Here is a 71,795-nt window from a genome sequence, read left to right as displayed (position 1 = left end):
TCTGAGGTCTGGTTGTCCTGCCTAGGATTTATATAGCTCTTAGGAGGGCTATGAATGATCAGCGACAGACTCACTTGGTATCTTAAGCTGTGCTAGGAAGCAATGGATTCTTCCCTCTGCATGTTTTGCATTTTAAAGCTACTTCAGAGTTATCAGTGGCATCAAGTTAGGCTGGCACCCAATGCATGACTGATGCTAAGAATGTCAACCAAACCCTGATCCAGCCATGATGCCACCCTTTGTTATGTCAGTCCCAGAATGACAGTGGCCTGGTGCTGTACTGGCTTGTCACTGGAACATCTTGGAGATAACACTGGAGTAGGATATAGTCACCAGCACAAGCCATTCAGAGGCAGGGTCTAAGAAGGTTCTATAAGATGCTTCTCTGAGCTTCTTGGAAGAAGTGACAAGGATTGAAGTGCCATAAAAAATTACTGATTTGGAATCTCCCTGTTACTTTTCGCCTTGCACTGAAGAAGTCATGTACAAAAACACACTTTCACTTCATATTACCCAGAGAGGTGCTCATCTGGCAGAATGAGAGGAATATCTCCCTATGTGATATGTGTGGGGCTTCTTATTCCGCTTCCATGTGTTAATCACCCTTTGGGTGAAGGAAGTACTTCTTCACCCCAAAGGGTGATTAACACATGGAATTCATTGCCACAGGAAGTGGCAGCGGCTACAAGCATAGCCAGCTTCAAGAGGGGATTGGATTAACATATGAAGCAGAGGTCCATAAGTGGCTATTAGCCACAGCATATTGTTGGAACTCTCTGTCTGGGGCAAGTGATGCTCTTCTTTTCTTGGTGCTTGTGAGGGGCAACAGTGTGAGGGTTTCTAATGTCCTGGCCCCACTGATGGACCTCCTGATGGCACCTGGGTTTTTGGCCACTGTGTGACACAGAGTGTTGGACTGGATGGGCCATTGGCCAGATCCAGCGTGGCTTCTCTTATGTTCTCCCATCTTGAACACTTTAGATAATGTTTAGTTATTTCCAATAAAATCTAGCAATTTACTGTGGCTTTGAGGCATGCTCAGGATTTCCAAGTGAGCAAATATTTCTTCGTCTATTTCAAAGAGAGAGGAACTGCTTATATAAGACCTCCTTTGGCATATTCACTGAGTTGCTGTGTTCTCTGAATTGCACTGGGGTAGCCTCTGCATGCAGCACTTTTGTCTAGATTGCAGTGCACAAAGTGGAGGGAATGTATTCAGAACTAGGATTTTAGGCATGTTGCTGCAGTTTCGCCTCTACCCACTGTCATCTGCATGATGTTCTCTATGCAAAGTCCCCATGCTCAGGTTTATGGTTCAGATTGGATGGGAATCATTACTCGACACCAAATTCAGTAAATGTCATACTGGTTGTCCACATTTTCATTAATCCTTACTGAAACCACAAGACTTTGTACTAGAGCCACAGTGGTCTATGCCAAATAGATTGTTTTCATCCCTCTATGTCTTTAACTTGAAGGTAGTTTGTTGCCTAAACCTATATATAAATATTTTTCCATTAAAAGGAAAGGGTTGAAGCTTTCAGAAGAATGAACAGGGATCTTTGTAGGGATGTGCACTCAGATAGCTCCAGATTTTGAGTCCAGGGGCATCTTTAAAACCAACAAAAGTTTATTCAAGATATGAGCTTTCATGTGCAGGCACACTTCTTCAGACACGTAGAAATGGAAGCTCACAATTCATATATAGATATAGAGGCAGATGCCTCTACATAGGTGAACAGCAAATTAGCATACAATTGAATGAAGATGTTTTGACATATGCAAAGACTAAATAGCAGTTACAAGGTAAGGCTATAAAGGTGCCACTGGACAAAATCTGTTCTATTGCTTCAGACCAACACGATCGCTCATCTGGATCCATCAGATATATCCAGTCTGACTATATACCTCAGACATATGGGTATATTCAAGTATCTGGACAGCATTTGGGATTTTTTTTTCCAGAATAAATAGCTGGGTCCTGAAAAAATCTGGAGATATTTGAAAATATCTATTAATAGTCAGCTCCACCATTTTAAAGCTCCCAGAATCAGTTGTCTCCCATTTCTCAGAGTTCACTGGCAAAGGGAGGGAGGGGAGAAGGAGGCAGCTCTCCCAGGCTTTTTAAAAAAGATTTTTTTTTTCTGTTTCTGCTTTTGCAGTTGTTTTTAAAGATCTCTGTGTTGTGAGTGATTTTGTGGAGATTTTTTGGTGGCCCTGTTGATTTTTTAAAAAATTGTTGCAGGAGATGTTGAAGAAAATTTCTGGTTAAGTTTTGATTCTGGCCCTCCCCCTAAATCCCAAAGCAGTACTGGGGAGGGGCGTGTCTGAATAATCTTTGAATACTGGTATTTATGCCCTTCATAAATCCAAATTTGAACAATACTGACTTTTTAAAGGTGCACATCCCTAGATATTCCATCTGTGAATAAGTGTCTTGATTGACACAGAGAGATGGAAACCTCCTTCTCCGTTTCTGAATTTATCTGTGCCATCTCTTCTGTGCAAATGCATGAGGATTTAATCAGCCTTGATGCTACTCAGGAGGCATCCATTTTGAGACCCTGTAAATCTAAGAGAACTTGAAGCATTCAGGGTCTTGAACTTTATCAGGTTTGAATGTGTGATTGTGAAACTAAAGAGCAGTAAAGTGACAGCACTCAGTAAATCAAGCCAAAGAAGATCAGCACTGTGAAAGCCAGGACTTTGTCAAAAGCAATGACAGAAGGAAAAACTCAGCACCCACGGAAAAGCAGAGGGATACATTTTTCCAATTTGCATGAATCCTAGAAAGCGATCACTCTGCTTGTAAGAGATGGGTTGCTGAAGAAGAAATACAAGCTATTTATTTCATATGCTAATTTATTAAAAATATACTAATAGAGTGTGTGAATCTTGCTTGAATGGAGGGAATAAAATAGTAGTGTCTCTGTGTGAGATAGAAGCATTGAGCTGATTCTTTTATCTACTGACGGAGCTTCTCTGTGACCATCTATTGGTGTAAACATGGAGTTCTATTGATCGATGGCTGTTTTGTGATTTTCTTACTTTCCTGTTCACTGTTCACTCTCCTCATGTGGTCCATTGGAATTGAAATCAATACATATGTATGTGGGGGAAATCATTCACATTTAAAATCTGCCCTAAACCATAGCAAGGCAGGCAAACAATTTCACAATGGCTTGAGACAAAAAATGTTCTCCAGTAAGCTTTGAGCATGAATCATTATTTTAGTAAACAGGAGAGCTTGATTGCAAAAGTTTCTTAGATCTTCTGTATCTATTCCTGCAAAGGAAATAATAGTAAAGTGATAAGGAAAGAATCTGTCATTGTTTCACCTTAAATGTATTTACACATTTTGCAAAAGACAGTGGCTCACATGAGTGGAAAGTGCTCCATTGGCTTCTGCTATCCTACCATAGACTCCTTTGCCACTTACCATACCATTCTGATGGTGGTGGGGGTCCTTTGGCCCTCCAGAGTGCTTTTTCACAAGCATGGAAGGCTGTAGGGGCATTGCGGGGGGGGGGGGGGGAGTCACATTCCACAAGCAAAACTCTGCTGTCACTTTGTTGAATCTCAAGAATAATATTTTGTATGCACCTTGGAATCGTTCATCACTAGAAACATTACCTCTCAAGTTCTCATTAAGAACAGTAACAACATAATGGCAGTTTAGGAGCAAGGGTGTATTGTATTAATTTAAGCAAGTTTTTTATACTTTACTGTATCTCAATCTTAAATTGGTATTCTGCATTTTGTTTCCCTGCAGTATAATAGTAAAAAATCATTATGCAAAATGCAGAGCCAATTTTCCTGTTCTCCAAAGCAAAACTGACTGGCATTTCAAGGAACAAAAGAGAAATGTAATGTCTATGTTTGCTGTGGGAATGCATCTAGAAATAATGTAGTAAAATTTGTCCTATCTTAAAAAACCTAAAATGCATACCAGTAAGGAAACTATGGGAGGAAATCAGGGAGCAAAAGCATTTAACTGAATGATTGACTCTCAAACTGTATTAACTTCCTTCACCATGTGCCTTCTGTATTCCTTGCTTTTCCTTGCCATTTTTTACTGAATCAATACAGATAACAAAATTTCCCAGTGGCACATTTCCCAGAAGGCCAAACGTCTAGACTCAAATGATGTAGCCCTTTTATGATGGTATCTAATGAACTTTTATGCAATCATATTACTACCCTTCCAAAATCCTCATCTTTTATACAAAAATTGAACATCTAACTGACCACAGTGGGTTCCCCCCCACCAAGGACAAATCTCCAGTCCTTGAAAGAAGGTTATTTACATTAAGACAATGTCTACAAGATAATAAAATGTTATATTGGCTTTCACTAACCCCTTATCTGATCATTTATAGATCATTCTTAACCTCTAAGTAGTATGGAAATCACCCAAAAGTACAAACCCAAGAGGGTCTCAGCTTTTGCTCATTAGGAATTTATATCTACTTCCACACACTCATTCACCAGAACAAGCAAACAGACACAACATTAACCTTTGGAAGGAAACAATTTCACTTGATTTCTAGGATCAATCCACACATCAAATAAAACTGAAAGAACTGAAACAAAGGATTTCCATGCTTCTGTTTTGCTGTTTTGAGGGATTCTAATTCTATCTGCTGTGTCTTCTTCAGGCAATCAGTCACTTAATTTATATGCATTTTCATGTTTGCATATATTATAAGTTCGAAGGCTGCTGCAATTCTTGGATGTGCAGATTCCCTTTAAGAGAACTCCCCAGTGAAATGAAGGGCATTTCTTTGAATAAGTTTACTCAGTGTTCTCCAAATGACAGAACATACAGATCTATTATATTTCATGGCTGGCATACAATCCTGTTCAACAAAAAACTGCATTTGATTACCTGTAAAAATATTTCAGATCTCATAGAATGTTGATTAATAGATGATAGTTAAGAAGTTTCGTATCTAATGCCCACCCAAATGAAAGCAATCAAGAGATGTGACAAAGCTAAAGCATTCAAGTTTCAAGGTCAGATCCCACATTTCAAGCATGAGTTCAAACTCTGCTCTGAAATTTCTCATTCAAAATCTGAAATTGTGATATTGGAAAATTCACAACATTTCCAGTACTGGTATATTTTAGCTCTTAATCAGATTAAATTTCAGCCCAGTCTAACATATTTTCCAGCAATTATTAATTAGATGTCACAGGAGCTCCAAACATTAATGTGATGTTGTTTCCAATACCTGAACATATACTGCTTCTGAACATGCGGGTTCCACTTAGCTGTTAATGCAAGCTGCATTTTTAAGAATGAGCAGGCATGAATATGGAGGTCCCTATCAACGGATAAGAGACCATTACCAAGCAAAATATTACTAAATTCCATAAGTTAACTTTGTATTGCAAGAAACAGTAATATATAATCCACAAAGTGTGCTGCCTTCACATATATACAAATATGCACAAATATACACATACCATGCCATTGTAGTGAAGACAGAGCACTACAAAAGAGAGGCTTCATTGCTCAGCTGCTGTGAAACATTTATTCGCACTTCATTTTCCTTCGATGGCTCTTCTTAGCTCTTAGCCAGTCAAATTTGTGGCCCCAGACTGAGAATCTCACTAGCCATAGCAATGTCAGAGGATGATGCATATTAGCTGATCCATGCCTCCAGTACATGGATTAGGTTCCCATCTATTCCTCAGTTTGGGACTGGAACACATGTTGATAATGGTATAGAGAGCTAGAGACTGGAAAAGGGAAAAGATTGCATGTCTGGATCTGCTGTTTTAAGTGACTACACATTGTTATCTTCTGGGCAAGCTGGTGATTTTGTTGTGGAAAACTCTACATATCTCATTGGTGGGACAGAGCTAGTTTTAACTTTTCTCCCATCATGAGCATTGTTGTTCTATTTCTTCCAGGGAACCAAACTATTTCTCTAAAACTGGGCAAAGAGTCCCCAGTTAGTAGAAATATACAGCCTAAGGCTGCCAGCTACCTGGAGAAGAAATGTCCTGTCCCTTTAATAGAGGCTTAATAGGATATAATTTACTTCTACTCCATAAAAAAGCTTCAGCTGACAATTTCTACATATTAAGCCTCTATTAAAGGGACTGGGGGAATGGAAGGCAGCATGGTATAGCCAGATCTCACTAGATCTCAGAAACTAAGAGGAATGGGTACTTGGAAGGGAGACCTTCAAGGAAGGCAACGGCAAACCACCTCTGCTTCTCCCTTGCCTTGGAAGCCCCTTGCTGGGATCACCATAAGTCAGCTGCAGCTGATGGCATTTTACACACACACACACACACACAAACTAGACATTTTTTTCCAGGACTGTTGGCAGGCCTACTTATCCACTGGCTGGAAGAGACTGTTGCATGATCAGATCCCCAGATGAGCATTTGAGCAGCAAAAAGCAGCCAGGAAGGAGGGGTGTGTGTGATATGGCTAAAGCCCATAATGCTGGAGAAGGGGAGAGGTCATCCTGTGCCATTTCCTTGCTGAGAAATCTCCACACACACACATACCACAAACACACTGAGACACATACAGACACTGCTTTAAGGCCTGGGAGGGAAAGAGACAAGCACAATATTTGTTTTTTCCTCTCCCATAGTGTAAAATATTTTTGATTGGGGAAAGAATTAAAATTCAGGTGCCCCCATCATTATGTCCTAAATCCATACCAGTTCCTCTCCTGCAGCTGCTTTTGAAGCTCAAATGGCCGTTGCCGATTTAAGATGGCCTTTGCTGATTGAATGATCGAAGGATTTGCTTAAAGTGACTTGCCATCATATTCGCTGATAGAATAGCACCAGAAATGTTGTGAGCCGCCCTGAGCCACTTGTTGGGAAGGGCGGGATATAAATTATAAAATAAATAAATAAATAAATAAAATGTTGATTTTAACATAATTAGAATGTTTTTAAGATTAATGTTGTTTTAATATCCATTGTATAACTTATTGTATGAAATGCTGTTAGCTGCCCTGAGCCTGCTTCGGCGCGGAGGGCGGGATATAAATAAAATATTATTATTATTATTATTCAAATACCCATTGAGGGATTTGCTCATGTATTCAGATAGCCGCGCTCAATTATGTGGTTCGATTGGCCCTCAGTTCAGTGGACAACAGTGAAACTTAGCAAGCTCGGCTACTTCTAACATGAACTACATTTTCACACAAGGTCAGACTCCAGAATTCTCTGCAGAGTGCTGGGATTTCACACAGAACCTTCTTAGCAATGGTGGGAGAATCAAGGTACAAATAGATTTCTGAAAGCTGGGATTATTATAGGTTGTTCTTTTTTTAATCCTTCATGAGAGGCAATAAGTGCTTTGAAGATGCAAAAGTTAAGATGCCAACAGGGTCATTTATTCTCAGTGCTACTGTCTTACACAATCATGTCCTGCCAAAGTATAGTCCACACACTGCAGCCACTGCTCTTATTGTTTACAAGGGCTGTGATGAATGGCCATGCAAACACTCACAATAAGCAGTGAGATAGTGAAACAATACTAACAATTTTATAGCCATTGTCAAAATACATTCTGGTTTGGAATACCTAAGTGAGAGTCAAAAGTGTTTTAAAACCCTTAGCACACACAAAGGCTCACTGCAGCTGATAGCAAAACTTCCATTCATTTCATAGTGTTGAAGAACACCCACAGGGACAGTCATAACCACAAGACGGCTGAATTCTGCAATAAAGATAAAGATGACATCACCCCCATTATTATCCAAATGTGACTAAATGCATGGGCTCTGAACAACACCACCACGACTCTGCTGAATGTTTGCAAAGCCTGTGAGCAGAGAAAACCCCTCCTCTGCCTTTGGCAGATAAACCCCTTGCAAAAGGAACCATTGGGAGAAACTGGTAGGTAGGAAAGAAACCTCCATTCATCCTTGACCTCAAAGGCCTGAGCCCTTTTTAGGGAGGAGATGCAGCTTGCCCAATCCTATGCAGGCTGGCTCCAGCTTGCCATATGACCTGGTGGCGGGCGGGGGGGGGGGTGTCAGAAAACCAGAAAGTGGGAGGCAGCTGAATTAAAGACGTGGAGGATAATCTAGACACGTTCTGACCGCCGCCAGAATACTGTGGGCAGCCAAATGGATAGCTGACAAATGCCCAAACAGCGAAAACTGGAGAGATAAAATGGCAGAATATGCCATCATGGCCAAATTAACGAATTATATAAGTAAAGAGTGGTCAAAGAATTTAAAAAAATGGGGAAATGACTATACTTATTATAAGTATGTGTGAAAAATTAGTGATTTGTATTAAAGCTATTGTAATTTTTTTTACTCATCGCTATAATAGTTTAGGTATTAATATAACTGCACTAAGATAAAAAGTTATAGATAAATAAGGTTGATATTATAATGGCACAAATATAAGTATTATTTGAAATAATGCTATATTCTCTGAAATAATGCTATATTCAAGACCATAAAATTAATTTTGATGTACATATGAACCAATTTTATAGTTATCCTTTTTTATTTTTAGAAATGCTCTTAAAATGTACTCTTTGATTAGTCTGATTACAATTGTAGTAGTATTAAGATGTAATAGAACATATAATGCAATAATCAATGTCTAACAGTTTATATTAATAATAACTGATGGCAATAAATACTAGGCTTAATAAGCATATACAGTATATAAAATCCTCAAATATTATGTATCTTAAATGTCTATGTTAAATGTTCTATATTACTCTGATGTTGATTGTCTTTGTTATGAAAAAGGTAGATTAGTTTAATGTCTATATCTCCCTTTCTCCCTTGCTTTCTTGTATCCCTATTTTAATTCAAAAATTTTAAAAATAAATAAAAATAGTTTTAAAAAACCAAAAAACCGAGGCTCGTCAAAACACCAGCAGCATCTCAGCAGTCAGGCCAGTGCACAGTGAGTGTGCTGCTAGCTCCGCAGTGCAATGTATGAATGATGTCTGGATCAACCCTGTTGAGCCTTACATAGATGTGTATGAAAGTCTGAGGAAATGCAACGAACACTACCATGGGAGCTGCTGGGGCTCATGGCAAAAAGTCTGGAGGTTCTAAGGCATGTGTTGCACTCTCTCTCTCTAGCTGGTTCCAGAGGGATGATCTCTGCAGATGCAAAAATGATGCCTCCGTGGGCTTTCCCAAAGCACCTCCTACTGTAGTGAAGTCAAAGGAGGCCAGGCTTGGCTCTTTGCTTTGGTAGAGAGAAGGACGGGAGGGGGCAGATATTGCCCTGTGTGGTTGTTCCATTCAGTACAAATCATGGGTGTTGTGAGGTTGGAAAGGAGTGGTCAGCTGATTGGTTGCCGCATATCCCCACATCCATTTTCAGACTCCAATGAAGCATGTGGAGGAAAATGTACAAATCCCCAGCTGAAATGTGAACTTTAAAAAAAAATGAAAACAAGCTTGGAATAGCTCTCTAGTATGGATAAGATAAGCAAAGCTAACATTGTGATGATTTCAAGCCTATAAAGCTGAGTGATTAAAATCACCAGCTGATCTAAGCTTGGGGAGCACTGTGGGATGGACCTTATGAGGCCTTCCTTATCTGGAGCACTTGGGCCCTATCACACACCATTGGCCGGAAGCTAGATTAGGTTGCTTGGAAATGCAGGCCATTAACATCGGTGTGATAGATGTCTTATGAAAGAGCTATCCTGAGCATGCCACGTTTGCATTGCAGATCCTGTTCATGTTGCAGAACCTCATAAGAGAAATTCTCAGCAATCCCCACAGGACAGGATGGGCAGGGGTACTTTTCCTTCTTTTGCTGTGGCAGTTCATTGACCCAGGAGCCTATGGGATGACCTTAAGATGGTCATTTTCACTCAGATCCTGGCTTGCAGGATGCCAGCAGGCCTTGGGGGAAACATCCCATCCCTTTATAGAGGCTTCATGTGTGGAAATGGGCAGCTTTTTATAACTTGTAAACTTGTGAATGTATTTAGTTGAATGGGGACAAAGTGCCTTGCATCATTCTCCTCTCCTCCATTTTATCCTCACAACAATCCTGTGAGGTAGGTTAGGCTAAAAGAGTATGTCTGGCTTCAGATTACCCAGTGAGCTTCCATCCTATTAAGCCTCTAACAAAGGGGAGGAGCCTCTCTCTCAGAGCAGTTGTCAGCCCTACAGAGCCAGGCCCGGCGCGTGCGAGTAGGCCAAGTAGGTGGCAGTTTTCAGCACCACTTGGCATGGCGCCCCTCTCCCCGTGCCCACCGCTGTCCCCTCCCTGCAGCCGCCCGCCTACTGCCATTTGCCTCCTCGCGCCCATCACCATCCCCTGCTGGCTGCCATGCCATTCCTGCCCCACCCCCCATGCCTACTGCTGTCACTGGCCTGCTGCCGCCATCCCCTCCCTGTGGCCGTCGTTTGTTTCCTCGCCTCCACCCCCACCTCCATCCCCTGCCCGCTGCCACCATCTCCTCCCTGCAGCCACCATTCGCCTCCCTGCCCCTGTCCCCTCCCTGTGGCCGCCGTCCCCTGCCTGCTGTAGTGTGGTCCCCTCCCCACCCACCCCCCTTTGCCAGCAGCCGGCTCAGTTTGGCAGTCGGGGGGGCAACACGTGGCAGTGATGTCATCTAGAAGGGGGCGTGGGTAAGAAGATCGGCCTGGGGCATAGGCATCCCTAGCCCCAGGCCTGTACAGAGCTGTTGCGGTATAGGATAGATTCAGTTGGGCAGCTATGTTGATCTGAAGTAGCAGAACAAAGTTTGAGTCCAGTGGCACCTTTAAAACCAATGAAGTTTTATTCTGGGTAATATAGTAAAGACTCCAGTAGCACCCTTAAGACTAACAAATTTTATTGTAGCAAAAGCTTATGGTACAATAAAATTTGTTAGTCTTAAGGGTGCTACTGGAGTCTTTAGAGGGGTGTCGAACTCATTTGTTATGAGGGCTGAATCTGACATAAATGAGACCTTGTTGGGCCGGGCCAGGCCATGTGTTAATATTTATTAGGTAGCAGAAATATAAACTTTATAAAGGACACAGACAAAAACCATTGAAGATTTTTTAAAAAAACACTTAAATCATGTTTAGCACTCATTGGTCTTAAAGGTGCTTTCTTTGTATTTCTCCCATGAGATCCAGGGAACTCTCTGGCTCTTTCCTTCCACCCTCAGGGAACCAGGAGGGGGAGGAGCCTCAGCCAATAGAAGAAATAGAGGCTTGGCTCAGTAGCTCTACTGTGCAACTGAGAGAGCCTGGCAAAGCAGGCTCTGCCTCCCCCACTTCCTATCCAAGGGAGGAGCCTCAGCCAATATAGAAAACAATGTAGCTCCTGTGGGATTAAACAAGCCTGGCAAAGCTTCATGCAGAAGGAAGCAAGAGAGAGGGAAAAGGAAGCAGATGACAGCCAGTTGCTCGGGGGGGGGGGTGCTGATAGGAGCCCTCCGGGCCTCATTTGGCCCCCAGGCCACATGTTTGACACCTCTGCTTTACTGTTTTGCAGCAACAGACTAGCATGGATAGCTTTTCTGGACCTTATTCTGTGTATGCACACTCCTTTGGATACATAAATAGGATAAACAAATGACCGTTGAACATTGTACACCACCCTTGAGGAAGAGTGGGATAAAGATATAATAAAAAAAGAACAGCTCCCCTTTTACATGACCTGGTAAGCAATAAAACCAAGCAATTTTTCAATGGCCAAAGAGGGCACAATTGGGAAGACTTCCTCTGAAAAGGAGAATCCTATCCTATCAATGGCATTTTTCAACTGCACATGAGATATTTGTCAGTGACTCTTAGCCCTATGACTTGCAGCCTGTGGTTTTGAGTGAGCCAGTCCAGCCATACTGGACCAACCCAGGAATTGAAATTACACAGTATATTTTGTTTGTCTGAATTTTATTTGTGTGATTAACCTTATATTATTTATACATTTTATTTAATTGTTTAAATAAAACATTTCCACACCACTTTTCCACCCAGTTCAGGGTCTTCAAGACATCCAGCATTAAAACATCAAAAAGCACATATTTGATACCCTGAAGAATCTGAACTGGGCGGAAAGTTGACCTGGTAATGTTCTAAAATAAACTATTATATTGGTGTAAATGTGAGGAAGGAAGGAAGGAAGGAAGGAAGGAAGGAAGGAAGGAAGGAAGGAAGGAAGGAAGGAAGGAAGGAAGGAAGGAAGGAAGGAAGGAAGGAAGGGAGGGAGGGAGGGAGAGAGGGAGGAAGGGAGGGAAGGAGGGAGGGAAGGAAGGAAGGAAGGAAGGAAGGAAGGAAGGAAGGAAGGAAGGAAGGAAGGAAGGAAGGAAGGAAGGAAGGAAAGGAAGGGAGGGAGGGAGGGAGAGAGGGAGGAAGGGAGGGAGGGAAGGAGGGAGGGAAGGAAGGAAGGAAGGAAGGAAGGAAGGAAGGAAGGAAGGAAGGAAGGAAGGAAGGAAGGAAGGAAGGAAGGAAGGAAGGAAGGAAGGAAGGAAGTTTGATGATCAACACAATTATGTCAATTTCTGAGGAGAAGTGTAAGATCTGGAAAGGTCCCAAGAGATAAGCACTTAGCCCTCAGATTCAGAAGATGTAGTTGCTATCAGACCTGACTCTTGATTTCAAGATAGTTTGATCGAGTCTTGTGTAATAAACAGAATACTGAACAATAAATAGGGAAAGGTAGGGGGGGGAATCTTGTAAATTTGTTGCGTTCATTTGTTTGGATTCTACTTTCATATATTTCAAGGGATAACTCTTTAAAGGGGAGGCAAGGAGGGGAGGGGAATCTGCTGGGTTTGCCACTTGGAAGCTTTGCCAGTGGGAATACTTGCTTCATTGAGGGGCCCCTGGAGTGAGATAGCAGAGCGTAAAGCTTGCGACTTTCAGTGATGTTTTCCCCCCTTATGGGGCTGCTCTGGGGTGAGCAGCAGTTTCCTAAGCGCAGCGTGTTGCATGAACACACAGCTCGGCAAAGAATACTCCCCTCGCCTTCGACGGCTACCAGCGCGCACTTTCGTTCCCTACCCCGCGGCACAGGCAGCTCAAGGGGGCGGTAGTCCCCCAGGTCGGCTCGCAGTTTTCCGGCGCCCCGGGAGAGCGCTGGGCTGGCCAGGCGGGGCAAGAAAAGAGCGGCCCCAGGATCCCTGCACGTGCCGGGCCCGCTTCGATCCCGCCAAAGGAGCTGCTGAGCCGCCAGTGGGTGAAGAAGAAGAAGGCACGACTGCAGGCGGCCGCGCAACTCCCCCACTCCACCCTGTGGCTCGACAGTCCCTTCTCGGCTTCTCCCTCCTCCCCTCCCGCGGCAAGACAAGAGGCCGACAGGGCCTTTCTGGCGGCCACCACTAATAAGGCCGCGCCGGATTTCTCCACCTCCAGCTTCGTCCGGCGGGCTGGAAAAGGAATGGAATTCGATCCCCTTTTTGCTAGGGAGGGGGGAGGGGAGCGGGAGGGACACACAGTGGTTTGAAAAGAGAAGCCTTTGAAGAAGGTGGGCTTCCAAAGAGCCCCCTCCAGCAGAAGAAAGCGGCCCAGCCTAAGCTGCTTCTCGGGAGCCTCGGAACCGGTTGCCCGAATTGAGCGCTGGATCCGCCCGCCCGCAAAGGCAGACTTTAGGCGAGGACCGCGACTTCCTGCTCAGGTCTCAAGAGGAGCACGTGTCTGCGGTGCTTTCCCGAGGCTCGACGGTGGGGCCGGCCGGGTAAGAGTTGCTTCGGAGGAAAGAGAAGCGCGAAGGCTGAGGAAGCAGCGAGTCAACGGATCGGTTGGTTCCAGCTAGTCCCGCCAGGTTGTGAAGCCCCCTCGGCCGGAAGGTGCATTTCCATAGTGAGTGAGATTCGTTGGGGTATCCATTATGCATTTCGAAGCGGGCTTCCGTTCGTTGCTGCCTCTCTTCTCCAATGGCTCCTTCCTCACCACCACTAGTCTGGGAGGCAGGAGGTCAGGCTGCGAGTGTGGGGTGGCCCAAGGTCCCCCAGCAAGCTTCCAGGCAGCAGAGGCGGGGATTCGAACCTGGGTCTCCCAGGCGACCTCTTCCGAAACGCTGCTCCCGGCTCCAGGCTGCCTCTTCTGTCTGCCGCGCAGTTTGGTCCTGCCTTCCTCCAAGCTGCTGTGGGTGGTCGAGGTGGATTTCCCGCCTCCGTTTTAACTTCCAGGTACCCCTGTGATCCGAGGGAATGGCGGGGCCCGTCTCCACTCCACCCTTCACTACCAGCGGAGACTCGAACCCGGGTCTCCTGGGTCCCAGCTCAGCGCTTCAACAGCACCACCCCTTGAGCTGGGAACCCTGCCAAGAAGACCCACTGAACCGGGCCCGAGGCCCCGGGAGAAATCGTCTGTAGGAAATCCCATTCAGACCAATGGGACTGGCTCGCAAGCGTCACTTTCTCACAGGCAGAATAACGCCGATTCAGCCCACTTTAGCCACCTTCTGCGAGTGGGTCCTGCCATTTCAAACAGTAAAATCCAGTTGCAAAGTGGATTGGGGATGCATTAGTTAGAGTGTGTGTAAAAGCGCCTAGCAGCCGCTGGCTGCTGGATCAGGCCGGAGGTCTGCCTTTGCCTGGGGCGAGTGAGGCGCCGCCCGCTTTCTGCCTGACTACCCCAAACTGGCAGCGGGGCGCCCCTGGGAGAAAGCCGCGGCTGGATGCCCTTCCGAGGGAACAGGGAGAGAATGGCGCTGCGCAACTACCGCAGCCGTCTCGGGAGCAGGAGGAGTCCCTCGGCTTCTCTTTCCTGGGGCTGCTTCCAAGTGGCCGTGGCCAGGATCGGGGCTGCGGCTGGCCAAGAGACTCGTGGCAGCAGGAGGCTCCGTCAACGGATACTTCGGAGAGCGGCCGCCTGGCTCGCCGCCCCTGCCCTCTTGGTTGTTCCTGTCCTGGGCTCTGGGCAGAGAGGACAAGCCCGCCTGTGTTCGGAGCAGGCCTTCTTGTGCCCCCCCCCCCCAGTTGCTGCGCTTGCAGCCCCCCCCCCCCCCCCAGCTGAGACTTTTTAGCGAAGAGATTTCAATTCGTTGAATGTATTCAATTCCTTTGCATCCAGCTTTCTCCTCCATGCGGATCCAAGGCGTCATTTAGGGCGAAGTGATCAAGCAGGATTTCTGAGCATGTACAAAGTGCCTCACCAGTAAACCTGCAGAGGGCTGGAGGGGATGTCAAGGCCTTGCCACAGCTGCTGCTCAGGCTCGGTCGGCCGGGCTGGGGGTCAAAGGCAGAGCTGCTGAGCTCTAAACCCCTCGCAGGCAAAGGGCTTCGACGGCAGCGAGTCTGCCTAGGATCATTGCAGGGGAATTCGCGCGGCAACAACGAAAAGAAGCCGGACTAGTCTCGGAGCACCTGAAAGGCGAACGAAAATTCTCCCGGCCCAAGTCCCCGAGTCCAACTGGCCTCTTCTCTTCTCAGCAATAATCTCCTTCACCTGAGAGGCACCCCTAGAAACGCGGAAAGCCCCCCCCCCCCGAAAAGAAGGGAACCTCGTCCTCAATCTCTTCCTATCAACATCAGTAATTTTGTCAGAAGACACATTGCAGTCCTTGGAACAGAACACGCTCCCACTATGAGCACCCCAAGGAGTTTTCGAAACTAAGCTTTTTTTAAAGGAGAGGTGGGAAACCACCGGGAAACACGGATGGCGTGAGTTCCTTGAGTTTGGACCTGCGTCTTTCGGGCAGTTCGGGGCAGCCGCCGGGAAGATGAAGTCAGGTGGGGGTCCCCCCCCCCCCCCCAGCAGATGACAGGCAACTAGCTCTCCTTCTGCCTGCCTGCTCGCGACCCCCATTCTATTGCAGCCTGCATTGGCGAGGCGTCGAACCTGCTTCCTCCTCGGTGTTTTTCCTGCAGAGACGCAGGAGGGGGCTCCGAAACCTGATTCCCCTCAGGCTGGCTGGACACCCAAAAGCCTCGCTGGCCTTTTTGCAAGTTGAAGAGGAAAGGGCCTTGGGCCCCTGCCCTGGCCAGCCAGTCGCTTCGCTCTGGGCCAGGCTGGGCTGCAGAAGGCCGCCACGTGGCCGCTCCAGAGCGCCAATCGGGGTCCTTTGGGCAAGGGCTGCCCTCGGCTCAAAGCAACCGAGAAGAGCTCTGGCGGGGGGGGGGGGGAGAGTCACTGGTTGGTCGAAAAACCTGCAAGCACGAGGAGGGGGGGCATGTGCTGCGCATCGCCCTTCATCCTGCAGCCACGGAGAGGAGGCAGCCTTCGGTCGACCACTGGGCTCCGTCGACCACTGGGCTTTCTCAGCTCACCAGGGAGGCAGGCGATCAGTATGGCCCCCAGACGTTCCCAACGACGGCCAGGTCTGCCCGCTGCAGGAGGCCCCCTTGGGAAGAAAGCACAGGAAGCTCTACGCTGCGCTCTTCGGCGCATTTGCCATTCTTGCCCCGATCCTGAACACGGTGACCCCACATCAGCCGGCCACATTTCGGCAGCCGCTCCTCTCCCCCGCTGCCCAAGCCCAGGGAGGCCCTGTGCTGCTTGCGTCGCCCCTCGCCTGGGAAGGGAAGCCGTCGAGGGAAAGGGGCTCCTCTGAAGCGCCGCATTTCCATCCCCCCCCCCCCGGGGTTCCCCATAGACGGGTGCGAGGGAAGGGTGGAGGGTCTCCTAAAGCCCGTAGTGCCGCCAGCAAGAAGTTCCGAATCTAACCCGCCTGGGCAAAATTGAAAGGAAAGTGTGGCGGGCCTGGGAAGTCAAGGGAGGGCTCAGCGGGGCTGGGCGGCTGCAGAGGATCTGCGCGGGGGAGGGGGGGATCGCAGGCCCACGACTCGCAGGTCGCTCCCCTTCGGAGTGCAAAGAGAAAGCCGAGGGAGACCCTGAAAGAGCAGCAAGAGCCACAAGCAGAGCTCCCTCCCTCCAAGGGGATTTCGGCCCGGCAGCCAGTTCCAAAGTTGCCCTGGGCTGCAGCAGGCGCCAGAAGGGCTGGGTGGCCCCGGCGAGGGGTGGGGTGGCAGGCGACTCCACTTGGCTCTCACCCCCCCCCCCCGCAGGTTTCGCAACATCCCAGAATCCAGCCAGGCGACCGCAGAAAGGCGAAGACGCGAGTGGTCGGCGGGTTTCGAGTCCCCTCCGGCGAGGCTGCAAACGGCTCCACCCGGCGAAGACGCGGCGTTTGGGAAGGACGGGGGGAGGGGGCACTGTGTGCGGGTCATCGGAGCTGTGCAAAACAAACGAGCAAAGCAATGGTCAGATCGACACCTCAATTCCCCTAGAAAACACTGGGACCAATTCCGCACTAGACCTTAACCCTGCTTCAGCCCTGTCCCCAGACTGCCCTACACGAGAATCAAAGAAACCAACTCTAGGCTTCTCTGATTCTAGGACAGATGTCAACTTGGGGACAGGGCTAAATCAGGATTAAAGGTCGAGGGGCGAAATTGGTTCGGTTCTCCCAAGTAGGCTTTCGATTCGAGTAAAAATAAATCAATACAGTTTCGAAACGTTTTATTTGTTCCTTCTACCGTTCTCGATTTGACTGTTCCCTCCACTCTTCCTTTCTGGCTGCAGTCGGGGAAAGGCTGCACTGAAACCGAGGGGCCCTTTTCTGAGGAAATGTGCTGGAAGAGTCCGGTGCCTTCCCGCTGGCCTACGCACAAAGACACGTTCCCTGCTGGGCTGCTGCATTTGCGCAGCGACGGCACACAGCAGATTTTCTCCAGGACGCGCACCGCGCAAAGGGACGTGAAGCAATCCCCACGGACCAAAAAAGACCTCCCCGCAAGCCCCTGAGCCGACGGGTCCCTCCGGGCTGCTGCCCCCCCCCTCCCGATTGGTGGCCCTGATAAATATTCGCTCCAACTGATTGATTCTCCCGGTTCATCGTCCGTCTTGCTGTGCTTCGTTCAGGCTCTGCCAGGCTGGTTCTGCCGCGGCCCCGCCTGATGAAGCCGGATCCCTGCTGGATGGCCCTTCGTGGGGCGACGCAGCCCCTTTCATTTCCAGTCACTTTCCCGCTGTGTCCTATCAGTTCGCCCGCAGCAGTTGAGATAAGAGGCCGGCGACGGCGCAGAGGGAGAGAGACAGAGCCGCGTCTCCGGGGAGAGCTCGGGGCCCCGCGAACCTCTTCTGCCCCCCCCCCGAAACTCCAGAAGTTGGCCCGCCTGCCTAGGAAGCCAGGCGGTGACAGAAACCAGCCCCTCCGCATCCAGGTCCGTCGGTCCCTTCTAACATCTTCCTGGGATCCTTTGCCAGCTGCGTGAGGGCTCCGGCAGAAGAAAAGGCCTCCAGAAAGGCGGCGGCGGGGGGGGGGGGGTAAAAACAAAGACACTCCGAAGGTGGCCGTGTTGGTGGGCTCAGTGGCCAAAGACAGAATGTCCCAGGCGAAGCCCGAAAGTTGACCCGGGAAGGACGATTGACAGACCTGCCTGCCCGGCTGTCCAGAGTTCCAAGAGGGGCCCCTCCGACCACCAGAACTCCCGAAAAAGAAAGGGAGAGGCGAGGCCAAGCTGCCGGTCCTCCTCTGCAGCGCCTCGGTCCCCCTTCTGTCGCTCCGTCCGTCCTTCCTCCCCCCCCCCGCCGGGCCCGGGCATCGGCCTCCCCTCCCCTCCCCGCTCCCTGTGCCGGGCGGTGGGGAGGGGGGTTGCTTGGCGCTAGCGCTGGCTCGGGCAGCCCCGCTGGACAGCAGGGCGGGCGGACGGGCGGGCTGGCCTGTTTGTTGAGGGCGCCCTGAATCCAATCAGGGCCGGCTGGCTGCACTTTTCCGGCCCGGCGCCGAGAGGCGCCTCCTCCCTCCCTCTCGTCTCCCTCCCTCCCTCTTATACAGCCCCTGCCGCTGGACGCCGCGCAGCTCCTTGCCCGGCCCCAGGGACCCCGTCGGCTGCGGCGCTCCAGCAGGAGCCCAGAGGTGCGTCGGGTTGGGCTGGACGGGGGGGGGGGGGATAAGAGAGAGAGGGGCCTCGCTCCTCTGGCCGCCTCCGCGAACAGGGAGACACGCGGGCTTGGGACGGCGGCGCTGGCCGGGGCTTGTGGCCGTGGGGAGGGGGGAGAGGGGGTGTCGGACGCCGGTTCTCCCGCGGACGGCGGGGCGGGGGGGGGGAGCGGTTTCAGGAGGCCGGGGTTGGGCTGGCGGGGCAGGGGTTGGGCTGGGCTGGGCGGCGAGAAGCTGGGAGCCGCTGCTCTCGCTGTTGACCGTGGCGCGGTGCCCTGGCCAAGGTGCGCCGCCGTGGCGCTTTCGGGGCTTGGAACCGGCGGGCCGAACCTTGGCAGAGCGGCGGGAGGGCGGGAGGGAGGGCAGCCAGCGAGGAGGAAGGCGGGGTGGTGCAGGCTGGCACCGGTTGTCTCCTCCTCCGGCTCCTGCCGACGACTCCCCTTGGCCCGCCGTCAGAATGCACCCCCCCCCTGATCCGGATCACAACCCCCCCCCCCCCACACACACACACGCAACCCGGAACAGGCCTCTGGCTGCTCTGCAGCACCTTTCTCCCCCCCCCCCCCGCTGCCCTGAATTGCTTGTTTGCAGTCCGGAACGCAGCGCGGTGACTCATGGGCTGAACCCGAAGCCGAGCCGGAGGGGGAAAGGGGGAGGGGACCTCGCCCAGGCCAGAGCCCAACTCCCCCGCCCCGCTTTTGTCACTTCCTCCCTTCCTCGGCCGGGAGGCCAACGCCAAGGAGGCGGCGGACGGGCTCGGCCGCAGCAGAGGCGCCTGAAGGACTCCCCCAGCCCGCTGCTGAAGCCGCCCGAGGTGGGACTGCCTGGCAGTCAGCGTGGAAGGGGCTGTGGCTGAAGGGGTTGTTTTAAGGGCCCAGGACTCAGGGGCTCGCCAGAGAACCCGCGGCTAGGGCAGGCTCCGTCGGGTGGGCTCCACTCTCGCCCTCGGTTGGTGGCGCTGGCGGAGGTCGGGAGGGGCCCGAGACTGGCTGCCGCCACTGCTTGGGGAGGGGGAGGCAGAACTCGAGCGAAGGCGGGGCGGGGGGGCGGACCGTGGTGCCTAGGCGGCGCTCTACACGTGCTCAGAGGTCCTCTGGGAGTCGCCGGGCAGGCGGCCGCCCCCTAACTGGCTTTCTCTTTCTCTTTGTGTCTCCCTCGCAGAAGCCAGCCTCGGAGGAGCCGGAGGGGAGAGGCGGAGCTGAGCGCCGCAGGGCTGGATGGCCCTGGCAGAGGGCGGCTGGTGCTTGCTGAAGCGCTGCGGGCCCGACGCGCCCCCGGGCCGGGAGCTGCCTTCGCCCCCGTCGCCGTCCGGCTACTCCCCGTCGCGGACCGCCAAGCCCGAGAGCCTGGCCGAGGGAAGGGCCCTGCGCGGCCCCTTTGTCTCTTTGGCGTCCGCGCCGTCCAGCCTGCCCAGCTGGGAGGACCTGCTGCTCTTCGCCGACCTGGATCAGGCCAACAAGCTGCTGTGGTCCAGCCGCGCATCGGCCAAGCTGAGCCCGGAGCCGGGCCCGCCGCCGCCGCAGCCGCCGGTCGAGGACATGTACCACCCTCACCAGAGCCTGCCCGGCGGCGCCTACGAGGGCCCTGCGCCCCCCGGCTTCGCCTCCCCTGCCGCCGCCGGCTCGCCTGTCTACGTGCCCACCACCCGCGTGGGCTCCATGCTGCCCTACCTGCAGAGCCCCGCCGGGACGGGCCAAGGGGGACCGCAGCCAGCCTGGCCGCCGCCGCCCGCCCCCGAGAGCCCTTCGTCCGTCTACAGCGGGGGCTGCGCTGCCGGTCGCTTCGCCTACTCGGCCGGGAGCCCCTCGCCCGCCCACAGCGGCGCCGCCCGCGACCCGGCAGCAGCCTACAATCCCCGCGAGCAGTTCCGGCCCCTGAACGGATCCTACTACGGGCCCTACGTCGGTGCTCAGCTCGGGCCCCCCAGCTGGCCCGCCGGCCCCTTCGACAACTCCGTGCTCCACTGCCTGCCCAGCCGGCCGCCCCTCGCCGTGCGCCCCTCCAGTGCAGGTAAGAGCCCGGCGGGAGAGGCGCGGGAGCCCCTTCGGGAGCCTGGGTAGCTCGGCTGTGACTGAAGAAGCCTTTAGGAAGGGGCCGCCAGGCACGACTAGGCCCTTTCGCGTTATGTGGAGCCGGTTGGTGAGCCAGAGAAAGGCATTAAGCACCGAGAATCCACGCGAGGAGGTTGGGAACTTCTGCTGTCCGGCCTTTCCCGCCCGGGGCACTTGGTTTCATTTCAGGCTGCGGCCAGTCCCCACGGACCCCTTGCGGAGGGTCTCGGGCAACAGGACCCTGCCAGTGATTCTGCCCAGTCAGTCTCTGGGGTACCCTGCAGGTCTAGGAGAAGGAATGGACGCTGGAGAGTTGTGTTTTGTGTGCAGAAAGGCATTATTGATGAGGCCTCCCACTCACAATCCTAAGGGACTGATTGCCAGTACGAATGCCGCCCCCCCCTCCCGTTTTCCCCACTGCTCCATCTTGTGCAAGATATTGCCCAACTTCCTCCTGCTCTCTCTCTCTCCTTCCCAGTCCTTTTCTGAATTGCTGGGTGCTCTTAGCTGGGCCACTGTCAGCCTTTTCCTAGAAAGTTCTTCTTCTTCTGTTGTAGGGTTTTTAAGGCAACAGTTATTCAGACAGGTTGTTTGCCATAGCCTACCTTTACGTAGATACCCTGGTATTCCTTGGTGGTCTCCTATTCTAATCCTCACCAAGGCCGACCCTGCTTAGTTCCCGAGGTCTGGGGAGAGCAGCCAGCGGGGGCTCTCCAGTTCAGAGGGAACAGACTTCCACTTCCCTGCTGGTAGACTGAGCTCATCACACTGGTATTAAGCATTTATACAGCAGCCCTCAGTGGGATCAATGCTACTAATATCTGCTGGGAAAGTATATGAAAGTATCATGGAAGAGACAGGCAGAGTATTCCTCAACAAGCAAGAAGTTCTATTAATTTCAGTGGGACTTGCTTTCTAGTAAGTGTGTTTAAGAGCACAGCCCTAAGCATTTCTCACTGAAATCACGGAGGCTCAAATGGTTACATCTGGCTGGATCAGACCCCTGTTTCTCTGAAGAGTGGAGATTTGAATCCCTTTGAATGACTTACGATAGAAATGGAATACCAGAGATGACTATTCCAGATTTATTAATTTATAATAAATAGACAGGTGGGTAAACTTGCCTAATTGACAGCATCAAAAGTGGCACTTTGGATGAACAAAAGGACAAAGGGCAGAGAAAGAGCTGGACTCCTATTCTGGCCACTCCCCTTTCCTCTTCATAAGATTTGTGGTAGTAGAGTGATGTTCCTTTAGAGGCATGTTTCATGAAAGGCAATTTGGAGTGTAGTAATGGCAGGCAGGGAAAGGGTTAAGTGTAGGGTCCCCAACAGCCTGGAAGGAGGGGGGGGGTGTCCTTTCCCTTTAACAGAGGCCTTAATGGGAGGTTATTTACCTCTACCAAACACATTTCTGCTGCCCATTTACAGACATTAGCTTCTGTTTCAAGCTCAGGACATTTTTTGACCAGGCCTGTTGGCAGCCATCTTTTCTGTCCCCTCCCCACTTTTCTGCATTCAGAGGGCAGCCCCTGGGGATCTGTGTGCAACTTCTAGTAGGGGGTTGGGGTGAGAATTGGAGAGGGGCAGACTGTAGCTGGGTATGCTTGTAAGTGCGTTTGAGGTGGGGGAGGCAAAAGTGTGGAACTCTTCACCCAGCCAGCCAGAGCTGGATCTGGAATCTTGGGTGGCTCTGGAAATGTGGAGTTACTCAGTGGATAAATCCTCTTCCGACCATCCTGACCCTGAGATTGATATAGGACCTGGCTTCAGGCAGAAGAGGCCATTATGGGCTTTCAGGAAAACGTTCAAATGTTTTATACAAGCTGGCTTTTTCTTAGAAGACCTTGGAACTTCTGTGTCCTTAAAGGATGAGAAAGTATTTAAGACTGTTAATTTCTGGAACTTTGGGATTAGAATGGTTCAGACAAAGCTGGGCTACTACAGGACTCATGGGGATGACTATGGTGGCATAAATTTAAGAGTGTTCCAAATCTGATATTGACATCTGAAAGTCAGGCATCCAGAAGCATAAGGTAGCCTACCTAAATAATTATAAAGAATAGGCAGGATTTGTCAGGTGCCATTAATGATTTTTTTTAAAAAAAATTAAGGCTATAATCCTAAAAATATTTACTTGGGAATCAGTTCCATTGAACACAATAGTCCTTACTTCTGAGTAGACATGTAGACCCTTGTTTCGTCCCAGTGGACAAAATTGGGACCCTCCCTCCACCAGGCTGTTGGCAGTTGAAAACAATTAATTGAAAAAATGAATTTGTCTTAAATAGATGGTGGAAAATATTTCATACTGAATAATAACAATAACTTCTTGTTCTTATTGTAATTTCCCCCCCTTAATAATAATAATAGTAGTAATAACAATAACTTATTGTTCTTATTGTTACTATTATTATTATTAAGGGGAAAAAATTCACCAGTGTCTGTTTTAGATAGGATGGTTGAACTTCATTGTAGAACTTTTTTTCTCTTTGAAAACAAATCTGAGAGGCTTATCCAGCCCTGTGCAGCATTGTTTCCTGCAGCACAATGACCAATTTTGCTTTAGACTTTTAATCCTGATTTAGCCCTGTCCTCAAGCTGACATTCTCCGTTCTAAAATCATGGAATCCTAGAGTCATCCAGTTGGTTTCTCTGATTCTAGTGTAGAATGTTAGTTTGGGGACAGAGTTGAACCAGAATTAAAGGTCTGGTGCAAAACTGGTCAATCTGAAGGCCCAGCCACAAACCCTTGCTCTCTCTTCCTGATCAACCCGCTGCCCCCTCTCCCTTCTCAAAGTGTGGGGTGCTTTCCTGAAAGGAAATTGGCTCAGCAGCCTGATCCTGACTTGAAAGTTGGTTCAAGTATGTCAACAGGATTTGCTGGTAGCCAATTTAGGACACTGGAGGAGAGTTATTTTGGGGAGAAAATCCCAACAAAAATGCCAGTACCCCGACCAAGGCTGTTAGAACTATAATGAAAAGCAAACCAGAAGACTGATGTAGGACGGCTAATTAAAATTGTGCACAACAATGCATTTTTAAAGGAATCTAGTACAATCTTAAACAGAATTATAACTTTGTAAACCCATTAAAGTCTATGGGTTTAGAAGGCCTGAACTCTGTTTAGGATTGCAGGGTTAGCCACCGAAAAGTCATACAAGCTTGCTTGGAAGCTTGTCAGTTACAATTTCTATCGCCTCATGCTTTGAGGTTACATGGGAAAATCTTCATGCCTCTTTCTAACGGAGCTGTAAACCCCCTTTTAGATACAGCTTGATTTTGTGTATTTATTGAAGAGATTTATTCTCCACCTTTCTCTCCAACGGGGACTCCAAACATCGTTCCCCTCTCCTCCATTTTAACCGTTTTGTTTCTTTTCTTTATGAAGAGATAGATGGGAAATCTTTTTAGTAGGCAGAAGTGAACACCGTGAAAGGCACAGGCAAAGTGTAAAGGTGTTATATTGCAGGTGCTGTAACTAGTGACAAAATTAATTGGAGGCTAGTCCCCAAAGCAAGAACCAAACATTTTAAAACGGTAATATAATCATGTCGTTGTTAGCCTAGGGCAATTCTGTTAGGAAGAAGGGGGCATCCATCCCGATGGGGCCAGGCGCACCTGAAAAAGACGCACTTTTTCCGCCGGGGAATATTTGGAGAGAACAAATCCTAGAGGCATCGAGTTGGTTTCTCTGATTCTCGGGTAGGATGTCAGTTTGGGGACGGGGCTGAACCACGATTAAAGGTCTAGTGCGAAACTGGTCTTGGTCTGAGTTTGGTTTCCAAGCCTAGGAGGCCTGGCGACGTTCTTTAGTCGCTCCTTAAGAACTGGGGCGAAAGGAGCGCCCGAGATCCGGCCTGGGGGAGCTCCTGGCCCAGCAGCCCAGACGCCCTCCGCTTTCGACTTCTCCGGGCCGGCGGCCTTCAGGGGCTGCTGCCTTTGGGAGGGAGGGAGTCGGGCAGGCGGGAGGGGTGCGAGGCTACCGAGGGGACAGGAGCTCGCCGTTTTCTCGGGCCTGCTTGCCTGGCAGCTTTTCGGGTCTGACCAGCGACCGCGGAGGGGAGAGTCTCAAAGAATGAGGAGAGAAAGATCTCCTCCCCCCCCGCCCCGAAAAAGCCCCGCAGGTTGGTTCCCTCTGCAGAAGGGGTCCCGCGCTTGGTTGCAGTAGCTCCCGCCTCGCCCAGTAGCCTTCAGGCCCTCGATGGCGCTGCCTGCGCCTCCAGCAGGGCGGGAGTGGTCGGAATGGGTTTCAGGGTTTGACGCCTGGAAGCTTTTCACTCCGTGTAAGCGCTTGGGTGTTCCCTAGGCGGGGCCTTATTGTCTTCCCCTGTCTGAAAAAAGGAAACAAAAGGGAAAGGGGGGGAGGGGGGAGAAAGGAAGAGTCGAGAGCCCTGGAGGCCCCGCAGGCCCCGGCCACTCCCGGGAGCGGCAAGCCTGCGCCCATTTACCCGCAAGGAAACCTAGCGGGCTGTCGGGGCTTCTCCTTTTGGAGTCAACTTCCGAAGGTTGAAGGGTGGTTCAGGTTAATGAATCAACCGCATTCCTCGGAGCCGATTGATTAGCCTTCCCAGAGCAAACAGTACAGCTTCTCAGGCGCCTTTTTTTTACCAACGACGTGTTTTCAAGGTGAATTTCCAAAGCAACCGATAAGTTAGAGAGGCCTCATTGAAATTTCTTTTCACCAAATCAGGATGGGGTGTGGGGCTAGGTTTTGCAATTCAGGCAAATCTCCCTGCCCCAATTAATATAACAATATGGCATGATTCCTTGAAGGGCCTTTTGTTACAAAGAGAGGGAGCTGAGATAGTTCTGATAGGAAAAAAGAAGCATTTCGCTGGTGGTGCCCTTGTCATCAAAAACGCCTCTCAGCTGATCCCCAAAAGGTGTCCCTGAACTCCCAAAGCCCGAGGTGAGAACAGGCCCGGGGCTCTTTCACTTTGCTTTTGCATTTCTCTTGAACTCCAAAGAGATGTCTTTGTCTGCCGCCTCCGATGTGCCATGAGAAATGAAGGCCCCCTTCCTGATCGAGGAGAGATAATTCAGTGAGATTTATTGTGATCTAATTCGCTCAGGCTGTTCAAGTCCAGTCTGTACTTGGGGCGTGATCTGAAAACCCTTTCCCCCAATCCTGAGACCCGGCGATGCTGTGCTCCAGCCCGAAGCACAGAACTTGAAAGGAAGTCCATTTAAACCAACGGGGTTGAGGCTGCAGAGTTCAGAAGTTTCGGACCTGGGTGTGAGACGCAGCTTCCTCGCTGTTGCCTCTCTGGACTGTAGTTTGCTCCAAGGAACAAGGAACTGACCCTGTGGCCCCTCTCAATAAGCAGGAGGATAGTGATGCAAGACTTTCTACCGTGTTTTGACTTCAGCCATTTTTGCCACAGAGAATCCGAGAAATCAGGCCAATCAGATCTGCCTGTAGAGTAGAGTAAAGGTGGCTTTGTAGCTGGCGGAAGAGGCTTCTCTGCAACTGAGCAATGGGGGGGGGGGGGGGGGCTTAACCGCCCCGAGTCCGTTTTGGAATGGGCGGGATATAAGTCGAAGGCAAATAAATAAATAAATAAATCAATCAATCAATCAATCAATCAATAAAATAGATCAGCCGCAATCTCTCCGCTTCCATTCCCTCCACAGTATAGGATAGTCACAGAGGCGACCAAATCGATTTCTGAGGAAGTGTGCTTGTTGCACACGAAAGCTCATGCCTTGAATAAAGCGTCGTTGGTCTCAAGGCTGCCAGGCTGGACTCAGACGCTGTTCGAAGAGATTCAGGGAACTCTGAGGTGAAGGGTGGCATCACCGCTTGGACTTGCTGTTCTTTGCAGTCCCAGCTGCCGGCGGAGAGGCTCAGAGGTGGTTTGCCAGGGCTGGCCTCTGCCGTCCCCCAGGTCAGGCTGCCCGGGCTCTCCAGCTTGGTCAGCAGGGGTGAGCGAATCGTCCCGGATGCTGCTCTAGAAGTGCCCGAGTGGCTGCCGCGGCTTCTTCGGCAGGCTGGAGAGCTCAGAGAAAGCCTCCCCTCCCCATCCCCGGGGCAGCCAGATCAGGCTCAGGGACAAAAAGCCATTCTGTGGGATGAAAACCTACTGAAATAGTTTTATATATGATACCTGAGGACCTGGGCATGTTGGATTTAAATTAATAATAATAGCTATAGATAGGATAATATTCAGTATTTAAAATCTTTATTTGTATTCATGTAGGTTATTTGCAAGAGTTGTCCTTCTGATAACTGATAAGGAATTCCAGGGTTCTCCTTTTGGTCATTAACCAACAGATATGCTTGGGGCTGGTGGGGGGAGCAATATAGTGGAACTCAGCCTGACCCCCTTCTCCTGTTGCCAGTCGCTACGGGTGGGCTCCAGACTGGGAAGCACATCCTCATGAAAAGACATGATGTCCCCCCAGTCCAATGGGAACGGAATCCCCACCTCGCAGGCTCTGCTGTGATGTGCCAGGAAAGCGCCTTCCCTACAGTGCAGGAGATTGCTGTCAGGCGTCTATATTTGTTTAGCATTTTTCCCCTATTTTTTAAAATTCGTTTTATAACAAAATATGGTTTTCTAAATAACCCAAAGGGCTGGAAAATAATTTGTTCTTGTTAATGTCATCATTTTCCTGCAAGAAAACTGACAATTGGAGAGAAAAGAAAGGGCAACCATTTTTGCCAAAGTAGTATTCTAGGAAAAAAAAAAGATTGAAATAGCAGTTCCTGGCTTTCAGCTACAGTTGGTTTTGCTTGTATTTCCGTGCTATTGAAATCAGTTGCACTTGCAGCCCTATAGGTGTCTTTGGGTTGGGGTAGTATTTTTACTGCCATGAGTTTTAGGCAGCCTATTAAGCAACTAATTAAGTAAGCACTTTTCAACAAAGCAAAACGTTATGTTTTAATTAACTATCTGTTTTAGGGACCTTAGTGTCAAGTGCTGTAGGGAGATGCACACAAAACTATAAATGCAGTCAGTTCATAAAACGGATCATTAAGATCCACCCATTAACGGTCTTGGTAGTAAATTGTAGCCAACGAAAAACTGTTGCTGGAAACAAGAGGTCTACTTTACATTTTAGAAAGAAGACAGGCACCAGTAGTTTTTCTTAAAAGAAGAGGACCCCCCTCCCCACATAAATATGTGGATTAAGTTCTCCACATTTAATAGAGGGACACACACTTCTATGAAACACATGAGAAGGGAGTCTGCTGCTCCCTGTGACATGGTCCAAATAACACCTCTGCTGCTCTCCTGATGGAATGGATCCTGCCCCTGGCCCAACCACTCCACTGAGCTAAATTTATTCATTCGTTAATTTATTAAAATATTCATACTCTGCCTTTTTGTTTAGCACCCCTCCAACTCAAGGCACCTTCTTTCCAAAGTAAGTGAAGTTGAAGGGGGGCTGCTGAGGCTGGAGGGAGGCTACTTGGAGAGGGCTGGGAGGGATCCAGCCCAATATCTCGATCTCTCTGGGAGTATGGCTCTGAATAGATAAAGTTGTCCCGTTGAAATGGGAAGTTCCTTGGATCCACGTTTGACTGCAAGAAGCTTCAGGAGTGCCTAAATTCCCCCCCTGGCCACGACGGTGGTCTACTTCACCTAGTTCTAATCTTGGATAAAGATATGGAGCAGAGGTCCATTAGGGGCTGGCTATTAGCCACAGCGTATTGTTGGAACTCTGTCTGGGGCAGCCATGCTCTGTATTCTTGGTGCTTGGAAGGGGGGGGCATCGTGGGAGGGCTTCTAGTGTCCTGGCCCCACTGATGGACCTCCTGATGGCGCCTGTTTCTTTTGGCCACTGTGTGACACAGAATGTTGGACTGGATGAGCTATTGGCCTGATCCAACATGGCCTCTCTTATGTATGTTCTTAAATACTGAGTCCAGCGGCACCAGCAAGGTTTTATTCAAGGTATACCTGCTGCGTTGGTCTGAAAGGTGCCCCTGGGCGCAACGTTGGCTCCACTGCTTCAGCCCAAGACGGCTGTGCCCACCTGGCCCTGTCTTCTTGTGAAGTCAGCCAGCCGGGGCAATCTGGAGCATTGGCAGGTCGGTGACACCTAGCAGCCCTCGCCTCCACCGCGGCGAGGTTTGGCCAGTGAGCGGGGGTGGGAGGCGGTGGCGGCAGGCTGTTGTCCCCTGGCCTGGAGGAGTTTTGCTGCGGCCTGCAGCGTCCTGGAGCCCCCCTGCTGCCGGCCCTCGCCCCAGGCGCTTCCAAAGCCTTCTGCTCCTGGGGACGGGGCAGAGAGGCCCCGCTGGGGGCGTCGTGGAGAGAGGCGCCTGGCCCGGCGCGCTTGGCATTTACGAGGGGCCCTTGCGCGGCCGCCCGCTGCTGCGCCGCCAAGTCCCGGGGGGCGAGAAGCCGCTAGTGCCGTCCCGGGAAGCCCCGGGCCCCAGCCTGGCCCCCTCCCCATCTCCCAAGCCGGCTGGCGTCCCCGTAGAAGGGAGGGCGGCAGGGGATCTACACACCACACCCCCGCGGCAGCCCAGCCGATGCTCTGGCTTGCTCTTGGGTCGTCGGAGGGCAAAGGCACGGTGGGTGGCCAGTGGCCTCTCGCTGTCTCTGGGGAGAAGTGGCGAGAGAGGGGGGGGCGAGAGAGCGATCCTGGGCAGCGCCCTTCAAAGGGAGTCCGCCTGCCTCTGCTTGGGGTGGCCCCGAAGGGCTCCGTCCCTCTGCTCGGAAGGCCGCCGTCAAGCCCCGCTGCGACTCCAAACGGCCACGTCGCTCCGTGGACTTTGCTCTCAAAGCGCCGGGCTCTTTGGCAATCCGAGAGAGGACACCACAGCCCTGCTCGCCCCGAGCCCCAGCCCCTTCGAGGGCGCGCCCGGCCTGAGCCAACAACCCTCCCCCAGAAGGGGCAGCGGGAGACCTTCGGCAGGGGTCTGGCAGGCAGCCCCCTCGACTTCGGGCTGCAACCGTCGGCGGCGGCGCCTTCCGGGGGGGGGATCAGACCCCTCGGTCGCCCGCCCTGCTGAAGTGGCCCGAGCCGGGAATGGCCCGCCGAGATCAATCCAGGAGGGGATGCGGGGACGGACAACAGCCCCCAACCCCCTGGCTTTGGTGGGGAAATGCCGAACTCGACCCACAAGTCTCAGGCCTGCTTAGGCGGGGAGCAACCCGGCCGCCTTCAGTGCGAGCCAATTCCCCAGGGTCCTGGGCGCCCCCCCCCCCCCACTCCGGCCAGCCCCCTGGATCTGGGGCCGTCTTCCGCCCAGAAACATCGGAGGGGCTGGAATCGCCCGAGGCCGCCGAAGGAAAGCCTCGCCTTCCAGAAGCCCCCTCCCTCCCCGGTCCCACCCGCGGCGTCTCGGTCTTCCTCGGCCGCCAAGTCCTCCATAAAATCCCCCCTAAACGCCGCGGCCGGAGCTGGGTTTCAAGCCCAGTGGCACGTTCATTTTGACATTCACTTGCAGCAAGAAGACCGGGGGAGTAGAGGTTGTTTAAAACAACAAAACCAAACCGCTCGTGCTAAATCGCGTCTGATCCGGAGGCTGCCGTCGTGGTTCGAAAGAAAGGCGCTCTGAGATCAGTGGCGGGACCTAAAGGGCTGGCGAGTGAGTTGCTCGGAGTGGCGCAGCTCAAGAAACAATCGGGGGTGGGGGTGGGTAGCAGCGGAGAGAAAGCGGGGATCAAGAAGAATCGCACTTTAGAAAGGGAGGGGTGTTTTCATGCCGAAAGCGGTCTTATACAGCTGCCATAAAACGTTAATGAAAAGCGTCTCTTTCAGTAGTTCGGCCCAGGTAAAGAGGCAGAAAAACACCCAGTTTTCTCCTCCCTACAGCTGATACAGACTGATTTAAAAATGATGGTGGAACAAGATAGAAAAGGTTGAGAGGGAGTCTGAGGAGGAAATTCCCCTCCTGTCAAATTGTCAAGTCTATCTGACCTTGCCCCCCCCCCCTTGTCCCCCTCAAAAACAACAAAAATGGACTATCTTCACTTGCTCAACATCTTGTCCCTGGAACAAACTTCAGTTGAAATAATAATTTTAAAATGTGTGGATTTATGTTAGATCTTGCCTAAACAGATTTAACATCAGATTGTTGTTTTTTAAATTTAAGCAGAGAAGTGGAGCATCATTTTTGAACCATAACAGAGGAAGATAATATTAAGATGGTAAAACAATTCAAGATATGGGAATAGAAGTCAGTCATATTTCAGGAAATTTCTTGAACTGAAACAGATTCAGTGGTTTTAGGCACTAGTAATCCAACTAGCTACATTCACTGAGAAAGAAAGCGGGTTGACTTGAGAGGACTGTGCAGAGAACTGGAGCCCACGGGGCAACAAGTTGCATAGTGGTCAGTGAGACTTGCTTCCAATTACGATTTCAGCATATCTAACTGGGCAGAGGATAGATCTTAACCCCTGTAGAAAGACAACTTGGGCACCTCAAAAGTAGTTGTCCCCCTACTTGACTTCCATAGTAACCCACCCTTCTAATCTCCTTCATTGCAGACCTCCTAGACGATCTGTCCGAAAGCCGGGAATGTGTCAATTGTGGCTCCATCCAGACCCCCTTGTGGAGAAGGGACGGCACTGGCAACTATTTATGCAATGCCTGTGGACTGTATACCAAGATGAATGGCCTCAGCAGACCCCTCATCAAGCCCCAGAAGAGAGTGGTGAGTGCCTGGGGGAGGGAATATGGGGGACCTTGTTTTACCTCTGCCCTGCCATCTTTATCCAAGAACCCAGGCATCTTTTGCATTCCTGTGTTAAAAATGCATTGTCTAATATGAGCTTTTAAGATTTCAGGATCAGTCAGTGGTTCACCGTGGTTCTGTTGAAATGAATAGGGACTGATTTTGGATAAACACAGATAGACTGGAAATGCAGAGTACTTTACTTTAGGTGGATCAGTACAATGGGCTTACTTCCTAGTAAGTGTGCATTTGATTGCTGCATAGGAATTTCATTGATTTCATGTACTTCCCTCCCATTCAAATAAATGAAAAATGAAGGCTCTTACTTTTAAAAGCTAGGTCATACTCAGTCTTTAAGTATGTATGATTGTCAGGAATAAGAGAATGTTTCTCAAAGGAAACAAGCACATCATTTTAATTCTGCTTACTGATTGCTATGAAAAGTCTGACAGTTAAGTCCTAGAAAGAGGCACTAGCACTGAATCATGGTGATCAAGACATCTTACAAAATATAAGAATAGCCCCCTGATTTGAGCAAGGAATTAAGTCTCTTTCTATTTACTGCCCTGTAGATATTTGTGTACACTTACACATGGCACAAAACATACCTTATTATTTGTTAAATAAAGCAATTATTTGATAAATTTAAATGTGATTGTTTGTGCTTGAGGCAGTTCATATCTATTTAAAAGAATAAATCCATAAAATATAACAAACAACTGACTTAAAATTCAGATAAGTATTTGCCACAAAGAAGATGCTAGTGCTTAATCACAGAAAGCCAACAATAAGTATAAAATATCCTAAAAACAATGTCATAATTGTAAATATTTTTTAAAAACTAAAAATATTACAAGATGAAAAACACACACAAACAGAAATATTAAATTGTAACAAAAGCTATCAGGAAATGCAGACAAAACTGTACAAAGGGTAGAGGGACAAATATCTCAGTTTAATAGTAGAATCAGATTAAGACTAACAAAGCATTAGGAGAATACAGATCTCTGCCTGGCGCATGAAAGGTGATAAATTTTACGCCACAAGTTCCTTAGAGTGCCAAGGATATTTTATCATCTAAACTCTGAGTGCTTCTCTTGAAGAATATTTGCTCACTTTCCATGTTGTTGCACCCCAACTACAAGCCTGGTTTTGGATGTTATCCCTATCTTTCCTGAATTCTCTTTAAAAATGACAGTATAAATTATATGTTTGAGGATAGTCAACAAAACAAAATATTCAGACTGGCACCAAGTAGACCAATGTGATGATTGAAACAAAAGGGCGTCAGTCCTGTGCACACTTTTGGGGGAGTGAGTGATTTCTCCAGGATGTAATGAAGGACCATTTATAAATAATTGGAACTGAACAAATATACTAATCAGTGTACAAGAGTTCTTGCAATATATTTACAGTGAATGTACGTGTTTTGTTATCCGTTTGTAATAATAAAAAAGAATCTTTTGGATTAGGTGACACCACCACAAATCTGAAACTCTTTAGTGAGGATTCAACGAGCTGTGAAACTGGTTCTGCAAGATGGGAAGCTTTAGACTTCTCAGACAGCAGCTCCCAACACTACATGGGGGAAAAAGCTTTTGGAACTGATGGGTGTTTCAAAAGAAGGGAAATCAGCTGTTCAGTGAAAAAAACAGTGCATCAAAGTATATTTTAAATGTTCCATGACAAGTGGGTACATTTCCACTGCATGAGCCACCGTGACACTTTGGATCCAGGCTAGTATAGTGAGGACTGGTTTGAAAATAAAAGACAGTTGAGGCTGTGATCTAAAGCACACCAATCTGGAAACAAATTGTATCTGCATCATTGGCATCTAATTAAGTGACTTTTGACTCACAAACGTTTAAGCCCTGGAAAATGTTGTTGGTCTTTGAGGTGCTACTGGACTCAAATGTTCTACTTCTACAGAATGACAAAGTTGCCCCGCTGAAACAATTTGGAAGCAGAGGTGGGCGTAAATGACTCCCTTTTCGGTTTTTCATGTAAATGTTGAGGGTGGCCAGCCTGTAGTTTGGTATATAGTTGTGGTTGGTTTCCAGTGAAAGGACATGACTGAGGTTATGTTGACAAGCATTCTTTCCCGGTTCATAAGAGCTACACACATACCCCTTTTAATAAAAACACAGTTGAGAATCTCACTCTTTTCAAATGTGCCTGGAGATTTTAAGGCTGGATTTTTCAGGAATTCAAAGCATGTCAGTGTGCAGTGAGTTTAGAAACTAACAGTTCCCTAGAATGAAGCAATTTATGAAAAATAGCTCAGACATTCCTGACTATTTCTGTTCTGGGACAACTTAAATTCATCTGCCCTGGAAGTAAACAAATGTAAGTACTGCCATTCTTTGTAAAGGAACTAAAGCAAAGAAAAAGGTTAAGCAGTGATTTGTAAAAAGCTGTGTATGCCACAGTGATGCACTTGCACAACTCCCATTTGTGTTTCTGCAGAACTTGATCCTCTTAAGAAAGATTCTTCTTTTTGAGTGAAAAAGACTCTTTGGAGTATAGGGATTTTTTATTGGGAGAGTTGCCCTTGATGAAGTTAACCTACCTGACAAAGGGCTCCATTCTTGAAACGCTCAGATATCTGGAAATCGCATTGTACGATATACTGCATTTGATTTATAGCATGTTTACAACAAGTGAGAATGGAACACTGAGCTACAAAGAGAATCATGTGCTATTGCTTTAAGGACCTGCTTGGACACTTGCATTTGTCTAGCATTGTGTATAACTTATTATATTGTTTGTATACTTGTGCAGTATTTTCCTGAATATAGATATTTGCATAACCTAAGTGTAGTGTCTTACAGAACACAGTTACACAGTTACATTATATTCAAAAGGTGGCTGCTTATCTATGTTCTCCTACTTTTGGCTTTAGGGCTTTTTAAAAAGCAGGAACGCACAGGAATACAATTCCAGCTGGGTTGGCATCAAGGGGTGTGGCCTAATATGCAGATAAGTTTCTGCTGGTTTTTTCCTACAAAAAAGCCCTGTGTGAAACAATGGTGATGCAATGGGGGTGTGTGGCCTAATATGCAAATGAGTTTCTGCTGGCAATGGGACAGAACTATATTTCAGGCTTTTTTGAAGTTGCCATCTCTAGCTGCAATATATTTTATAAAATCATGCACTATTCTTCATTTAATCCCATTCTATTTATGAGGTAATATGCTTTAATTTATCTAGGATGTGTCATCTTCACTAGCCTGTTCAAGGACAAGCATACAAACAAATCTCTCAAGGCAGACAATGCAATTTTTAGATTCACACTTGCCTCATCCAGGCAATGACATAGCCTGAATCCAAAGAGCTTCCCAAAGTTAATTACTGTTAGGGTTTTGCAGCTGGCTATCTACCTTATTTCACCTAATATGGCGTAATCTCACTGTGTGTTAAGTTCTGTCAGGTCATTTCTGATTTATGGTGACCCTATGAAAACCATGACCTCCAAAACATCCTTGCACTAACAGCCTTGTCCAGGTCTTGCAAACAGAGGGCCATGGCTTCCTTGATCAAATCAATCAATTTAGCGTTGGGCCTTCCTCTTTTCCTGCTGCCTTCCACTTTTCCTAGCATTATTGTCTTTCCCACTGAGTCCTGTCTTCTCATAATGTGACCTCAGTTTAGTCATTTTAGCTTCCAGGGAAAGTTCAGACTTGATACCATCTAGAACCTATTCGTAATCTCATTAGCAGGAATAAAATGAATCAGCTGCTCTCTCCCAGGTCTCTCCGCAACCCCCACTCCTTTCTGCTTCTCTAGTAGAGATTGCAGGAAAATCTGACTTCTTATGGAAGCAGATGGAATGTATTATTTCACACATAAATCATATAAGAGAGCAAACATGGGCGTGATGTGCATAATGTTCATAGTAATAAATGGTATGTATTTCGATGCTTTCCCAATGTGGAAATAATTTGTATTTTTAATTGATCATTTTCCAACTTTAAATCTAAAATTTAAGAACTTATTGCTTTTAACTATGTAGCAAAGTGGTATATAACATATGATGTAGCCACATCCTTACGGTATCTTCAGTGCAAGAAGCATAATTTTAAAGATGATCATTAAAGATCTTGCTGAGCAAGTTTTAAAATGTTTCTTAGGCATTTGAGTCACTTGTAGTCAAAACAAGCAGGAGTCTTATGGTTGTTTAAAGATAAACACATTTTCACTCATCCATGTGGTTTCATGAACAAGAGTTCCCATGCCCCCCTTTTTATATGCATTTGAAAATGCATATAATTCAGGGCCAAATTTCAAGTATCACACAGATATCTACTGCTTTCAGGGGGGTTTTTTGTAGAAAAAGCCCAGCTGGAACTCATTTGTATATTAGGCCACACCCCCTGACACCAAGCCAGCCGGAACTGCATTCCTGTGTGTTCCTGCTGGGGAAAAAAAGCCCTTACTGCTTTACATGGACCAGTTAAAATTGGTTGAAAGGGAACATGAAGAAGCTAGACATGAATGCATTTTGCTTAATGCTTTTCCTTTAGAAAAACATAATATGAACACAAATTAATTCATGTCAATTGAAGTCAATAGAAATTTAGTTGTGAACTATTTTACCGCTAGCAAGCTGTTGCTTGTACTCTTACTTTAGCATTTTTTTTGTTTTACATTATTTGTTCATGTTGATTATTTACAATTTTGTTTTAAATATACATAGCCTAAACTTAAATGTGCCAATAGTATTGTCAGCTCCAAATATTAACAAATAATGAACAAATGTACAGGGGGAAAAAAACTAAATTAAACATTGGTCAGTTTTCTGCAGAGCCATTTGAGTATTTGGCAGTCATTATAAGTAGTGTTCCCTCTAATTCCCCCCCTAACTTAGTGGAGCAGTTAATATCCTGAGTAGAATATAACTGCTGTGATCTTAAAATGGGCAATGGGCAGCGCAAGACCTTGTGTGGCTCCAGAGTGCTGCAGAGCCGGGTTTCCTGTGCTAATAAGCAGATGCTCACATGCACAATTTAGAGAGAACACTGCTCTCAAGTCCTATTTCAACCATAGGTGCTAGAAATATTTTTAAATGAGTCAAGAGTCTAAGACCATAATCGCAGGAGTAGCAGTAAAAGTATTTCTACAATAGTGGTGTGTGACTGATCACCTCCAGCGTAGAAGGAAATACACATGCTTTTAATTTGGAATTTTTAGTGGTAAAAGCAGAGCTCTTAGTTAATTGATGATTGATACACAAACAAGACTGAAGATGGTAATTTTTTGTCCATGTGCTAGTTGTTTCTGAGGAACCAATGTTGATAAATACATCTACCAAGCCAAAAGCAACTTTTGCAAAAGGAAGGGTGGAATCTTTGTTAATTCACTCTTTCTTTGGGGAGGATGTCATCATTTACACTTTTGGATGGAAAGTACAGATATGTAGAAGAGAGTTTTCTGTGCAAATTGGTTGCATTTGTAAAGCTGCAGTGGGTCACTGATTCTTTTTTAATAGTGCAATCCTTGTGCAAAAGAACAGATTTATGATGTAGCTGGAATTCCTTGAGGGTGATTAATGTAAAAGAGATCACTTGCTACAGGAAACTTTACAACCCCTTCACCTTCATTTCACATGTTTATGAGACTGGCTTCACTTATGATCTATGGTCTACCGTTGTAAAGCTCTTTGGTGTACAGTTATTTCTGATGTAAAGTTGCTTCATCTTGGCTCCAAACTCCACTGAAATGTGTCATAAATGACTTGTTTATACTTCAAGCCTTTCTGCTAAGCACCACCTTACTGACACCCCCTCTACCCCAACTACACAAAGAGGAAAACCCTGTTCTCCAGAGCAACTTGGAATGTTAATTTCCCCCCCATACACACGGTCTTTTAGAATTAGCAAAGGTGATTAAAATTGCAGTCCTATGCATGCTTATTTTGGAGTAAATCCCAGTGAACTGAATGGGACTTAATTCTAAGTAAATGCTCAATGAATAATATTCCCAAACCAATTGTGCAATCTTATGCAGAAGTACTAGTGTCTAGACTCTAAACCCATTGAAACCCATGAACATACTGGATTAACTGCAGGTTTTGGGAAAAGTGGTCATAAAAGCTTGAAACCATTTCAGTTCCACTGTAAAAGTCCTCTTTGAAGTTAGTTGGTATCTTATAGTCCTTTTTTAATTTCATACCTGGAGAGAGCAGGAGTTAAAGTCACCAATAGGCCAGTAGATACATTCTTGCAGCATTTATTAAGACACTTTGTTTTTGTGTTGATTTGACTTTTCTCATACTTGCTTCTAGCCTTCTTCAAGACGACTGGGTTTGTCTTGTGCCAACTGTCACACTACAACCACCACCCTCTGGCGCAGGAATGCAGAAGGAGAGCCTGTTTGCAATGCTTGTGGCCTCTATATGAAACTTCATGGGGTATGTAGCTACTTCAGTATTATCCAGAGCTATTTCAGTCTTTGCTTGATGCATGTTTCATGGGCACTCCATCTTGCAGCCATTCCTCAGATGGAATGTGCATTAAGTTACATGGGCAATCCATATCACACACTCTGCTGGACAGTCTTGGGAGGAAAGGAAGGACATTCTTTTGATGCACACAAGCATGCAGTTGTGCCCAGCAGTTAACTGATCTGGGAGAATGTCACTGGAGAAATCTGTGGCATTACACATTGCCAAGGTCCAAGAGAATCACTCATACATGTATTTAGCACTCCAAGAAAAAAATCCAAAGCATGAAACCCCGTGGTTGAGTTGCTACTTTTGCACTTATTAGGTTGATGAGAAGTGTGAGTAAGGAAAGGCAAGTGAGACTGAAGGCAGAACCACTTCCCCAACCCCCGCCCACCCTCTTGGGTAATCACCTTCACAGAGCTAATGACAGTCATTCCTTATGTTGAATGGAAGAGACCTCTGAGTCAGCCCACCAAGCAATGTTGTCATGTGCAAGGCTAAATCACAACTCCAGGGCGCTTTTTTTTGAGCAGGAACGCACAGGAATACAGTTCTGGCTGGCTTGGCATCAAGATGTGTATTATGCAAATAAGTTCCTGCTGGGAATTTTCTATTAAAAAAGCCTGCACAACCCTATCTGAACAAGTGTGCATGCACATGAAAGTTTATACCTAGAATAAAACTTAATTGGTCTTGAAGGTGCTACTGGACTCATACATTGCTCTGTGTGGGTTGTATGCACCAAGTGCACTTATTCAACATGTCTGTTACTGCAGCTCCTTTAACCTAAATCCAGGCAAATGTAGCCATGCAGTAAAAGTGAAAGGGGTCTTGAAGCACTTCTAAGACTATATATTTAGTATAATCTTTTTTAGACTAGATTTTTCTTCTTCAGATGCTATAGCAAAATGGGTTTAGTTCTTGACTGCTTGTACTGGACTAAAATTCTGTTAGTCTTTATGGCGCTACTAAAATCTAGCTATATCCCAGTAATTACAGCAGTGAGCCATGATCATAAATACACTCCCTCCACAAGCTTCTATGAATGCACAAAGCTCCTGCACGTGTGTGGTTTTTCAAAGGAAAGTATAGGTCTAGGTGTCCATGGTAGGGCAAAGTGTAAGCATTTGTGGTATTGGTGTCTAAAATAATCATATGATCTAATCTTATGGTCTCTCCTTTGTATATTCAAATGGACATCAATTCTGCTTATGGGTCTAGAAGTAAGAAATGTGTAATCCAGTATAAATAGTGACTGTATAACAAATTAAACATAATACTTTCAAGCAGTTAGTTTCAGCTCATTTTGCTTACAGCAAATGGCTGTAATAAAGACTAGAGGAAACAGAGGAAACTTTGAAAAACAAAATGTGACATTCTCCTTTAGGTGCCTCGACCCCTTGCTATGAAAAAAGAGGGAATTCAAACCAGGAAACGGAAACCAAAGAACATATCTAAGACAAAGTCATGCTCTGGTAAATATAATTATATAATTTTTGCTAAGAGACAGATGTGTTCATATGGAGACACAGTTCTGACTTGGTTTGCTGCTGTTACAGGTAATAATAGCAATAATGCAGTTCCTATGACTCCAACTTCCACGTCTTCGACGAACTCAGATGACTGTAGCAAAAATGCTTCCCCTAGTACACAAACCACAGCCTCAGGGGTAAGTGATAAAATGGTATCTATACTTGTAAGCCAGTGAATTGCCATGGCATATGTTATCTCTGTTTTTATCTTATCTAGCAGAACAGTAATCTAAACAAACTTTTCAGTTTGTTAGCTGATAGTAGAATGGGAATTTCTGAGGAAACTACCTATAAATGCAAACACAATCTAAAACTCAAGTACTTCACAAACATCTTTATTAAGCTGTATATATGTACGAGTTATCTTTCATTTATATTATGTTGTTTTATATTCTACTCTACTAAACCGTAGGCACTGGCCCAGATCCAGTGTGAGGTGATGACACCCTCAGACAGGTTTCTGTGCGCTGTGGGGTGCAAAATCCTCTTTCTCTGGCAGTCAGAGGGGGGCAGCTACCCCGGGAAGCCTCTTCTTGCTCTTTGGGAAAGACAATCTTTTATTTCTTGTCAGTCACATCTGCAGTGTGGAAACGGATGAGTTTATAAGACATTTTTATTTTAATTATTTTCTTTAAAATTCACAATAACACTTGGTGGTTGATTGCATCTAATTGCTAATGCATGGATGGTTGCAGTGCAATCTAAGGGTTTTGTTGGACTGTACATACTGCATATGTTGAACAGAGATTTTTGCTCTCATGGGAGTAAGGTTGCTTTAGAAATGCCAATATGACACGTTAGTGGATTTGCTTTTGATGCACAGACTTGGGAATGAAATTGCAGTGGGAAGAGTAATGCTTGTGTAATGCCTGGTCCTAAAAGATACTTTGTGAGCAGAGTCCTAATGAGGCATGAGAGCATCCGTGGAAGAGTCTGCAGCTGAGACTGTAATTCTTAGAACTAAGACACTCCAAATTCTAATTCTGAACAATTGCTGCTGTACAGGATAGGAAGCCCTCCTTGGGATTCTGCTGGTTTTCATTATCCCTTCAACTTCCTAGCTGTGACCTAAGCCTGACAATGAGTCTATCCCTCTCCAGTTCTCTTGTCTTCCTCATTTTTACACATGAGAACACCAGTAGGAAACAGTACTTGGAAAGAGGCAAAGACACAAAGACTGACCTGTTGGTCACAGGAGAACTGAGCTGCTTATTCTCCAGCAGTGTACAGGGAATTATGACAGGTGGTCAAATGCAGTAGCAGCAGTGGTGAAGCTTTGAGGGCTTCAGATGGGGCACAGGAGGTGGCCTCCTGGCCTAAGGCTGGATCTAGCCGATGCTCAGGTCTGCTGCTGGTCCACAGATTCCTATTCCCTGCTGGCCACAGAAGGGGCTCTACCTGATGAAGGGAAGCAGCTACAGCTCCTCTTAGAGGCTGAGGTATGGAGCATGCAGCAAGCAACCTCCTATGCCCACTTTCTAGTTGAGTGGATTGAGTAGCATATTATAGTGTTAAATATTTGCATGGAGCTGCTAGTGTTCATTGGGGGAAAGGAGCAGAAAAATACCAGCCAATAACATTACTGATAAAAAAAACCATCCCATCCCATCTATTCCCCCCCTCACTTTTGCAGTAGAGCAAGGTGGCCAGTCATGCATGCCAAGTTTTGCCTACCCTTGGGGTAGATGGAGAGTGAAAGCCAGATGTTGTCGCTGACTTGCTAGCAATAGTTCATTCAATTATTCAGTAAACTAAAAGTATAAATTACTTTGGCTTGAGCCTTTCTGACATTGTAATGGAGTTTGCTTTAGTCAGGAGTGGACAAGCCCTGAGAGTGATATTTTAGGACTCCCTAAGATAAATGTTGTGATGCGACGTCATACCATGGGTCGGTAATGACTTGGTACCTTTAAAGTATCAGTCTCAGGGCCTGTCCAATCTGCTCAGTAATTTCATGTGAAATGAAAAGAGGCAGTACCTTAAAGTTTTTCATTTTTCATCACATGATTCAAAGGTAAATTTGTGGACCACCTAGAGACAAGCAGTGCTGTTTGTTAGTCAAGTGACAAATTATATCCAATAAGGGGTCATGATTGCTGGGGTTCTAAATTTCATATAGGGACTGGAATTTTCAGTGCTGGTATGATCTAGAAGAAGACTGGTGAACTTTATATCAGTGCAAAGAACTGCACTTTTTATTAGGTATGTAGATATCTTCACAACACAATTTAGTACACCCCATATGCACCTTTATTGACTGAATTGACTATGTAAAGATCTAATATATAGCAAACATGTACATAACGGGAGAGGATGCCTCAGTGTGGCAACTTCACAATTAAATCAATTCTGTGAACTATTTCTTATAATCACTGATTTTAGCCTCTCTGTCTCCCTTTGTTCTCTGACCCAATTTCCTTCATCTGTTTCATTGCTCAGATATGCAGTTACAGAAAATTTCCTTCTGAAAATATCACGTATGGACATTCATTGCAGTGCTGTTGGACTGGCTTTCAATAGGCTAGGCTCTGTAGCCCTGTTTGTTTTTGATGCTTTCAGACCCTCCATTAGTATGTTGTCTTTCAAAAGTATAGATTAATGAGAGTGCAGGGGGAGGACATAAATATGTCACTGGGCTAAGTGTAGAGCTTTGGACATTGACCTAACCCAACACAGTGTGTTAACCATACTTGTGCCCATAGAAAGATATAGTCTTAAGTATTCGTACTTTATGGTGGATTATGGCCATTTACTTTGCATGTCTGTTTCTTTGGCACACCAATGGGATTTACTTCCAAGTGTGTAAATTCAGATTTGAAGATGTAATGTTGGTTCTGTTGAAATATGGGTTAGGGCCATTTGGCACCATGAGTCTTTGTCTGGGGTTTGTTAGGGTAAATGTGTGAAGGAGATGCATATCTCCATACATGCACCAGGGAGCCACAGATAATTATAGCTTCCCAGCATGTGTCCATATTTTCCCAAGCATTTGGGAAGGAGTATATGTGTGCCTGTGTGCATGCTTTCTCATCACACTTCAGAATGGTAGCCATATTAGTCTTGCAGCAAAAACAAAACGGATCCTGTGGCATCTTAAGACATCTTTTAGCCTCCATCCATCCATCCATCCATCCATCCATCCATCCATCCATCCATCCATCCAAGGTGTTTCTGTTCCACTTTTCTTCCTCAAAGGGAAGAGGGAAGCAGCTCCCAGAAATTTCAAACAAACTAAATGAAACAATATAGTTTAAATGCACCAGACACCAAATAAAACAAACACATTATTCAAAAGGCTGGCTGTCACAAGCCCCAAGCTGTGAGTCTCCATTCAAGAACCCCTGGGCTTTTGCTCAAGGACTTGTACCTCTGGCTGTTCCCCACCCCACCCCCCACCCAAGTCAGAAAGGAGACAGAAGCTAAGTTAGATGTTATGCAGCTGGCAGATTTGGTCCCCACAAAACTCCCTCCCGAGTCCCAAGGTGCTGCAAAACACCTTTTTGCTCATACTTCACACACAGCTGCTAAGGCTTAACACCAACTGAAAGTTGGCATATGTTGGGCCCTGCATAAAGTAGGAAGTGTGAAGCAGTTTCTGGGGTGCTATTCTTGAATCCTTAAGGCAAGTTGGTTATTATTATTTTTTTAAATAACAGCAAACATCACCTCCAACAAGCAGCTCCAAAGAGATCTTTAATGCTGCTGAGGTACACATAATATTTAAAAATTCACATAATAATGGGTGTGAGATTATGAAATGGGTGGTGCTAGGCAAGACTGTGAGAAAGAAAATGAAAATGACAGTGGTGAAAAGGTGGATATGTACAAAACATGCTAAAAAAGAAAACAGTATTTTGGATCATAGCTGTAGAAGAGGACCTGGATAACGGCCAAGATGAAAAGCAGGGCTTTTTTGAGCAGGAACGCACAAGAAAGCAGTTCTGGCTGGCTTGGCTTCAGGAGGCATGGCCTAATATGCAAATTAGTTCATGCTGGGCTTCTTCTGCAAAAAAAAAACTCTGTGTGAAACTGCGGTGACATCAGGGGTGTGGCCTAATACACAAATGAATTCCTGAGGGGCTTTTTCTACAAAAAAAGCCCTGATGAAAAGCATCATGAACAGTAAAGAACATCACTGTAATGTTTAGTCCCAGTTGTCTGAGGTTTTAGCAAAGTAGAACACATGAGGAAGCATGAAAAGTTGAGAAAGTAACAAAATAACAAATAACAACAATAACAAAACAACAAAACAACAAAAGCATAGTGAAGGAATAGCTTTAATACATTTATATTCATATACAAAAGTATTGGTATTCCAGTCTCCAGACAGCTTAGAACCAATGAGACAAAACAAAGCCACCCAAATATAAAGCTAGAGTATCAATGCTATGGTCTGAACTGCTTAAGGAAACACAAATACTTCACAGAACAATTTGTACTTGCCTCCTATTTTCCAAGCCATTGTGTAAAATGTGAAAACAATAAGATGCATGGACGTGCATCTGTTATTTCCATTCTCCGCATGTTCCCTGTGGAAAATACTGGTGTACCATTGGTGTTTCCCTCAGTAACTGTATAGCTGTAATTCACAATGTTTGCTAATCGAAGTTAAGTGAGAATGAGTTTGTGCAATCATACCTGCCCTTAACTGGACTATAGAAAGGAAATGGATATTGGACAGTGTTTTCAACAGAAAGACATGTGGCACATGAGTGAGCAAGAGACTGTTTGCTTGCCCAGTTTCCATCAGTAACAAGCTTGTCATCTCTGGCTTGGAAAAGTCTTGGAGATGTAGGGGGTGGAGCCTGGGAAAGGTGGAGTTTGGGGGGAGGGACCTTATCCTATATAGATATAAAAGCCTAACTGAATTGGGGATGACTCACCTACTCTCCCTTTGGCTGAGCTGTGTGTCAGAAAAAGAGTGTGTCAGAACAAGAGCAACACCAGCCTCCAGTGCTAGGACAAATGAGGATTGGGACACTGGGGAAACTGCTAGGCTATGGCTGTTGCTAGGCAACAAGCTTGATTTTGTCAGTAAAAGGTGGGAGGAGGAAGCCCTTTCCAGGCCAATTTTGGCCTTTGAGGGAGAATTCATTGGGGCCAGTCCTGACTAGGGTTGCCAGCTCCAGGTTGGTGCGAAATTCTGGAAATTTTGTGTTGGAGCCTATGGAAGCCAGAGTTTGGGGAGGGGAGAGGCCTCAGCTGAATATAATGCCATAGAGTACACCCTCCAAAGCAGTTATTTTCTGCAGGGGAAGATATCTGCTATCTGGAATTCAGTTGTGATACCAGGAGATCTTAGGCTCCACTTGGAGGTTGGCTACCCTAGGCCTGGCAGCACCCTCTGGGTGACTTGATGCCACCTGACTGCCCGGCATGACTTAACTAGGCCTGGCTTCCTGCTCCTGTTCAGCAGCAGCCCCCCCCCCCCAATGACAGCCAGTGTGATGTAGCAATTAGTGCTTCAGAGCAGGGTCTGCCAGACCCAGGTTGTTGCTGTGGAAGCTGACTGAGTGATTTTGAACCAGTCACAGACTTTCAGTCTAACCTACCTCATAGGCTTGTTGTGTAGATCAAAAGGGGGAGAGAAGAAATATGTAAGCTGCTTTGGTTCCCCCTGTGGAGAAAGACTATGCATTTCCTAGGTAGAGGTTGCAAGTGGGGAAGAAGAGATGGAAAACTGAAGTCAGAGAGGCAGATAAAGGTAGGTTGATGGTTGTCTGGGATGGAGATAGGGTTGCCAACTCCAGGTTGGGAAATTCCTGGAGATATGAAGGGTGGAACCTGGAGAGGGTGGGTTGGAGGAGGGGGTGGGATCTCATACAGGTACTATGCCATTGACTCCACCCTCCAAACCAGTCATTTCCTCCTGGGTAACCACTGTTGCCAATCTCCAGGTGAGGGCTGAAGATCACTCAGAATTACAACTGCTCTTCAGATGGCAGAGATCAGCTCCGCTTGAGAAAAGTGACTGCTTTTCAGGGTGGACTCTGGCATTATACCCTTCTGAAGTCGCTTCCCTCCTGCTTTGACCCACATTATAGAGAAAGACTGTACTTTTCCAAGGTAGAGGTTGCAGGGAGGGGGAAGGAGATGGGAAGCTGAAAGATCAATTCCCCTGCAGAAAACGGCCACCTTGAGGCACAAACTCTATGGTATACCATAACACAACCAGGCCGGGCCAAACAAACAAACAAACCCCAGGTCACACCATAATCACACACTGATGCTAAATTCCATAAGGCAACAACAACACACTGCTGGAAAAGGCAGATTAAAGGAATGCTGAGCTTCAGCGTCTGCATGATCGTCATCAAACTATGACGCCACAGAAAACTGACGCTGAGTGCCCAAGACTAGGGCACTTGCCCAGAGCCTCTCCCTAGAGCCCATTGTATTTATTTCCAAAATGGGCCTTATTTCTAGTCAGGGAGTACAATGCCATAGAGTTAACCCTCCAAAGCAGCCATTTTCTCCAGAGGAGCTGATCAATATTGTCTGGAAGTCCACAGTAGTATTGGGAGACATCCAGGCTCCACCTGGAGACTGTCAACCTAGACTAATTTAAGCTGCTGTTTTAGTGACCATTTCCCATCACTTCATGGTAATGCTGACCTTGTCCTATCCTACTGTACTTTCCAGGGTTGTTTTGGAGATAGATGAGAATAGGTAGAACAACAAATACACTAAAAATGACATAGAAATTGTAATGTCAACACTGGAAATGTTGCTAGCCTACCACCCATTCATTCCGTATCTAGTGACTGAATGAAGTTTTCACTTTGTGCTGACAAAATTATTTGCAACTAGGAAAGTGACACAGGTTAAAACTATGTTAGGAGCTGAACATGAAGAAAGGTTCCTTTCAGTATGTGGAAATATTGCTAATGAATTGGACAAAGCAGATTCTTCTATTGGTACAGAAATGATTTATTATGCTTGTCTGGACAATATGGCAAAGCATTCCTAGCAATGAGGAAACTGAAGGGAAAGGAGATTCAAAAGAATTCATATTGTCAACAATCATATTTGGCCAAAATTCATTTTAATGTTTTTTAAAGGCAAAGGTTTATGATCCCTATCTAGCCTCAAGGTGCCCAGAAGACAGGGCACCAAAGGCCCTTGACAATGTGTTCTTTGTGAGCTAGTGTATTCATACTGCAATAATAACCATGTTTAACTTAAAAGTCTATGGACCCATTTATTGGTGAGTTTCTGCTGGCTTCTTTCTCCACTCCTTTGCTTCTTGTATGGATTGCAACGAAAACATCCCCATCAGAAACTAATTCCAAGTACTCAAACATACAAATCAAGGTGTGAAACTTATGCAGAATGAGTACGCCCCCCCCCCCCCACTAATCGAGATTTTATTTTTATTTTATTTTATTTATATCCCGCCCTCCCCGCCGAAGCAGGCTCAGGGCAGCTCACAACATAAAATCCCACAACAATTAAATTAATAAGTATTAAAATTACACATTCAGTAATAAAATAGATATACAATGATTAAAACAGTTAAAACAGAAAAACAGAATATTGAGTTGGTGCTATTCTGGTGGCGATGGCCTTCTTCCACTTCTCTTAAGTACCAGTGCCAAGTCAATTGGATGCCAGCCGGAAGAGGATGGTCTTGCAGGCCTTGCGGAGATAGGCTTGCCAATCCCCAGGTCCCAGCGGGGGTTCTTCTGCTTTCCCAGGCTCCTTCCTGCCCGCAGTCAGCTGGCTGGCGGGGGGAAGCCCCACCCCCAGAGGACCATGTACCTCCGGAGGCTTCAGTCTCCGATTGAAAGGCTTCCTCTTGGGATGGTGTGTCTGTGTTACTTGGAAGAAGTTGGCAGCAACTCGTGAGTAGAGAGGCCAATCCCTTGCTTCAGAGTCACCAGAAACAGGGTGGGGAGGAGGGAAACGTCTGCTGAGCACTTCATTATTCCCTATGTGGAGATCGATTCTCATAGGGTATAATGGGAAATTGATCTGGAGGTTTTGGGGGCTCTGGGGGAGCTGTTTTTGAGGTAGAGGCACCAAATTTTCAGTATAGTATCTAGTGCCTCTCCCCAAAGTACCCCCCAAGTTTCAAAACGATTGGACCAAGGGGTCCAATTCTATGAGCCCCAAAAGGAGGTGCCCGTATCCTTCATTATTTCCTATGGAAGGAAGACATTTAAAAAGGTGTGCTGTCCCTTTAAATGTGATGGCCAGAACTCCCTTGGAGTTCAATTATGCTTGTCACACCCTTGTTCCTGGCTCCGCCCCCAATGTCTCCTGGCTCCACACCCAATGTCTCCTGGCTCCACACCCAAAGTCCCCAGATATTTCTTGAATTGGACTTGGCAACCCTATGCGGAGATGCTAAACAAGAGTCCAATTCTGGCTTAGAATCTCATTTATCAGGGTAGAAGTTAACTCTCTTGTGTCCATTCTAACTTAACTAACTGAACTAGATATACACATTGTTTTCCATGCAGAGAAAATGTTTTTTGTTCTTGTAATGGATGTTTTTTAACCAAATGGTATAAAAATACTAGGGAACTTAGTCCACCCTTTCTTCTGAAGACAAAGACTCCTCAAGTTTCAAGTGAATTGGAAAAAAGGGTCTGATTTCACAGGCTGTTTAGTAAGGAGATGCCAACCTTTCTCTCTACATAATGGGCGAAATCATAAATATGTCTGTGGTGTTTTGGAGCAGCTTTTAAAAAGAAATTAGGGCATTTTCACATATGTTGGTTAATGGACTTTCAGTGCATTTGCAACTGAATTTTACTGTGTGCAATGCCAAAATCTACTTGCAAACAATTGATAAAATGCATTAAAAGTGGGTTGAAAGTGCATTATTCAACATGTGTGACTGCAAGTAAAAGCAGTCCTCCCAAAGGATATGTCTAGTAGCCCCTCCAGAGGGTCTGCTGATCTCTTTGCAGAGGAAAGAAAGCCTCCCTATCCAAACCTAAGTAGTGGAATGTGTGATATTATCCCTGAACACTAAAGGCAGAAAATAGGCAACACATCGACTAAAGGCAACCAGAAAAGCCAATAAAAGAACTGAAAACCTACAACAAAAAACAAGAAACAACATCCTCAGAAGCACAGTAAAGAAAAAGCAGATTAAAATAAACCAGATCAAAGTGATAGTATCCCAAACTCCCGAACTCTGCTCACCAGCAAATGAATGAGCCCCACTGATTAACTCTTCCTGGAGGAAAGGCTAGCTGGTAGTAATAATAACTCAACCAGACCAGGCCGAGAAGTGCTGACCAAGCACAATTCACCTGGCTTCCAAGCAAAGCATCTTTCCCAAGACACAAGCAGCAAGTGAAGTGCAAAATGCAGTTAAAAATGTCCAACACAATTGACTTCTGCATTTTAAAACTTCTGTTCCCTCCAGTAAAGTGTGTGTAATTGGCCACAGCAACTGTCCTGATCAGTCCCAGGGCTAAGATTGGCTGGGAGAAATGCTTTGATTTGATTTCTTTGATTTTTATCCTGCCCTTCCCACAAATAGGCTCAGGGAAGGTTACATACATAGTTATAAGATATAAAAACAGTTTTAAAAAACTCTATAACAGCAATTATTTTAAAAGATGTCAACTCAGACTCTTCCACCCTGTACTGTGTCCATGGTGTCCTGGTAGCAACTTGCTATTTCTTGAGGAACAGGGTTAAACATTTTTTTTAAATGACTGTTCAGGCTCTGTTAATTTTTTATAAATAATTCACAATGTTAAGAAGTCTAGGAGTCACTCCAGGAAGACTTTAATGTCTGCCTTGGATACAGTGTCTCCCAGGGGTCTTCAACATGGTGCCCACTGACACCTTTCTGGCACTTACAAAGTGTTTTCAGTGGGTGGGGCCAGGTGGAGCACTTACCCAGCATGGCTTCTGATTGGCCATTGGTGATCTAGGGTTGCTAAGATGACATCACACAGAAGTGATATCATCGCTTCAGAGATGTGCTGCAATGTTCTGGTTTTCAGGGCAAAACTCTGGAAAAATCACGCTCAAACCATAAAGTTTTGCCCCAAAACCAGAGTGTCTTCGTGCAACATCTCGAACATGATGACATTACTTCCACATGGCATCATCATGTTGCGGATGTCATGTGGTGACATCACTGTTTAGGGGTGGGGTTTGCTTTGGGGGCAATTATTTGCCAGTACATTTTAAAAGTTATCCCTCATCTCCCCTGCACTTAGATTTCTTCTAGGTGTATGTGTGGCTCTGCCTCTGATGGCAGCCATTTTGTGGTTGTGCTCACCATCCTGCATCTGAGTTGCAAAGATGCCCTTGACTTCAAAAAGCCTGGGGGGGACCCTTGGCCTACCCAATCTTCAGCACTCCCTGAATGAGTTTTAACATTGTTCTGATGGACAGAGCTAGGAATAGTGGCACAACGCTATACCTGTTTTCTGTTTAGATAGCAGGTGTATTTATAAAGCAAATGTGTTGGCATTAAGCTGCATTTCCTATCATATTTATATATTTTGAAGCTGCAGTTTTGCTTGCCTCATTGAAATGCAGAAGTGTTGCCCTATTATAAAGTTTTAAAGGACCTTCTCTTAAGAGTTCGGTAGGCCTTGTTAATTTGCCTGAGATTTGGCTCTACATTTCCAAATCAGTTTATATTTGTAATATTTTGTTTAAAAGAAATGGAAGTAATATTCTTTAGGTGCTACCAGTTTATTATATGGCAGAAATAATCCAGACAGCAGTGTGATAAACTCTAGATGCCCAATGGAATTTTGGGGCCTTTTTTTTCAAAGCAACACACATTTTCATCACTAGGTGTTTTGTATTGTTTTGTATTGTTTCTGGATCTTGCAAGCAGCAAGAAGTCTGAGGAGTAGGACTCACCTAGGATGGTTCCCTTTGAAGAAGAGAGAGCTGGAATGTTGTGGCATTTCTGTAGTAATCAGGAGCAGGTTGCCCACTGAACTTGGGACGCTTGGGACTCTTTAGTTTGGAGAAACGTCGACTGCGGGGTGACATGATAGAGGTTTACAAGATAATGCATGGGATGGAGAAAGTAGAGAAAGAAGTACTTTTCTCCCTTTCTCACAATACAAGAACTCGTGGGCATTCGATGAAATTGCTGAACAGACAGGTTAAAACGGATAAAAGGAAGTACTTCTTCACCCAAAGGGTGATTAACGTGTGGAATTCACTGCCACATAGGGTTGCCAAGTCCAATTCAAGAAATATCTGGGGACTTTGGGGGTGGAGCCAGGAGACTTTGGGGGTGCAGCCAGGAGACATTGGGGGCGGAGCCAGGAACAAGGGTGTGACAAGCATAATTGAACTCCAAGAGAGTTCTGGTCATCACATTTAAAGGGACAGCACACCTTTTAAAATGTCTTCCTTCCATAGGAAATAATGAAGAATAGGGGCACCTTCTTTTGGGGCTCATAGAATTGGACCCCCTGGTCCAATCGTTTTGGAACTTGGGGAGTACTTTGAGGAGAGGCACTAGATACTATACTGAAAATGTGGTGCCTCTACTTCAAAGAACAGCTCCCCCAGAGCCCCTGAAACCTCCAGATCAATCCCCCATTATACCCTATAAGAATCGATCTCTACATAGGGAATAATGAAGTGCTCAGCAGACGTTTCCCTCCCCTTTCCCTCCCCCCTCCCCGTTTCTGGCGACGCTGAAGCGAGGGATTGGCCTCTCTACTCACGAGTTGCTGCCAACTTCTTCACAGCAACACAGACAAGAGGAAGCCTTTCAATCGGAGACTGAAGCCTCTGGAGGTGCAAAGGCACATGGTCCTCTGGGGGGGTGGGGCTTCCTTCTGCCGGCCAGCTGACTGGGGGCGAGAAGGAGTCTGGGAAAGCGGAAGAACCCCCCTCGAAACTGGGGATTGGCAAGCCTACTGCCACAGGAGGTGGTGGCGGCCACAAGCATAGCCACCTTCAAGAGGGGTTTGGATAAAGATATGGATTTTTGCCACTGTGTGACACAGAGTGTTGGACTGGATGGGGCATTGGCCTGATCTAACATGGCTTCTCTTATGTTCTTATGTTCTTGAACTCACTGGGAAATTTCCCTGTGGGCCGTTGCTTGGAGAGCTTCCCTCTATACTTTGGGCAGCTCCACAGTCTCCACATCCCTCACCTTTCTTCCAAAGTAGCTGACGTTATTATCTCCTCCTCCATTGTATCCTCAGAACAACTCAGTGAAGTAGGTCAGGCTGAAAGTGTATGAGTGGCCCAAGGTCACCCACCAAGCTTCCCTGGCAGACTAGGGCTTTGGATCTGAATTTCCCAGCTCCTAGCCAAACACAAAATAAACTAATAAGATCCTCTGGCCAGCAATTGATTGCCCTACTCCTGAGACTGCAGGACAGGGAGGGATCTTTGTTAAATTTGTGATTTTGTGAGAAACCAGCACCCTCTCTCCAGCTTGGCATTCCTGGCAGCCGCTTACTGTGGCTCAATGGATGCGCCGGCCCTGCTCCCTGCAGCAGCTTTAAACTCTGCGCTGCTATTAATAAGATCTTTATAGCTCGGCTATGGTCCAACTGTGTCCAGCTTTAAGATTGCTGAACTACAAGCTATCCAAGGCCTACCTTTTAAACTGTTTTTAATTAGTATGTTGATATTTATTTCTAATTGTTTTAGTTTTTGTAATTTATTGCTGAGACCTGCTCTGAGCCCTCTTGCGGGAAGGGTGGGATATAAATAAAAGGAAATAAATAAATTCCATTTAACACCCTTTGGACTTTATCCACAACACTCAGAAAGGAAGTAGGCATCATAAAACATATTGTTAGGCACCAGAACACCCCTGAGCAGTGAGCACTACCTTAGGGATTGTTGCTAATGGAAGTTACTAAATAGCACAAGAAATATGCTGGGCTTTTCACTACCTTGGCTGAGGACAAGAAGACCTAAAACAGTAAAAAGATGGTGGACTAGTATGTGTTCAGAGTATATTTATCTTCATGAACTTTACTGCATCCTCTTTTTACTACCTCAATTTATTGCTGTTCTCAACAGGGACAGCGGGAATAACTTCTGGAGCTAAAGCCCAGCAGAACTTAATCAAGGTGTACTTGGCTCTTGATTGACAGTTTAAATGGGTATAAAACAGGTCTACTCCAGCATAACAAATGAAAGTAGTTGTAAAATGCTGCAATCATCTGTAAAAGCCTGGGATCCATCAAGTACACGTATTATAGTGCAGTCTTACTGTTTTTCCATTCCAACTTCTTATCACTTATCACAAGGTCAGCTTCTGGAATTCACACTGATATTGTTTTGAATATCCACCAGGGTTGTCATGTTGCCCAGACCCAATGTCTGTCACACACAGCTGCACTCTCTGCTGTGCTCAGTGTCACTGATAAAGGCACTCACATGTTTTCCTTGTGCCTAAAATAGGATTTGGTGCTGGACCTTCAAGCAGTACAATCACAAAACAAGCAGCAGCATGAGAACCTGTGCCATCAATAAATCATTGTGAAAAAAGTACTGAAAGATTAGGTTGACTTTGGCGTGTGTATGAATGGCTTGTCAGTACTTTAGTAGCAGTGTGGAACAGGGCTGGCATTCTGCCTAAGGTCATTCCTGCTATACCAGCTCCTTAAGCAGAGATTATGCCTGCCTATCCAGTACCATGATTCTCAATGTCTGTAGCGGATCTCCATGCAGAGGAAAAGTCAGCTGTTTTTGCAGCTATGGCCTTTCTCCAGACCTTTCCCCACCAATATTGTGACTTGGCCAAGTGATGGAATACCGATCTGCAATTTGACTAGGGTTGCTAGGTCCAACTCAGGAAATATCTGGGGACTTTGGGGGTGGAGCCAGGAGACTTTGGGAGCAAGAGTGTAACAAGCCTGATTGAACTCCAATGGGAGTTCTGGCCATCTAATTTAAAGGGACCACATGCCTTCCCTCCATTTGGAAATAATGAAAGATGGAGCACCTTCTTTTGGGGCTAAGAGAATTGGACCCCCTAATCCAATCTTTTTGAAACTTGGGGGGGGAGGCGTGTTTTGAGGAGAAGTACCAGATTCTATGCTGAAAATTTGGTTCCTCTACCTCAAAATATATAAAAAACAGCCCCCAGAGCCCCAGATTACAGATCAATTATCCATTACACCCCATATCCATAGGGAATAATGAAGTGCCCAGCAAATGGAGTGCCCAGCAAACAGTTCTCTCCCCTCCCCCTGCTTTCTGCTAACCCTGAAGTGAGGAGAGGGCCTCCAAACTGGGGGATCCTCTGCCCTCAACTGGGGATTGGCAACCCTAAATTTGACCTCCCTGCAGTCAACTCAAGAGTAATATACAGAGCATCAGGACTCTTTTCTGTTGTCCTATGTGACAATGAAAGCTGCTCCCTATTTTGTATTTAGCCCATGATATTTATGAAGCTGCATTTTGTCCTGTATTCAGAAAAGGGATAGCTCTGTTGCTGAAATGCACTTTCCTAGCTAAAGTACATTGTGGGAAATGAACTGGATTGTATCTGAGCATTTCATGGCTGTAAATTTTATGACCACTGATGCAAGAGACTCCTCCACTTACGAACCTCTTATGTTGCTGAGGTGCCTTGTGTCAACTGAAATGGTATGTGCCCATGGAACATCCAGTCCTTAGCTGAGCAGACAGATTGGGTATCATGCACATTAAGAAAAGAAATTGAGTTCCAAATTAATAACAATAGCAGGTTGATTCAACTTCTGTCTCTGGAAAGAAAAGTTCCACTATGAGTTGTCATTCACTGAAATGGGATACATATGTTTAGTAACAGAAGAAATGAACAAAAAAAAATCTGTCAAGATAAATACTGTTGTTATGATTCTGCTAAGCATGCTACAGTGGACCCAGGCTGAGGTCCAAGGGAAGGATGGACAGGGGCTGCATTGGTCTTATTCAGAGTGGAGAGAGGTGGACCTGGCTTTGTATTTTCAGAGGTTTTATTTATTTATGTATTTATTTATACTTTATATTTGCTAGGCTACCCTTCCTTGCAAGCAGGGTTCAGGGCTGCTTACATCGGGGCAAATACAGTACGTAATAGGATTAAAACATAAAATACATTAAAACAAACTATCAGAAGATGCATCCAAGATGATGGATTAGTTCAATGTCCACCAGCCCCCTGAGTGAATGGGATATGGAGAAAAGGAGGGCAGGTGATGGTAATTAATAAAATATTTTAAAAGAAACATTTCTAATTTCAAATGATGTCTGCCAAACTGTTCAAATGCCTCACATTTGCAAGAGCAGGGAACTTGGATTTGTAGGTTGTTTCAGTGGGGGGGGGGGGGGGGGAACCTGTAAAATTATTGTAAAATAATTGTAAAATTATCTTCTTATTTGAAAAATGGGAAAATATTATTTGAAGCCAATGTCACTCATACCCCCTTTTCCCAGTCACCAGGAAGATCCATCAAATGCTGCCATTTGGTTTCCCAATCTATTGGGTAATTTTGAGATAAACTGAAGAACATTTCAGTTTTTGTCTGTGAAAACAGTTCACTTGGCACAGGTCCAGGAAGCAGGAAAGCATTTTGCTTTTGTCTCAGATAAATGAATCAGAAGAGAACATCTGACTAAAATATGGGTGTCATCTGTTAAGCTTTTCTTAGCAATTTCAGTTGCCATTTTCAGTATCTGACATAGAGTCATAGAGTTGGAAGGGACCTGCAGGAAACTCAGAAATACCTCCCCCACAAAGACAACCAGTGACACCTGCTCCATGCCCAGAAGATGGCAAAAAACCAAACCCAAACAGCCTTCTAGGATCCCTGACCCAAATTGGCCTGGAGAAAAATTGCTGTCTGACCCCAAAGAGGTGAATAGCATTTCCCTGGGTGTGTGAGAAAGGGCCACAAGAACTAAGCACTGATGCAACCCTTCCTGCCCTCCTTCTCCTGATCTGCCTAAGTTCACAGAATCAAAAATAGAGTACATGACAAGGTACTCTATGTTTGATAGTCTCAGTGTAGATTTATGGAAAAAAAAAACCACTTTGTGTGTGTGTGTGTGTGCGTGCGTGCGTGCCTGGAAGTCATGGTGACTTCTGGTGGGGCTAGGATGTTAAGAGAGGTGGCTTGCTATTGTCTGCCTTTGCATCCCAGCCCTGGTATTCCTTGGAGGTCTCCCTTACATGTACTTGCAGGGTTGGTCCAGCTTAGCTTCTGCATGTTGATGAGATTGCACATGCCTGGCCAACCAGGTTAGAGTGAAAAAAATGTTTTATTTTCTTTGGTGTTTTAAAATTCCTCATACTTATTGATTTCCAGTGTGTGCTTTAGATTTTTTATATATAGAAGATATTAATGGATCTTTAAAACTGAGACCTCATGTAACTCCAGCACCATAGGGGGTCAGAGAAGCCCATTGCTGTGGCAACATAAGAAGCCTGGACTACTTGGCAAGTTAGTTCCCAGGCTGTAGCACCTTTCCTGGCCTGTTTTACTCTTCTTGATGCTTGGGTAATTAATGCAGTTCAGAACTTTGCTATTTTGGATTAGGTCATATTTCATTGCTCTGGGAGCACAGAAGAAAGACACACTTGATCTAGGGTTGCCATACTCCAGGTAATGGCTGGAGCTCTGGGTTGCAATTGGTCTCCAGGCAACAGAGATTAGTTCACCTTTGGAAGATGGACTCTATGGCATTATACCCCACCCTCCAAAATCTCCAGGTGTTTCCTGACCCAGAGCTGGTAACCCTAACTTGAATGCCTCTCCCATACCAACAATGTAATGCAAGAGAACCGAATCTAAGGCCAAACTAGATGTAATGGAGGTAGCCATGTCTGTTCTTCATGTGTCTCCCCCATCAATGTATAAAATGCTGTGGATTCACATTGATGGGGACAGCAGAACCTTTCCCTCTCCCACAACCCAAGCTCTATTTCTCCAAATGCTCTTCCCCCAGCCCCTAGTTGATTTCCAGTATCAGATGGGGTGAGCAGGGACTTAGATAGCCAGCTGCAATGAGAAGGGAAGGCAAGAGAGAAGGAAGGCTCAGCTCCTCTCTTTTGATGTTAAAATTTGGCTACACCCAACTTTTATATGTGAAGAGGGCAAGTATTAGCAGAGCTACTCCCCAAGTTCCCCCCTCCGCCGATCGAGGGTCAGGTATCTTTTAAGATAATTTAGTTTTACTCAATTTAGAACCGAAGCCACTACTGAAACATCAAAATTTATGGCAGCTCAATTGCAAAAGAAAATTTACCTCTAAAGACGGGTGAAATATGATCCTCTCTGTCACACATCTCAAAAATCTTACCTGTTCGATTTCAGTCATATAAATTAATAATGAGATGGTACTTACCTCCAAATGTGATCTACCATATTAATGCAAATATAAGTCCAGCTTGTGTTAAACAATGTGGGAAACTAGGGGATTACTTCCACTGCTGGTGGACATGTGACTATATACCAAACTTTTGGAAAAAAATAACAGAACATATATTCTTCATTACAAATACATACTTATCTTTAAACCCTGAAATATTCCTACTTGGCAAATGGTTGGACCCTACAAAAAACAAAATAAAGTCTGAAAGGATACATATTTTAATATCTGCAGTGCATACAACAATTGCTGCACATTGGATAGATAAGTTTCCTCCAACTATCTTAGCTTGGCAACAACGCGTATGGGAGTATTTTATAATGTCAAAAATCTCAGTGTAGACTCAAAACCAGCTTTCTGTGAAATATGAAAGTTTTTTCATTACTACTTGGTTTCCAATAGTTAGTTATTTATCCAAACAAGCTATTCTTCCACGCAGGATAATCTACAAAAAAATGCTGTATTTTTACTTCTACCTATTCAGAGATTTCTGTTGATAATGTACAATTGAAAACACTTACCTATGTTATTTTGTGTACCTATCACTCCTCCTACCTGTAAAAAAGTAAATTGATATTTCTTTTTTGATTTTGTATTATACAGAAGATTTAAATAAAGTATTTAAAAAATTTTTTTTACGGTGATTTAGTTTATTGGACTTATTGGGTTTAACCAGAAACACATTTCCAAATATCATTTTGCCCCCTCCTAATGGAGATGGAATTCTCAGGATTTGACTGTCAAGTTGCAGACAGAGAGGGAAAACATCCCCATTATAAGAAGTCATTAAAATTCTCCCTTGCAGAGTGGGTACAGGAAGGCATAAATTAGCATGTGAGTGAGTTTTTCTTCTTTCCTGGGATGCTCAAGCAGCAGATAGTAAGTCTCTCTCTCTCTCTCTCTCTGTGGTATGTCTCTGTGTGTATAAAGTGAGAAGCAAACTTACAAAAAAGCTAGTGAACAAAGTTTGAGTCCAGTTGTACTTTTAAGACCTACAAAGTTTAATTCTGGATATAGGATTGTGCATGCACACTTCTTTTGAATTTTTATTATTGCTAAATTCTTTATAAAACCACTAGGGGTGGAGTTGACCTCCATGTTTGCAATCATGACCCCACAGATCAATATGAATAGTGTTTCTGGAAACTTGTTTGAGTGGAGAAATGTTAATATGTGAACTGGTAAATTATATACAATTCATGAGCTAACATCAGCAAATTTTCAGACCCCGCAGGCTGCTTGGAGCCTTTGCTGAGCATACAAACAGAACTTCTGTTTCCTGACAAAAAATGGTTTTCTTGGCAAAAATGTGTTACTTAACCCCCCCCCCCTTTATCTTTGCTACAGGCAGTCTCTTCAGTGATGCCCAGCCGAGGAGAGAGCGCCAGTCCTGAGACTAGCACACTCAAATACTCAGGTCAGGAGGGGTTATATTCAGGAGTCAGCCTGACCTCTACTGCAGAAGTTACAGCCTCCGTGAGACAAGATTCCTGGTGCGCCTTGGCACTAGCATGAATTGGTGGTGATAGAGATGGATACTTACACTGGGCTGCAACCTGTAGTTGGCTACCCTTTGCATTGTGTATTTTCTTTTATCAAGCAGACCAAGAAGCAATGAAAGTGCTGGCAGGGATATTCCTTACAAGTTGTCCTGGTGCCTTGATTCTAAAGGTGTTTACTCTCAAGGTCTTGTTTGATTGCCCACATCCTCAACTATGCAACAGAATCAAGGGAACTTAAGCCACTTCTGTTAGTTCCACCACCACCAGGGGTGCCTTTCTGCACTATTGATAACCCCCTGAAGTAAATCTTCACCACAGCTACCAGTGCTGCCTTATGTATTTGAGGATTATGATGTATTTGTGTCACTTCCACTCAACTGACGTTCAGGATCTCATCGGTGTTGACATTTCTTGTGGGCAAAAGCTTTCATTGTCAGGGAGAGTGTGACACAGAACAAGCAATGAGTGTGTGGCTCATTCCAACATGTGCATCATGAAACTTGAGAAGTCGATGTGTTCTCCTTTCCCAAGTCAGTGTGTTCCAGCTACAGGCTTCTCCTCACAGCATGCCCACGTTTCTGAATAGCTTTTTAAAAAACGAAACAGATTTCAGTCTCGCCCAACAAAGTAAATCATATTTGGTACACCCTTCTCAAGTTAGGACTGGCCACTAGAACTTTTGTTTAAAGTATTTGCAAGGCTGCATTATAGCTTTTCACATGTACTGTGATGGAGGTTGATGGAGTTTCCTATATGGTGACTGAACTATACACAGTCAGAAATCGTCAACAGGGTAGCATTCAGATTTTTCTCCCTTCCCTGCATTCAATAATTTTTTATATAAAAGTGCAATTTGTGTTGCAGCAATCAGTGTTAAATCGTAAGCATAAGATTTAACAGTTTTTATATGAATGAATGGAATGAATGTAAACGTTTTAACTTAATGGTACGTAAATAATTTAAAAGAAAAGTTAGGCATCCCTGTAGGGTTTTTTATTGCAACAAAGATGTTCTACTTCTGTGTTACTGATTATTAAAACAAAAGTTTCAAGAACAAATATTTTCTCAGGAAAATTGACCCTAAATGACTATCCAGTCATAAGCCTTTCTAGATAACTACCAATTCATCCTCACTACTTTGACACTGAATAAAGTATGTGCTAGAAAAATATCAACTGCAGTGAAACTTTACTACCTAATGGTTTCCTATGTAAATACTCCATACAATATTTAGGTTTCTTTAAAATATGCAATCTGTATAATGTAGCTGACCGATAGCTAGGTTGGTATACATATTAAAAATGGGATTTCATATGGTAAGTTGTTTTCATCGAAGGTTAAAAAAATAAAAAGGTTATGTGTTTTCTGTATGACTGATTTGTCTTTGCTGTGTTAGAGAGAGCAATACCAAGATGCATTAACATGCAAATTCAGAAGAGTGAGGTAAGCATCAAAAGGACACACAGGCTTTCTAGTACCCATTACACAAGCTGTGTTAACTTGCTTTGGTCTCTCATATCTTCCCACCCATCAGTACCACTAATAAGGGTTTTCACAACATTGTGGACCACATGGTGTGCAGGGTGGATTTTTTAGCCTTTCTACACAAACCTCTTTTGTCGAATTCCTGCATTTCTATTTTTGTGCTATTGTGTTGTATGGATAATACAGAATCTTGGGGCAAGAATTGACTGGGATGTCTAAAAGGTAAAAGGGAATTTTCTTGTTCACAAGTTTTACTGTTCTTTCTTCTTTACATGTTCATGGTAAGTAATGTCTGTATTGTTGATAGGAGCTTTTGTATAGCTAAATAGCTCTAGTTACAATCCTGAAAATCTCAGTTAGCAAAGTTCTAATGCTTGTGGTTATAAAGATGGGACTTCAAAAATGTGGCCTAATTAAATGACTGGAGAACCAAAAGAACAGTAAAGAAATCTGCATCCCAACATTTCTCTGGCTTCTCCTGCAGGTTTTTTGCCCTCTTCAGGGCATGGAGCAGGAGGTACTGGGAGAAGGGGCGGTATTTGTGAATATCCTGCACTGTGTAGGGGATTGGACTAGATGACCCTGCAGGCCCTTTCCAACACTTATGATTCTGTGTGGATAACAAAAGCCATTCTTTTGGGGGGCAGCCACAGGCACACACTTAGAGGATTCCTCAGTATATTACCCCCAAATAAACTTTGTAAATTCACCAAAGGAAAAATGAGAAAACTCTAACAATGGACTAAATATGATCACAGAAGAGGTGATCTGATGAGAAAGACAGATTGCTAACCTGTAACTGTAGATCTTCGAGTGGTCATCTGTGCATTCACACCCATGGGATAGAGCGCCTGCACCGATCCCCGAATCGGTATCTGAAAAGCCTGGGATTTTCCCGCGCTTGGTGCCAATGGGCATGCGCAGGCGTCACAGTACACATGCTCACCGGCGCCAGCGCAGGGATCCCGCCAGTTCCTTCCTGACCGCTGGAAGCCCCTACTGGAGGGAGACCGTCAGCAGCGGGGAAGGAGGGCGGGTAGTGTGAATGCACAGATGACCACTCGAAGATCTACAGTTACAGGTAAGCAACCTGTCTATCTTCTTCGTGGTCTCTGTGCTTCACACCTATGGGAGATTAGCAAGCAAGACATACCTGGAGGCGGGAAGACAGTCAACCAGAAGAAACAGCTTGCAACACCGCCGTTCCCAACCGAGTCCTCTGCTGAGCATGCACATCCAGCGCGTAGTGCTTCATGAAGGCATGCGGAGAAGACCAGGTGGCAGCCTTGCAGACATCAGAAAGCGACACGCCTCTCAGGAATGCCACTGACGTGGCCATCGCTCTTGTGGAGTGTCCACGAACAGGTCCAGGTAACGGCTTCTTCGCCAACAAATAACAGAGTTTAATCGTCTCAGTGAGCCATTTTGAGAGCCTCTGAGATGAAATCCTGGAACCTATCTTGGGAGCAGCATACGAAACAAAAAGCTGCTTGTCCTTACGAAAAACCTTTGAACATTTCAAATAAAACAGTAAAGCACGCTTAACGTCCAGAGCATGCAACCTACATTCCTTATCCGAGGAAGGGCTAGGGTAAAAAGTGGGCAACCAAACTTCTAAATTGAGGTGGAACTGAGAGACCACCTTCGGAAGAAAACTAATATCCGGAGCCAGGGAAACCCCAGCCTCTCTAAAAACAAGATAAGGGTAATCACACCGCATCGCCGTGAGCTCCCCAACATGACGTGCTGATGTGATGGCAACCAAAAATGCAGTCTTCCATGACAAGAGCTGCAAAGAGCACATGGCCATCGGCTCAAAGGGGCGCCGAATTAGTTTGTCCAGCATTAAAGTCAAGTCCCACAACTGAGGGGGAGATCTTGACGGTGGGTGCAGCCTAAACAACCCCTTCAAAAATCTTTTGGACTGAGGGTGTAGGAAAACAGAGTACCCCTCCACCGGATCATAGAAGGCAGATATTGCTGCCAAATAAACTTTAATGGAGGAGAAAACCAGGCCTGCATCCACTAGTGACAGCAAAAAATCAAAAATTTTCGCCAATCCCACCTTGCTAGGTGAGACCAAAGGGTCAACTAAAAACTTAGTAAATTTCCGCCACTTCCTGTCATAGGAAGCGTGGGTGGACGGTTTTCTGCTGTTCATAAGAACTTGCTGGACCCTGTCAGAGAACCCTACTGGTCGATGAACCACGCTGTCAGCTTCAGATGGGGCACGTTGTGATGGAATACATGCCTGCCCTGAGCCGACAGAAGGTCCGGTTCTGTCGGGAACTGGTAGAAGACCCCCCTCGAGAGTTGGAGCAGGATCAAGAACCAGTTCTGGCGAGGCCACCAGGGAGTCACCAGGATGCAGTGTGGTCTTTCCCTTGCTATTTTGTTGACCACCTTCGTCAACAACGGCAGAGGCAGGAACATGTAGAGGAACCGGCCCTCCCAAGGACCCTGTACATGTGGTCCAGTCTTCTGGATGACACTGGAGTTGAAGATGGTTTCTTCCAGGGCTCCTTCACTGCCTGCAGAATCACTTTGGTGACCGGCAAAGCGATTGCTGTGGATGTGTCCCTTTGCATAATGTCAAAGACATTATCATCCACGACGGGTTGTGGTTGCATCACAGGCAGGGAGAGGGAGGTTGCCATCCTCTTCACCAGGTCGCCATAGGACTAAGCCCATGAGAAACTAAGCCCATGAGAATTTACTGAATCCCAGAGAGAGATAATTTAAGAGGTATGGTAGGATTTCCATATTGTTTACAACCTGCCAGTGCCACTGCCTCATAGTAAAGTGTATGTCCGCAGTATGGTAATGAGAGCACTGAAACCAGGCTACCCACAAACAAGGTAGTTATTTCTACATATTGATACACTTTTAAGAGCCTTACAGGGTATTTAGAAAAATACAAGCAAGAGACCCACAAAGACTTGCAGAAAACATCTAATTTCCCCCTCCTGCACAATTTTTGTTCTCTGAAAGCACTAGTTGATAGCCTCTCCCCTGTTTCCTTCTCTCCTTCCCACCCATCAGCCAACCTTCCTTTATTTGCCCCCGTGTCTATTGCTTTCCCTTGCCTTGGGAGTCTCTGCCCAGGAAAACCACTTACGCAGTGCCAGGTGGTGGACCAGGCCAATCAAACAGTGTTGACTGCTAAGCCAGGCTCAGTTGAACAGTGAGGAATTTGCAATGACTTGCATACAACGCCTAATTTTCCCATGTGGTCTTGTCCACATCCACACACTGGCAGTACTACTGTGTTTGCCTAGCAATGGCCACTGAAGGTATTTGTTTCTTAAAACTGCAGGTGTTGTTTGTTTGAGAGGGAGGGATTAACTTCCAATGTATTTTTTTTCTTTTAAGATTTCAGATCTTACTGCAAACCTGGGGCTTTCTTCAGGTTTCTAGAGAGACCTGTCTGTTCATGCCTTCCATCTCTGGAATTAAGTATCCTTGGATTTGGCAATGCTGAGAGATGCATTAATAGCCTGATAAATTGACCAAAAAAAGTAGCAGAGGAATCACAGTGCTTCAGAAGAAACAGAACGTTGAGAGCTGTTGAAATCACTTCAAGGTAAAAGGGAGGGACTAGAGAAAAAGAAATCAGACAGCACAAGCCCCTCTTTATAGAATTGGAAGGTGCTGTCTTAGTATAATTACATTTCCACATTTTCTACACAGTTTTTTTTTAAACTACATCCTCTTTCAACTGTGGACCAGAGTCAGACACTGCAGATCGTGATGTGATTTTTTTGGGTGTGTGTGTGTGTGTCTTTTTAAAAAAAAAACTTTGTAGCAGCTGAGGAGCCTCTCCCTGCTGTCAAATTAGATTGGGGAAGGAAGATTAACCCTTTCCCCATACTGTTTTTCTAAGGCAACTTTCCAGCTGCTATTTGCCACATCAGAGAAGACTTTTCTCCTTCAGGGCAAATAGCAGCTTTGAGATACATTGAGGGAAGTTTAGAATCCTTACTATGCTGCTGTGGATTTGAGGCAATTAGTTTTTCTCCCATCCTGGGCAAGTGGTTTTAAAAACCAGCTTGAACACTTGGGAGAGTTGGCTGCAGATCTTCGGTGACCAGGACAGCTCATAGAGATGTATAGATTTTTGAATGTGTCAAGAGAACACAGACAATATAAGACAATAAACTACCTCGGCATATCTCCTACAAAAAGACAGGCAGCAGTTCTCTCTCCAAGATAGATATGTAGCAAGGGCAGGCAGGCACTCCTGGAATTATGGAGCTCTAGACCAACGGTCCCCAACATGGTGTCTGTAGGTGTCTTGGCACCCACCCACTTTTTCTGTTGCTCATCAAGTGTCTTTAGCAAGTAGGTGGAGCCAGGTGGGGCTTTTGCCCAGCAAGACTTCGGATTGGCCACTGGAGACCTAATTGGCTGTTCAGATTTTTTTTTAAAAGTTGCATCAGCAACTGTTGCCATAGCAGCTCAGGGATATGCACTGTTTGACTGAAGGTAAGCTGTGGCAGCCATTCTGTGGCTGGCTCCATCTTCTGCAGAAGCCATTCTGTTGCAGCAATTTTGTGGCCACAACCATTCTGTATTTCCAGAATTCCAAAGGTGTCCACAGGCTTTAAAAGGCTGGGGACCCCTGCAGTGGACAGTTGCCTTGACATATGGACCAGTGCTGAATGATCCTATCATTTCCCAGCAAATTGGAAATTTCTTACCACCCTTCCACTGATCTCCACAAGGTACTGCTCCTGGAGGAGAGAGGATAGAGAATACACATGCAAGAACATAAGCAATCTTATTACATGTTCACTAAGGTATTTAGTAGGCAATAAGTAATTAGGCAGCCAGGGTAGGATTTGACCTGAAGGCAAGACAACTTTGCATAATCATCAGAATGATTGACCATGCTGTGCAGATGAATAAGTGAGAGAAATCAAGCATCACCAAGGACCAAAGCTCTAGGTGGAAAGTAGCTGAAGACAGTAGTGATTTCCTGTCCTAGCTTAATTAATTTGTGGAATCCATTGCTAATGAACACAATGATGGCCACTAGCATAGGAGATCAGAGAGATTCATAAAGTATTGGTCAATCAATGGCTACCAGCTATGGTGAGTAAAGGAAACTTCCCCATTCAGAGGCAGTAAAGTTTTGACTACCACTGCTAGGAGTCAGGGGCGGAATTGTCATTAAGACTAGTGAGAAAAGTCCCAGTGGCTGATGGCCTGGGCACACCACCCCGCTTTGGCTGGTCCTGCACAAGGTGGGGAGCTACCACTGCCATAAGCTGGTGGCCTTCACTACATGGATGGGCAGGTTCTACCTCCTGCAACCTAGCAGACCCCACCCCCATGTAAGACAGGTGGGAGATATGGCTACTGTAAGCAGCAGCTCCCACCCTGGGCAAGACAGACAGGAGTTGCTCTGATAATCAGTATGCCCACCTTCCTTGAGCCAGATGTGAGCTGCCACCACAAACCATGAGGTGCAGGACCAGCCCTAGACTGTCTGGCACCCTTACAAGGTAAAGGTAGTCCCCTGTGCAAGCACCAGTAATTTCCGACTCTGGGGTGACATTTTCACAACGTTTTCATGGCAGACTTTTTACGGGGTGGTTTGCCATTGCCTTCCCCGGTCATCTACACTTTCCCCCCAGCAAGCTGGGTCCTCATTTTACTGACCTCAGAAGGATGGAAGGCTGAGTCGACCTGGAGCTGGCTACCTGAACCCAACTTCTGCCGGGATCGAACTCAGGTCGTGAGCAGAGCTTAGGACTGCAGTACTGCATCTTTACCACTTTGTGCCATGGAGCTCTTTAGGCAATTATTAGGCAAGGCTAATTTCTGGCACCCATCCCACTCCCCACACTGATAATGTCACAAAGTCACTTGGGGGTGCCCCCAGAAGGCCGGCACCCTAGGTAATCATCTAGTTTGCTAGTGACAGGGGAAGCCCTGCTGAGGTGGGCAAAAGCCATTGCAAGCATCCTCTTCCTTCCCCCTCCATCATGGCAGAGCCTCTTTCCAGGCTATTATTGCTTTCCAGTCTGGCCCCTGCTAAGGAAGCAACATCAAGGGAAGGCTTTGGCTTCCATGCCTGTTTGTTGGTTCTCCAGGGTAACTGGTTGGCCACTGTGTGATATTTGATGCTGGACTATATGGACCACTGAACTGGTCTAGCAGAAATCTTATGTTCCTGTCTGTTCTTCCTCTCCTTCAAATCTGCTGGATATTTGATGTCCCTTTTCCCTCTTGCTGACTTTCCCTCAATCTTCTTCACTGTTCCCCTTCCTCTTGCCACCTCTATCATATTCCCTCCATTATTTTAGCAATTATGTATTGTTATGTGAGCAGCTATGCCCTCTAAAAAAATAAAATAATGTTCCATAATCTGTTCCGTTATTAGTTTTTTCTATTGAACCAGATTTTTAGGCATAGTAGGCATAATCAAGCAGAAGGTAGTTGTACATAGGATAAAAGAGTAGGGCACATATTTCATTCTAAGTAAGAACAAATTCTGTGGCTGCACTCAAGAGATTGTCACATATGGCAGAAAATTGTCTTTGTGTCCCATCCATACAGATTACCCTTGCAAAATGGTCAATTGGTGCTGTCAGTTCTGGTAGTGAGCTGATCTCTTGGAGAGAAGAGTTGCCTGGAATAAGTACTATACCTCTCAAATGGATGATCAGAAATGTCAGAAGAGATAGCATCTTCTTCAGTGGGGGGAAGTCATCCAGAAGTGGTTAGGTCACGCCTCTGCTCGCTTGATAGGGCTATGCAAATTTCTTTTGTTATGTGTGGCTCTTATCGGACAGACCCGGCTGACCTCTCCAGTTCTGTAAAGCCCTGTGCTGGATAGGTTGCTTGAGCTCCTGCTCCAAGCTTAAAAAAAAAAAAAGCGAGTGCATGGTGCTGTTTACAGGCAGAGCCTTGGGAAGAGAGTTTTGCAGCAAAAGCACAGCCAGTGGGGAGGAAGCAACTAGACGCTGCGAGAAGCAAAAAGGGCCGGCGAGTCCACATGGTGAGCCCATTCCAGCCCCTGGGGGAGGGCCTGATGGAGGAGTGCCACGCTTAGGTCCTTGGGCAGGTTCGAGGGTGCCTGGGAGTTGGGGGCAGGCTAGCCAACACCCCCTAGGGCCTCCACAGCCACTTCAGCCCTTACAGCAGCAGGTGGCAACATGCTACAACATGGCGCCCGGCCCCTTCTTGCCCCTGCAGTTTCAACCAGGCCCCCCTGGTTTTGGCCTATGATAGGGGCCCCGTCCTTCCCCATGGGCACCCAGCTTTGGAACACAAGGTGGGGTGACCAGCACAGCATAGGATCACCCTGCTTCAGTGCAGAGGGAAAGGTCAGCATCCAAGGGCCACAGGGGTCACAGAGACCATGCTTCCCCCAATTCCTCTTCAGGATCAAGGTCCCCCCCCACCCCCCTCTAAGAGATCCAGAGGCCCTGCCAGATCTGCACAACCAGAAGCATCAGAGGCCTTAGGGGAGGAAGAGATTGGGGCAGAGAGGCTTGCATCTTTAAGTAGTAGCAATGATTGCAATAGCTTGCAGCAGAGACTCCCCCCCTCATCTGGATCAGACAGAGGAGATGCTGCATCCTTGATTACTTCTCTGAGAGAGGGAGGATCAGAGAGGGAGGATGGTGAATGGTCAGGGAAAGAATCTGAATCTCAGACCTCCTCATCTAGACTGTTTCAAATGGAACACTTCCAACAATTGCTGAATAAGGTGATTTCCACACTGAACTACCAGATGCAGGAAACAGAGAAGCCTATATCCTCAGTTTCAGCTCAACTGAACACAAGGGGCTTCAAGAACCCAGTCAAGGTACAGACCATTTCTCCCTTCCCAGACTTCGACGATATCATGAAGGTAGAGTGGGCCATCCCTGGAAGCAGGAACTCTTTGTTATTAATGGCCAAGAAACGCTATATGTTACCAGCAGAGACAATGGAGGACCTAAAGGTTCCCCTGGTGGTTGTTCCTCTGGAGCTGTTCTATCGAAGGATGGGGAAAATGCTCTGAAGGATACTACAGACAGAAAGAATGAGACAGCTCTCAAAAAAGCTCATGAGGCAATGTCACTAGCTCTGCGTTCTGCAGCAGTTCTCTCAAATTTCACTAGAGCCATTGACATTTGGGCAGACAATCTTCTCCAGAACCCAGATGTCTCACCATTGGAGCTAAGGAAGGCCCTTTTAAAAATAAAGAGAGCAGCCAAGTTTGCTTCGGATGCATCACAGGACAACGTTCAATTCTGTGCCAGGGCAAAGGCAGCAGGCATCATAATTCATCGCAACATCTGTCTAAAACACTGGAAAGTGGACACTCTCCCCAAAAGCAATCTATCTACAGAGAAGTTCTCAGGCAGACTGCTTTTTGGTGAATCAAACCTGGATAAGGTTCTGGCAGAGACAAAGGAAAAGAAAAAGGCCATGCCTTCATCATCTTTCCATAAGGACAAGGACTACAAAAGCCGGCCTGCACAGTCCTTTGGAGCTTTCGCTATTCAAATCGAGGTCGAGACAGCAAAGACTACAAAGGATTCAGACCATTCAGGTACAGAGCCAGAAACAACTTAAGACAACCCGCATCCTTCAGAAATGACAAGGGTGCCGCAACCAAGAAGCAGACCACATGACTATCAGATTGGAGGCCAGCTCCAGGCATTTGCAGAGGCTTGGAGCAACACCACCACAGACTGGTGGGTATTGTCCATCATTCATCAACAAAATAGAATTCAACGCTCCCCATCTTACAGCTTCACACCCTCCCCAGCACCGAAATTAAAGGGCAGACGACTACTGCTACAACACGCCATCCAGCACCTATGGGACATAGGAGAAATAGAGGAAGTTCCAGAGAAACAACACTACAAAGGGGTCTACTCCATCCTATTTTTTGTTCCAAAGAAATCAGGGGACTGGAAAGCAGTGTTGAACCTGAGAGGCCTCAACAAGTGGGTGCAAAAACAAAAGTTCAGAATGGAGTCCCTGCGACATATTCTACAAATGCTGCAGCGAGGGGACTTCCTTACATCCATGGATATCACAGAGGCTTATCTGCATATTCCCATACACCTGGAATCCAGATGTTTCCTCCGCTTTTATTTCCAAGGGCAACATTTCCAATACAAAGCCTTGCCCTTCAGCCTTTCTTCAGTGCCCAGGGTCTTCACCAAGGTAATGGTAGCATTGGTGGCACGTCTTCGCCTGGAGGGCATTCATACTTACTCATATCTGGATGATATTTTACTACGGGCAAGGGACCACACAACAGCCATGCATCACACAGGGAGGACAGCTGCCCTCCTGCTCATGCATGGGTTCCTCATCAATGAGGACAAGAGCAACATGATACCAACGAGAGACCTAGTGCATCTTGGGGCCAGGGTGTGTACATCCCAAGCCACTGTGTTTCAACCAGAGGACAAACAACAAAAGATCCACAACCTGGTGACGAGCATCAGGTCTCAGAGGCAAGCCGACCTAATGCATCTGGCAGCGGTCCAGGGGCTGATGATCGCCTGCATAGACATAGTACCATGGGCATGTTTTCATGCCAGAGCTTTACCGTGGATGCCTTTTCCCTACCAGAAGGACATTGCCAGATGGAGCCGCAGATGGATTGTGGTGACAGACAACTTCAAGAGGGAGCTGAAATGGTGGACAATGTCAGTGAACCTGAGCAAAGGGACCAGCTTCCTCCAGCCACAACAGATGGTGGTCACAATAGATGCCAGCAAGCGAGGCTGGGGAGCGCACTGCAGGCATCAGGTAGCACAAGGAAAATGGTCAGAGACAGAAACGAAGCACAGCATCAACTGGCTGGAGCTACGGGCAGTCAGACTGGCACTGGTAGCCTTCAGCCACTTGCTGAAGGACCACCACATTCTTGTGCGCACCGACAACATGACAACGAAGGCCCACATAAACCAGCAAAGGGACGCCAGATCAAGGCCCCTCTTTCAGGAAGCACGAACTCTGCTTCTGTGGGCAGAAGAGACTGTCACAAGCATAAGAACGAAGCGCCTAAAGGCGCCAGGTGGACTGACTGAGCAGGGAGGACCTGGACTCGGGAGAATGGGCCTTGAACAGAGAAGTCTGCACCCAGATAGTGAACAGATTCGCACTTCCTGGAGAAGGGATGGATGTGCTGATTCACCCATGGCCCAAAGGACTCCTGTATGCCTTCCTACCACCAGTCCTGCTAGGCCGGATTCTGAACAGGATCAAGGAGGAGCAGGTAGAAGTACTGCTTGTGGCCCCCTACTGGCCAAGGAGACCATTGTTCTCCAACCTGGTACAGATGGTGACCTCAGAACCATGGAGACTGCCACTCAGACTGGATTTATTACAAGGTCCTGTGCTACACCCTGTGCTACACCCAGACCCAGAATGGTTACAACTGACGATATGGAGGTTGAGAGGTCAGGGTTAGAGACCCAGGGGTTCCCTAGGGAGTTGGTCGAAATCATGGTTCAGGCCAGGTGACCAGCAACAAGATGGATTTACAACGACACGTGGACAACTTTTACCAAGTGGATGTACGAAAACAACTGGGAACCATTGCAAGCATCTTACAAAGAGATGGTGCTCTTTCTCTTTGATGGCTGGAAGTATGGCCTTCGGCCTAACACACTCAAGCGCCAGGTGGCGGCACTGCAGGCCTGTTTGGGCCAGGGGAAGCTCAAGGGCCTGTCCAAAAATAAGCATGTGAAGAGGTTCCTCTTGGGAACTAGACAGATGGCACCACCAGTCTGTCACAGGTTTCCCACATGGAGTCTCCCAAAAGTCCTCAAGGCTGTAACAGCACCCCCATTTGAGCCTCTAAGAAAAGTAGAGCTGAGCTACCTAACATGGAAAGTGGCCTTCCTAGTGGCCATAACATCAGCACGAAGAGTCTCCGAAATTGCAGCCCTGTCTACTAGGAAGGAACTGTGCATATTTCAAAAAGACTTCGTGACACTGAGGACAGATTCCTCATTTCTCCCGAAGGTAAACTGATATTTTCACCTTAACCAACCAGTCATCTTTCCGTCTTTCTGTCCTAATCCAACACATCCAAAAGAGAAGTCATGGCACAAACTTGATGTGCGCAGGGCCTTGTGTATATATCTGAACAGGACTCAGTCATTCCTGCAGACAGACTCTCTACTTGTCTCACATTGTACACAGAATCAAGGGGGAAAGGCCTCTACGGCTACCATGGCCTACTGGATCAAACAATGCATTGCCAAGGCATTTGAGGTTCAGGGATTACCCCCACCAGGATCGATCACAGCACATTCTACCAGGTCTGCAGTGACTACTGCAGCATTTGGCACAAGGGCCACAACACAGGAGATCTGCAGAGCTTCTACCTGGACCTCCTTCTCAACCTTTGTGAGACACTACAGAATAGACCAAGTGGCTTCTGCAGAAGCTGTTTTCGGCAGAAAGGTCTTACAGCAAGTTTTGGAATGATGAGTAACCCCCCCCCCAAAAAAGGAAAGGCAGAAAAAGAAAAACCCACCCCAAAAACCAGCTTGGGTACTGCTAACCACTTCTGGATGACTCTCCCCACCCCACTGAAGGAGAATGGAGCATTGGCTCTTACCTGAAGAATCCTTCTCTTCAGTGGGGGTGAAGTCATCCACATCCCTCCCTCAAATAAAACTACAGACAAGTTACAAGTCAACAAGACAAAACAAAGAGGGGAGACAGAAAGAAAAAGAGACAATAGCAAGTTGGACAAGAGAAGAAAAGAGAACCGAGACACTTGATATGGACACTGCACAGAGCAAAGCTTGGACATAACTGGAGAGGTCAGCTGGGTCTCTTTGATAGGAGCCACACATGACAAAAGAAATTTGCATAGCCCTATCAAGCGAGCAGAGACATGATCTAACCACTTTTGGATGACTTCGCCCCCACTGAAGAGAAGGATCCTTCAGGTAAGAGCCAATGCTCCGATCTATTCAGTGAATCAGGCACACCATTCATGTGTTGCCAAATAACATCTGCAAGATGCAGTTTCCATCCTTCAGGTGCCCTT

General features: G+C 46.4%; 1 protein-coding gene across 1 annotated transcript; it reads left to right on the top strand.

Annotated features, from left to right (window-relative positions):
• Positions 1–19,943: 19,943 nt before the first annotated feature.
• GATA6 (GATA binding protein 6) lies at positions 19,944–59,652 on the top strand. Its single transcript, XM_060243907.1, has 6 exons — positions 19,944–20,811; positions 31,303–31,469; positions 37,774–37,899; positions 39,323–39,410; positions 39,495–39,604; positions 58,128–59,652. The coding sequence occupies exons 1-6, from the start codon at positions 20,019–20,021 to the stop codon at positions 58,293–58,295; spliced, it is 1,452 nt and encodes a 483-aa protein (XP_060099890.1). The 5' UTR covers positions 19,944–20,018; the 3' UTR covers positions 58,296–59,652.
• Positions 59,653–71,795: the final 12,143 nt, after the last annotated feature.

Source organism: Heteronotia binoei, chromosome 7, assembly GCF_032191835.1.
Source record: "Heteronotia binoei isolate CCM8104 ecotype False Entrance Well chromosome 7, APGP_CSIRO_Hbin_v1, whole genome shotgun sequence".
Taxonomy (NCBI): domain Eukaryota; kingdom Metazoa; phylum Chordata; class Lepidosauria; order Squamata; family Gekkonidae; genus Heteronotia; species Heteronotia binoei.
The sequence above is the reverse complement of the archived record's forward strand: the minus strand, read 5'-3'. Positions and strand labels throughout refer to the sequence as shown.

Excerpts from the sequence above, each read along its gene's own strand:
- GATA6 (XM_060243907.1), top strand. The coding sequence starts at position 20,019 with ATGGCCCTGGCAGAGGGCGGCTGGTGCTTGCTGAAGCGCTGCGGGCCC. Across the intron at positions 20,812-31,302 it reads CGTGCGCCCCTCCAGTGCAG|ACCTCCTAGACGATCTGTCC; the intron begins GTAAGAGCCCGG and ends CCTTCATTGCAG. Across the intron at positions 39,411-39,494 it reads TAAGACAAAGTCATGCTCTG|GTAATAATAGCAATAATGCA; the intron begins GTAAATATAATT and ends CTGCTGTTACAG.